At 41.3% G+C, this 72089-nt stretch overlaps 4 non-coding genes across 4 annotated transcripts; 2 read left to right on the forward strand and 2 right to left on the reverse strand.

Annotated features, from left to right (window-relative positions):
- Positions 1 to 19449: 19449 nt before the first annotated feature.
- Positions 19450 to 19540, forward strand: trnar-ucu (transfer RNA arginine (anticodon UCU)). Its single transcript is given in 2 exon segments — positions 19450 to 19486; positions 19505 to 19540. It is a non-coding gene; the product is annotated as a tRNA-Arg (tRNA).
- A 14341-nt stretch (positions 19541 to 33881) lies between these two features.
- On the reverse strand, positions 33882 to 33955 carry trnai-aau (transfer RNA isoleucine (anticodon AAU)). Its single transcript has one exon. It is a non-coding gene; the product is annotated as a tRNA-Ile (tRNA).
- Positions 33956 to 57079: 23124 nt separating this feature from the next.
- Positions 57080 to 57170, forward strand: trnar-ucu (transfer RNA arginine (anticodon UCU)). Its single transcript is given in 2 exon segments — positions 57080 to 57116; positions 57135 to 57170. It is a non-coding gene; the product is annotated as a tRNA-Arg (tRNA).
- Positions 57171 to 71647: 14477 nt separating this feature from the next.
- Positions 71648 to 71721, reverse strand: trnai-aau (transfer RNA isoleucine (anticodon AAU)). The gene has a single exon. It is a non-coding gene; the product is annotated as a tRNA-Ile (tRNA).
- Between the last annotated feature and the right edge of the window lie 368 nt (positions 71722 to 72089).

The raw sequence follows: 72089 nt of genomic DNA on the forward strand, positions 1-72089 counted from the left end.
ACAGCACTGGACCACTGCGTGCGTGTCAAACCCTATCGCACCCCCTATTACAAAAAGTAGGCTGTCAATGAAGAGGTGCAGAAGATGTTGGAGCTGGGAGTCATTGAAAAGTCACAATCGGAATGGTGTAGCCCTATAGTCTTGGTGCCAAAGCCTGACGGCAGCACTAGATTCTGCGTTGATTATAGGGAGCTCAATGCAGTGTCTAGGTTTGATGCCTATCCGATGCCCCGTGTGGATGAGTTGCTGGATCGGCTGGGCGCTGCTCACGGAAAACCCGGGCAAGTGAACAGTTGGGAGGAGGGAGACCAAGTATCTGGGGTACCTCTTAGGAGGGGGGCAGGTACGGCCAGTCGTTGACAAGGTGACCGCTATTGCCTCCTGTCCGCCTCCTAAGTCCAAAAAGGAAGTTCGGCAGTTTTTGGGGTTTTCCGGGTATTATCGCCAGTTTCTGCCGGACTTTGCCACCCTGGCTTACCCCCTGACCGAAGTGACGCGAAAAGGTGCTCCAGATACGGTCCAGTGGACGGAGCAGTGCCAGGTGGCTTTCCAGGCAATTAAGGACCGCCTCTGCCAACACCCTTTTTTTAAATGCCTTGACTTCTCTCTCCCTTTCATTCTACAGACCGACGCCTGAGAAGTTGGAGTGGGCACGGTCCTGTCCCAGAGTGTTGGGGGTCAGGAACACCCCGTCCTCTATCTAAGCAAACAATTATCGCCCAGGAGCGTAAATATAGCACCATTGAAAAGGAGTGTCTCGCTATAAAGTGGGCTGTGCCCTGTTTATTTAATCCCTCTCCCTCCCCGACGGAAGCAGCTAACCGACAAGAAGGTGGACTGAGTCTATTACCCCTGTCTGCCCGGAGCACCCCGATTGTGGACACTTTTTGCTTTTGCTTTTGATTTTGTTTTTGTTTTGTATCTCCGCCCTTTTTTGACATACCTGAACAAAATAAAGCCCGGACACAACCGAAACCGGAGACTCTCCCTCTCTCTCTCCCCGTTATTTGTGTCCGGCTTTCACAGTAGGCTATTCAAGAAGGGGGGCTCAAAGATGGCCAGATATAAATTTATCTATTTTATTTTATTTTATTTATTGTGCTTTGTTGGCACAGTGTTTAATGTTCAGTCTTAAATACATATTTTTTAATTGTAGTTTTGTAATTGATTTTGTCTTTGAAAAGCAAGACAAAATAATAAAAAGCACATTTTAGATTATTTAATTTATGCAATGGTGAAAAAATTGTCAAATTAACTGAAATGTAAAAAACAACAAACAAAAAAAACTATCAAAACAATCTGATGCATTTAAAAGAACAATAACGGTCAATGCATTTGAAAAATAAAAAAAACATCAAAACATTCAAAAACAGTGAAACCAGTGCTATTTAGAAATAATTAATACAATCATTTCCATAATTTCTTTACGTACTGTTGGAAATATACCACCTGGCCCAGGTGATTTGTTTGTTTTTAATTCTGCTAGTCCCTTTACTACCTCCTCCTCATTTATCCTGATCTCTCTTAGGGTTTGACTGGACTGGTTGTTAACCTGTGGCATGTTATCTGTTTTTTCTTTAGTAAAAACCTCAATATCGTCAGCTCAGCATACCTTAGTATAACTTAATATAAGCAACAGAGACGCTGCTCTGAAGGAGCGCAATAGTCTCTATAGCCACTCTGTCACAGCCACCTCAATAAATACATCAATTCATTAATCACTGTATTGACTTCAACCATTTAAACACATGTAATGTTTTGCTTTATGCTAGGGGTGGCTAACCCTGGTCCTGGATTTGAGCCCCCACCTCCCCAGGGATCTGTATTGGCAAACTGCTGAGCTGATGATATTGACTGCAAAGGGGAATCTCTCTGGAATGGTCCATTATACAGGGGAGCTAAAGACCTCCAGGAAAGCACTAACCTGTGGCCCTGGGGCCCTGGGGTTTGTCTGCCTAACGCTCGTCCTCTGTTCTTTGGGTCTGCACTGGTTCTGGTCCTATCTGATCAACCTGTTCTGAATAGGGCAGTGGTTCTCGACCTGCGGCCCGTCACACATGGAAGTGCGGCCCACGATATGACACCCACATTTAACACTACAAGCGCAGAGCCGGTCAATTTGACCGTTTTGGTTATTCAAATTTGAATTATACTGTGTTCCAAAATACACGGCGCATATACCCATTCGTGACTATTCCTAACTATATGTATTAAACATGCCTACAGCGTTTTAGCTGCATAAACATGAAAATAAATAAGTTATAAACACATTTACCTAGAATAGCCAAAATCGGGTTATTTTGACTGGTCATTTAAATACATAATAACTCAAATATAACACATAATCCTGCCTTCCCTTTACAATAGAGTCAGTCTGGCACTCAAGTGGTGATCTCTACCTGTCTACAATCTTTCATGTGCTTGAAAAACACATGCATTTGTACAGCATTACAGGTGTTTTCTTACAACTGTAGTAAGATTGAGTGGATACAGTGATTACCCGCAAATCAACATGGATTTGAAACGGAGATTGAAGAGAGCTCGTTTTGGAAATTGGACAAGTAAAATCATGTTCTGTGAAATTGCAGTGTCTCACCACACAATAAGATGAGTTACAACAACCTCAACTTGAACAGAATTGTAAAACTTTAAATAACGTGCTCAGGTAACCACAAAACATATGTTCTATGAACGTTTTGTGTAATGCGCATGTGCCAAAACCATCACGTCATGATGACATACTACTTTACCGGAGTTGAAAATTTTTTTGTATTAATTAGCATGGGATAAAGTTGCTGATCATGCAAGAAAAGATGAAGTAGCCCGCGTTTGAATGATTATAGATGGACTTTGTGGATTGCAAATAATGAAATTAATAGTCATTCTTCCTCAACTTTCATTACTTACAGTGGGGGAAAAAAGTATTTGATCCCCTGCTGATTTTGTACGTTTGCCCACTGACAAATAAATGATCAGTCTATAGTTTTAATGGTAGGTGTATTTTAGCAGTGAGAGACAGAATAACAACAAAAAAATCCAGAAAAATGCATTTCAAAAGTTATAAATTGATTTGCATGTTAATGAGGGAAATAAGTATTTGACCCCTTCGACTTAGTACTTGGTGGCAAAACCCTTGTTGGCAATCACAGAGGTCAGACGTTTCTTGTAGTTGGCCACCAGGTTTGCACACATCTCAGGAGGGATTTTGTCCACTCCTCTTTGCAGATCCTCTCCAAGTCATTAAGGTTTCGAGGCTGACGTTTGGCAACTCGAACCTTCAGCTCCCTCCACAGATTTTCTATGGGATTAAGGTCTGGAGACTGGCTAGGCCACTCCTTGACCTTAATGTGCTTCTTTTTGAGCCACTCCTGTGTGTTTTGGGTCATTGTCATGCTGGAATACCCATCCACGACCCATTTTCAATGCCCTGGCTGAGGGAAGGAGGTTCTCACCCAAGATTTGACGGTACATGGCCCCGTCCATTATCCCTTTGATGCGGTGCAGTTGTCCTGTCCCCTTAGCAGAAAAACACCCCCAAAGCATAATGTTTCCACCTCCATGTTTGATGGTGGGGATGGTGTTCTTGAGGTCATAGGCAGCATTGCTCCTCCTCCAAACACGGCGAGTTGAGTTGATGCCAAAGAGCTCGATTTTGGTCTCATCTGACCACAACACTTTCACCCAGTTCTCCTCTGAATCATTCAGATGTTCATTGGCAAACTTTAGATGGGCCTGTACATGTGCTTTCTTGAGAAGGGGGATCTTGCGGGCGCTGCAGGATTTCAGTCCTTCATGGCGTAGTGTGTTACCAATTGTTTTCTTGGTGACTATGGTCCCAGCTGCCTTGAGATCATTAACAAGATCCTCCCGTGTAGTTCTGGGCTGATTCCTCACCGTTCTCATGATCATTGAAACTCCACGAGGTGAGATCTTGCATGGAGCCCCAGACCGAGGAAGACTGACAGTTATTTTGTGTTTCTTCCATTTGCGAATAATCGCACCAACTGTTGTCACCTTCTCACCAAGCTGCTTGGCGATGGTCTTGTAGCCCATTCCAGCCTTGTGTAGGTCTACAATCTTGTCCCTGACATCCTTGGACAGCTCTTTGGTCTTTGCCATGGTGGAGAGTTTGGAATCTGATTGATTGATTGCTTCTGTGGACAGGTGTCTTTTATACAGGTAACGAGCTGAGATTTAGGAGCGCTCCTAATGTCAGCTCATTACCTGTATAAAAGACACCTGGGAGCCAGAAATCTTGCTGATTGATAGGAGATCAAATACTTCTTTCCCTAATTAACATGCAAATCAATTTATAACTTTTTTGAAATGAGTTTTTCTGGATTTTTTTGTTGTTATTCTGTCTCTCACTGTTAAAATACACCTACCATTAAAATTATAGACTGATCATTTCTTTGTCAGTGGGCAAACGTACAAAATCAGCAGGGGATCAAATACTTTTTTCCCTCACTGTAAGTAATGAAAGTTGAGGAAGAATGAATATTTTGTCAATTAGACTTGGTTTATAGTTGTGAAAACTTGAAAAATTAAGTTCAATTAATATGTTTTTCAGTTGACTTAACTAAAAATTCTAAATGCTTATTAATTGATAGAGTACGTTGGCTCAATTTACTGCATGTTATTTCAACAGTGAGTGAACTTAACACTTCATGTTTGCTAAACTGAGTCAAAGCAACAAGATGACTTGACTAAGTCACGTTGCGTCAACAAATAATTTTTACAGTGTAGCGGTTACATTTATGATTTGAAGAAATGTGGCTTCATTTTTAGTAAGAGGCTCAACTGAGTGTAGGTCCTTGTTTTGTGAAAGTATGCCTCAAAGCTAACCATATTGTGACTGCAGTTCACCATTGGTCGTTTGAAAATATCAAATAGCATGTGCTCTCTCTGGTTGGTTCCCTGACTAATTGAGGTAGAAAGCAGTCGTTTGCCCTCTAAAACATTTCTACTACTGCTTCTGTAGTCTCAACTGGGCTTTCCCAGTCAATGTTAGGAAATCTAAAACCCCATTATAACAGCCACTATAGCCCAATTGAAAAATCGTTTAAAGTGGTAATGTTATCTCTGAATAACTAGTTGTGTGCAAGTTTCTATCAGCTACTTTCAGAGAACAAAAGTAGTGAGGGAGTTCAAGGGTGACGATCTCGAGTCATTGTACATTTTCCCTGCATGCTTTGAAGACACGCGATACTTATACTACACAATACTTCAGGTCCAAGTTCAGAACCGGACAGCCGTCTTTAGACTCTTTAATAAAGGCAACCTAAATTAATCAGTGGGCCGTAAGTCTGGGTGTCAAATAAGCACCTGGGCCACAACAGGAGCGTAGCCATGGGTGGGCCTGGGTGGGCCTGGTTGGGCCATGGCCCACCTACTTACCTCTCAGGTCCACCCAATCAGAGAGTGTAAAATTTCTCCCGCGTGTTAAAAAAACATTATAAATACAAGATTCTGAAGCAATAACGTGTTTCGGAAAATCACAGGCTTTATTCCAAAGCATGGGGGCTGGTTCTTTTCAAGTCTAATGGTTACATTTTGGCTAAGTTATGCACAAGCAGGTTATAACTGGCTGTGGTAAATGTTTTTTTACGTAGTGCATCACACCATGACAACTGAACAAATGTAGTTGTGAACGGAGTTCCTACAAATGGTGAAACAAAATTATTTGTTGAATTATTTCAAAAGACGAGAAGAGAACTATCAGAACAGCACATTACACAACCTGATAAATCACCAACTGCATCGGAAGAAACCAATATAAGCACTGCTTTGCATCCACAGGCCAGTGTTGAATTCGGTAAGGAAACATTTTACTGTCCCTCGGATTTATAAGGAATAGATGAGTCACCTACACGGCCAAAATTGCAGGCATTTGCTTTAATTTGTGTTAAATCCCAAAGTTTTTCATCACAGCGGTGGTATGAGAAGTATCGCTGGATGGAATACAGCATAGCCAGAAATGCAATTATCTGTAGATATGCAGGCATTTGTTCTGATTCCCACACCGAAGAAACATTCACTAAAAATGGTTTTAAAGATTTTAAGCATTTGAATCAGAGCCGTTCAAAACATGAAGCAAGCAATTGGTACTGTCCATCCGAAGGTTACAGACAAAGCCACACAGAAACATTTTTAATCGGTTAAATCGGGATTCCAGGAAGGCTTATTTGAGAGGAATTGTGATTAAAGCTGTGACTGACATTCTGATGTACTGCACAAAGCAGTGAATTCCAATCAGGGGTCTCAGAGAAGCTCTAAATAAAGGACATTTCTCTGAGCTATTTAAAGTAAACATGATAGTGAAATACAAACCTGTGTTGAAGAACTCCGCAAAAATGCAACACTATGAGCCCTGATACTCCAAAAGAGCTACTGCTTTACCATCACGCACACCTCATCACAGGGTACATTTCATGACCAGCATCAGTTCAGTATAGACCAGTGTCTCTATGGTTACCTTGTCCCAGTACAGACAAGTGTGTCTCTATGGCTATTATTATTATTATTATTATTATTATTATTATTATTATTATTATTATTATTATTATTTCTTGGCAGATGCCCTTATCCAGTGCTATACAAATTGCAAGAATACAGTTAAGGCATCAAATATTACAAATACAAATTTACATTGTACAAAGCAATTCAAAATATAATACATTTTACAACTTCCAATTTACACAGGTAAGTACAGTAAGTTAGGTCATACATCCTGGAACGTAAAAGCTAAGTGCTGTCAAGATGTAAGGTCACAGTCAAGGGTTACGGGAAAGGGAGCAAGGGGGAAATCAATCAATAATACAAGTATTAGTAACACAAGAAGCATGATCAAATGCTGTGAAGTGCTATCTTCCAGGGAATAAAAGGACTAATACGTAAAATTACTAATGGTTACCTATGTAGAAGCCCCAGTATAGAACAGTGTCTCTATGGTTACCTATGTAGAAGCCCCAGTATAGAACAGTGTGTCTCTATGGTTACGTAATCCCAGTATAGACCAGTGTGTCTCTATGGTTAGCTATATAGAAGCCCCAGTACAGAACAGTGCGTCTCTGTGTGTAGAGTCACAAACACACAGAGGGAATTCTAGATGGGCAGGAACCAGAACCCTTGGATGATCTAGAGCTAGAGAGGGAGGATTCCCCTGTTGTGAGACGCTCCTAGAGATATAACAAGGGTACACTTCCAGTAAGCTTAATAGAAGGGTATTTACAAAAAATATGCAGTGTATTGTCATTATAGATCACAGACCCCTTAAAAGGTATCCTGAAATTGCCTTGAATGTTTTGATATATAACCTGTATTAATTCAGCAGGTTTTCAACAGGGGGGATACTGTAAGGGATACTACTTTGTTCAGAATACGGTATTGTTACATTAAGAACACCAGAGAGGTCTAATGTAATGGATGGCTTCGCAAACCAACTGAATTACTGAATCGCCTAACCTGCTGTCCAATCGGAATGTAGCTTTCTCGAGAAAAAGGGTGGGCTGTAGTTCGGGAAGAGTAGTCGCCATGATTAGTTGAGTGTGCAAATTGGAGCTGTGTAGTGTGCAGAGGAAATAAACATGTTTTTTATATGAAAACAATGAACTTTGTTTTTGAACACTGGCCTGGAATTGTGTATCTTTTCAAGTTTTTTTTTAGAAGAGACTGTTCTAGGTGCAAAGTGAACGGGACCCGTGTGACACGCAGTTAAGGAGAGCCCGCGTTGAACTAAGATGACTACAGTGAGATTTCCTGGACAAAGCTCGGGCAAAGGATAGCGCAGGGTGCACCTGCACCTGAGTTTTTGTCAAAAAGCATTGTGATCAGAGAAGGTAAAAAGGGAAAAACGCAAGTAAGCAGCAATAGCATTTTCTTTCTTTGAAGCATAGCATGACCATAGTTTTTCTATTGTATAAGTATCTTGGTGTAGGGGTGTCTCGCCTGTCCTGTAAGATTCGGGAGGGTAGGAATAGTTTAGTTATCCTCTCTGTTTACTTTTTGTGTGCCCCATTACTGTTAGTTCAGGTAGCCATTGTGAATTTAAATCTTGAACCCTACTTTGCCAAATTAGGTCACAGCTATACTTCGGTATGTAAAAAAATATATAACGCAGGATGGGCACATACCTCAAATTTGGGGGGTATAGGGACAAACTGTGTTGGGGGCGCGGACTTAGATCCTTTAGTTTCTCATCCATCCAAGATATCTAGCTTAGAACCCCTACAACAGCAGGACATTTATTAACTCCTCGTTACATATGGTTACCTATGTAGAAGCCCCAGTATAGACCTGATGCTGATGAAGTGAGGTCCGGGGGAGCTGGGGGGCTGCGAAAGTGAGGTCCGGTGGGGTCCAGGTTTCCTTCTTTGTTACCATCACTTAAGTTTACAAAGTGATCAAACACAAAGGCTTCTCTGACATTGTGAAAGTGTTTGTCCAAATCAGTAGGCAGTGGGTCCTCAGCCAGTCCAGGTTCAATCACAAAATTAGGGTTCTCAGTAAGAGTCCAAATCAAAAACGCAAGCAATCCTTAAAATATATATATATATATATTAACACAGTCAAAACCACCACAATCTTTCTACCCAACAAACAAGGAGAGCGAGGTAGGTCCTTATATAGTAAGTTTTAGAACAGTGGGTAATTTAAGATGGTTCTTGTGATATATCCTTCCCAACAAGAGCGCAGGACTAGGACACTGTCTTGTATGAGTGTCTGTTAGGTGGATGAGGAACTCATTGGCTGAGATTCAGATAATTATTACAAAATAATTTTTTCAGCACTTCCAAATCTCACAGCCACTGCAAATCTCGCAGCTGCTGTTTTATTTTTTCAGCAGTTGCACTTCAGGGCCACCGTAAGAAAGAAACTAGGTGTAACTCAAGTAACAGAAAGGTTGAGTACTTGTATGGTTTAAACGGGTCCACTGTGCCATCCTTAATGGACAAGTTTTCGGTCCAGAAATGTACCAGCTGAATGTCTCCATCCTGCCATCGGCTCCAATGCGTCTCTTCAGTTTTCTGTGTCATTGTGCCCGCACCGTGTGAGTTCACCCGTGCACATGTTGCAGCAAACTCTCCAGTGTAAATTCAATGTAAAGTGCTCCTTTACTTTCCACGGGTGAAGCTGTTGCCTCTCTCAAGGTTTTTTCTAGTAGCTGCGCCCCAGGTAGACCCAAGTAATCGACGATTAATTACATTTTAAGATTTTATTCGATTTTAATCAACTTTATCGCTAAGTCGTTGGCAGCCCCGCTGTCGCTGAGTACTACTGTATCTGTAAGTGTGTTTTAATGACGAGGCGGCTAACGCCAGATGGTAGGTGATTGGATGTCGTACCAAATGTACCGCTGCAGCACTGGGTCATGAACGTCATTCACGGTTCTTGTAGTTTTCATTGCCTTCTCGGTTAATTGCGACAATCCACAACCGAACTACATTTCCCACATTTTCTAACGTAATAATGATTAGTGTAAGATATAATTATTATCAAAATCCTGTCAATGTAGTATTTACTTATAGAGTTCAAATATTGTATATGCACTGTGCGCCCAAATTGTATTTCACACTCGCACAACATTATTTTCACTCACAAATTCGAGCATAACGCTCACACTGTAGAGCCCTGGGTTACCTATGTAGTAGCCCCATATAGACCAGTGTGTCTCTATGGTTACCTATGTAGTGGCCCCAGTATAGACCAGTGTGTCTCCATGGTTACCTATGTAGTAGCCCCAGTATAGACTAGTGTGTCTCTATAGTTACCTATGTAGTAGCCCCAGTATAGACCAGTGTGTCTCTATGTTTACCTATGTAGTAGCCCCAGTATAGACCAGTGTGTCTCCATGGTTACCTATGTAGTAGACCCAGTATAGACCAGTGTGTCAGGAAAAGAAAATTGTTGAAAATATTGTCAATTTGTATTATTTAAAACTGTAACAAACTTTGTTATTTCTTATTTAATTTGCACTCACTGTCACTCAATGTTTTGTCAATTTGCTGCATCATTCAGGCTTCTAAATGTGCTGTATTTGAACAATACCACTTAAAACACATGAAATACAGAGTATTCAAATTCCAGCTGCCATTTGGCCTGAACTGTAATACTCATTATTAAGAAGTCACACACATTGAGTGACATTGCCTTCAAGAATCAAAACATTTCATAAACATGGAACCATCGATCTTCATCGATTTTTACCAATCATTGTTTCATTATCAATTCACATCTGATTCATATACTCCTGAGCATTCTGAGGCACAACGTGAAAAGTACATTTTAAAATCAAAAGTCTGAGAGTAGAACATCAACTGGACTAGAATCTCAGCCCTCATTAAAACAACAATCCATTCAACAATAGACTAGTCATAGGCAGGACCATACTGGACTAGACCCAAAGAGAAACAGTTCCCACTGACTAGTGACTGACTAATGCAAGCCAGCTTGACTACTGTATAATTAACAGACTTCTCACTACGTTTGACACAACATTTGGCACAATGTGACAATTATAAGTCTAACTCTATAATACAGTCCATCTAATAGACCAGAGACACACTGGTCTATACTGGGGCTTCTACATAGGTAACCATAGAGACACACTGTTCTACTACAGGAGTCGATCTTAACGCGAGCCCGCTTGCCAATGGCTAGTGCAGCTCGCTGCGGGCCAGTACAGATTCTCTAGAACTAGTCCGTGTGGCTAGTGCATATTATCTTACGTTTTACAGCTGTTACGATTTAAATCCTCAGATTTTTCCTCGGTGCGCTATTCGGTGCGCTAGTTTCACGAATGCGTGCAACTGACAATGTGCCAGCGGTTGCGTTCGGTTTGTGTCCTCCAGCCTAACTCCGGTAGTATTTTATATAGAAATGTACTGGAAACGATCGCTACTAGCGCACGTCAAGATGTAATCGAATGTACCACTTGCAGCAGACAACAGAGGCAGTCTGTGGAGTGACCAGAGCATCATTAAACGTGAGTATAATCCTAAAACAAAGCCAAAAGACAAGAAAATGTGTGTATCAATCCTTAAATACAGTTGTATAAACCATAAATAAGCTACGTTAAAATACAAGTAAACGTATAGAGTGATATTGTGCAGTTAGGGATGGGCCATTTGGTATAGGGGGGGGGTACTGGATTAAACTGAAGAAACCTTGTACATAAATCCTTTAACACAGTTGCATACACCATAAATAAGCAACACCGTATTTAAGTCAATATATAAGCAAACATATATGATATAGATAGTGATATTATGGAGCTAGGGATGGGCCATTTGGTTTGTTGGGCGCTCACTATGGGTCGACCCTGGAGAGCTGTGGTGCAGGTGAGCGTTTCTCTCTCCTTATTTCCCTTTCTTCCTTTTCACTCTCGTCCTTTATTGTGTTTGGTTTCAGCGCAGGGCACACACCCTGATTTCCAGTAACCATTCTGAACCGTTTTATTTTATTTCTCCAGGTATGGTGAGGACAATGACACTTTTAAAGTGGAGAGTTTCCCCAGCAGCGGCGATGATGACAATAACTAAGGAAGTGACGAGTGCCACAGAGAAGGTGACGTCAGACTACCACTCGGGCTCCACCTCGGTCTAAGACAGCAGCACCTGGGATGCCCAGCACGCCCCCCCCGCCACCCCACACACACACATACACACACACACACACACACACACAGTGTACCGGTACTGAGCCAGCACTGTCCCCAGTCCCCTGGATCCAGCGATAATATAGAGAGCACAGAATTCAAGTGAGAAAAGTAAATTCGGATAATTGTGAAAGTCTACAGAAGCCCCCGCACTGCGACTGTCTGTTTACTCTGATGGTGCTCAATTCATGTTGCCGTTCTAGACAAGTGGCCTGTGTCATTAATGCTGGCTGAACACGGCTGAGCGCCAGCAATTGTGAAAAGGCACATTAAATGGTTATGGTTCCTTTCATCGCTTAGCTGGCTTGCCCTGTGTGATAAATGTCTGAGCTTTTATCGAGATCATGTATTCTACAATTTATGACAGTTGAGCAATAACATATAAACTGTTTTGCAGGCGCCTGATTTTGTGTGCCAGCCTGTTCCAGCATGGCAGCAGCTACCCAGGAATAAGTGTGTTCTGTACATAGCGTAGTGCTTTGCCAAACATAGTGCATTGTTTCTCTGACAGCAGATGGTGAAAGTTATCTAATATGTAAACATTGGTACAGGATTAAGTTAGTAACTCAAAGGTGTTGCCCTTTGGGTCAGATTGCAACACAAGTGCAGGATACGCACTAAATTGCAGCCTAGTATATCATTTCCTGGGGGATTGTACACACCTGGGGCTTATACCAATCAATTAGCAACAAACAAATGATCCGGAGGTCCGATATAGAGCAGAGGAACAGCTTTCCAAAGCCCAGTGGGTCATAGGGAACATGTTGCCTTTGTGATTGAAAGATGCTTCTTAAATAATGCTCAATTTGCTCTGCTTGTGCAACCAATGCATATATTGTTAGAAAGTGAAATTGATACGCGGGATACTCATTTTGCTGCCCTTATCCTTGTAGAATTTGTAATTCGTGTTCAGATCCTTTATGGAGAAAAAAATATGACATTCAATGTGCATCAATTTACTCCTCTGGCCTCAAATGTCAATAATTGGGGAGCCCTGTGAGCACATTCTGCTTCTTATTTTGAAAATGGAAATGGAAAGCTTGTTAAGCTGTTGAGGTGCACCACTACACAGTTAATATGTTTATGCTGTCAAAGACTCTCCATTTAGCAATCTACACAACATTACTGAGAGGGTATCGAATTTCTGTAGCAAATTAACTGAACCACCAGTTTTTTTTTAAAAAGGAAAATTAATAAAATCGTCTTGAATGATTCAAAAACTGTACTCCTTGGTTTAAGTACATTTGAAGAAAGAAAAGAATGAAATTATTAGAAGGGAAACCACAAAACTTGAGACAGGGGTGACAGGTAGCGGTGATCTGGGGAATCCATGCAGCAGGTCCGACAACGAGACACTTGGCACCGGCAGCACATGCTTCAGTGCTCTGGGAGTGTTTACAGCCTGTGAGTTTAACACTTCATGACCGACAGCTGCCCTTCATGCCAACACAATACACATCAACAATGACTTTCATCACCATGTTCATCTGGACACTCTGCACTCAGGGTGGGAATTATTTTGATTTTATTATTTCCATTTTGTATGTATTTCTTTGTAATATCTAAACAGGCACACATCAAACTCACAGACCAAATCAGATTGTTTTCATGTATATTACATATATATGTAAGCATTATTTTTATTCTTCGTTTCCAGAATCCACCGGACAGTATACTGTGACTCAGACTCCATCAGTGAAATCTGTTCAGCCAGGAGAGACACTCACTGTGACCTGTAAACCCAGCAGTGCAGTGTATTTTAACAACATCCTACACTGAGACCAACAGAAAACTGATTTATTTTGCCACTACCCATCAGTCTGGGATCCCCATTATAGTGTTGGGCTGTGGTGAATGAGGGCCCAGAGTGTGAGCCATCTCTGAGTGATTGTGCTACACTGCTCCACAATATCACAATATGTACTGCTGGTCATAGCAATACAACAATAACAATACCCTGCACACAACACATGCCCTTAATAAGCTCCTTCTCTGTCAGAGGGCAGCCTGAGACATGTCTTGGAATCCAGCATGACTTCACTATTGACAAATAGTACATAGATTAAAAAAAAAAAGTTTCTACCTACTTTAGTCAGCTAATGTGTCACCTCACCCCTTTCTAGAAAATAAAATGATATTTGTTACATCAGTAATACTTGCATATCATATGAAAGAGGGAGACTGGGACACAGATTAATCTGATTAGACATTAGTATTAAACTGGGATCTCTGACAGGGGTAAAAATAGAAGAAAACCAGGAAAGTGTCCCACCCCTATCAAGTCCCACCTGTGTTCACAGCTCCCAACTCATCTAACTTTCTGTGACAGGATTTGGATGAAGGAAGCTGCTCTGCATACCTGTCCTCCCCGAGGTAACTGGATTTAAACTGCATTTTAGGTAACTTTTGTTTAATCATGCTGACAATGGATTTTATGTATTTTTTTCTTTGTTTTTATCCATCTTTAAACTATTGTTATATTATGATTTGTAACGTACAATAGTTTTAAAAGTCATCTGTCTAATTGCCACTTGGTGAACGGGTAGTTGGGGTTTCTTATTTGAATGGTTTCTTTTTTGGAGTTGAGTTGTTACAATGATCACGATTTGTTTTCACATTTAGAGTTTGGTTTGTAGTGTGGTTTATTTGTTTATTTTACTTCACTAACCCCAGTTCGCCTGTGGCATTTAAGATGAATAATTATTGAATCGTTTATTGCATATCCTGCTTTTATTCTTGGATTTTTGCTTGTAATAAACTGTTAAACATTTTGTACAATTTATTCCGGTCTCTGCTTACTTTTATTTGATTAAAAAGATCTTGTAGGGGGAAACCTGAGTTGTGCGCATTATATCTAAAACTATTTGGGCGAAACGAGTGGCATGGTCAGTAATTTAGCCAAGGGTAGAGTGTACACATCAGCCACCTGGTTACAATTATTATGATGCACAAGACAATATGAATTATTGTGAAAAAAATATATATAGAGAGAGTCTGCCCATGATGACATCTGTCTAGGTCACTCACAGCAATAATTGCCCTCATAGAAATCTTGCACAGCGTCAGGGGTGGCGGCGGGGTATGGCTTGGTTAGGCTACAGCCCCACTTTAGCACCACCATGGAACAACCAAGAATATCACCGAGCAGAATAAGTGCCAGCCAGTTCCATTTGTGTCACTGCGTCATTGCTGCGTGAAACTGCGGGCGTTAGCATGCAGTGTAGTGATGCAGCGCATCACACATTACACTGATCTGAGTAAAATTAGTTAACGCTAGCTAGCTATGTAAGTTGGTAAATTGGAACATTGTTAGCATTATTATGGATCGATCCAACCACGACAACCGGCAGATTGTGCTCCTTTGAAAACGTAAATGCCGAGTTTGAATATATTTTAAATAATAGGGTCGATTTGGAAACTGTGCTGACTTTGTCGTGTTTTGTGTGGCCTCGGCGGCCACCTCTTGTGCTCCGTTAATTACTGTAGCGCTCTCTCTCTCCCTATCTGTCTCTCTCTGTGTCTCTCTATATCTTTCTTTGTGTGCGTCTGTGTGAGGGGAGTGTGATGCGTGATGTACAATCCGCTGGGTTTGCCAGACAATGTGAACGACTTTAAATAGCATGCATAGTAATTATTGCCTGAACTCAGTAGTAGTGACCGTCCATGTCTGTTGCTCTCGATGTAATTTTGCGTGTGAAAAAAGGAGTCAGTGCAATCGTCTAACCCAGTGGTTTTCAAACCGGTCCTGGAGTACCCCCTGCCCTGCTGGTTTTTGTTCCAACTGCAGCGTACATTTTGTTGTCTCAAATTTGCATAGTAGTTATGCTAATCAAATATAATTTTGCTTAGCAACACGAGTTGCTTGATTAGCAACTTAAATTGGTCTACCAATTATCAAAAGTGGTGATTATTTGTTCTCACACAAACCCACAGCGCAGCCAAGTACTCGGATATGGGCGTGTCTGGTGTAATTGGAAAGCTACAGCCCTGCCCTGTATGAGTGACAGACCCGCTGGCCAATGAGGGACGGGATTCGGGTAACAGGGCACGGAGTACGGGCCGCCTCTCGGGCGTCACAATAAAATAAAAAAAATACGCGTATCTTAAAGGGGAGGTACCTCAGCATTGCTTATACGCATTTTCGATGCTTGATTTGGGACGGAAAAACGTATTTTAATGCATCGCAGAATCAGCGAATCGATGAAGAAAATACATCGCAAATGGAGGTGAATTTGTCTCACATTTTGCGATGTGAACCCTGACAAAATGTTCACTGCAACTGAGGTCTTAAATTGCTTAATTGAATCCTTAATTGACCTAACAAAGCAATATACCATTCAATTAAGTAATTAAAACCTAAATTGGAACAAAAACCAGCAGGGCAGGGGGTACTCCAGGACCGGTTTGAAAACCCATGATCTAACCCATAGCAGCCTATTGCGTGGTATTTCTAGCTACTGGGAAAGGTGCTATTTTATTGTGTATGTATTCACACTGAAATTCAGACGTTGCATTACGGGTTCGCCATCCCTGCCATAGTGTGTGTGTGTGTGTGTGTGTGTGTGTGTGTGTGTGTGTGTGTGTGTGTGTCAGTCCGACAGAGCAGAGCAGCGGCTGCAGCTGCGTGATTTCCAATGACACCGACACGTTCAAAAGAACCGTAACGTCGGAGCTCATCAATACTACAGTCTTTAATCATTTAGCACCGGGGCCCGTTTAATACCGGGTTGGTACACAGCCCTTCTCATGGCCAGTGAAGCAGTGTTTTTTTTTCTTATCTAGTGAAGTGAATGTGCTAACGTTACTTAAAGGTTAAGCTTTCTAGCTGACGTTTTATTTGCGAGTCTACCAGCTCCTCACTTTTGCCATGTTCAGCTTCGCCTATCATACCTGGTGTTCATGCTTTGCAAGAAATATGGCCATTGCCTCTCTGCTTCTTTCGATTCCTTTTCCTCTCTGTCCCCTGATTTTTGCCTTTGGTGAGGCATTTTGACTCGCTAGTCAGTTTCCGCTTTGCTGAGCTGCAAAATGCACATCAGTGTGTTCCGCACATCTGACTGGCCAAGTGTTTCGACCGCACCATTTTCACAATAACAGCGGGGGAGTGGGGTATCAGATGTCCCACTGCGTGAGGCTTCCTCTAGTTCAACTGCGTGTTGAGCTTTCTTTTCATACTTTCCCTACCATGGAAGATACTCTCAAAAAGTGGATACAAAATATTTGGTGTGAGCAGTTCAGCATAACCCCTCATACTATCGTCTGCAGTCGCCACTTTCAAGAGGAAGATTTGAGTGAGCCTAAGCTCCAGGCTAAACGGTCCCGAATTAATAAATTGGACAGTTTACTGTACAACCATGATAATAAGAAATCAATTCTGTACAACATGAAAAACAGGACAAAAATCATTTCACTGATTCTAGGATTTTGAAAATGGGGCGGGGGCCATAAGGAGGCCATGATTATTACAGAGAGGTCTGCTAGGGGGGTCTGGGGGCATGCTTTTAAAATTGGTTTTAAAAACTCAGTTTGTAAGTCAAGATTGAAGCAAATTACAAGGATAAGCTGGACTATTCATAACAATCCAGCATTAATGTACCACCATATTTGCTACCATTTGCTAGTGACAAATGTATTTTAAAATGAACACAATAGACAACGGTGATGCCTTCTTGCCATGAACACAAGACAATACAGACAACTTTTCCACCCGCCTCACCCCCAAAAGTGCTTCAATATGGACACATTCCTTGAGCATGTGTTCAGTGCAAGAGGGAATGGTATTAGTGAACAAAATAGGGTCCCCTTAATATGCAAAAATAAAGAAAATGCCTGACTGGAGAGAATGGGTACACAACTCCCCCCAACATCACTAGAATGCATCTTTAACACTGTATGTTAAGAAGTACCTTTTACAACAAAGTGTTATGACGTCAAACAAGTATTTACATGCAAAACAAAATCTATGTATTAATGTCTGAACAATAAGTTATGAGTGTAACATTCAATCCCTGGACCCTTATGTAACATTATATACTGTGCAAATATATACAAATAGGTCAAATAAAAAAAGCACTTATTTGTTCAATACATGGCAAAAAGGTGCTAAAATGATTTACCAAGAAAAGAACACAAAAACTTGTGAGCTAAAACATATTTTTTTAACAATCAATAACAAACAATAAATAACATTAACGATTAGTATTATTTTTACTAAAAAGAAAATCATATTTGTTTTAGTTAATATGATTAATGTATATAAAAAGTATTTACTTTGAAAAACCACACTATTAAATGAAAATACATTTTAACACTATAACAAGGTAATATAGTACAAATATAACTGAAGAAACAGTAACAGCTAAACACTCAAAGATAGAGGAGGAGCAACCTCCTCTGCCTCTGTGGACCAGCCTCCTCTGATGTATGGTAACCCTAAACTAGCTATCACCATTCATCAAATTGTCAGTGTCATAGCAGAAATAAAATCCAGCACAGCAAGAGTATTTCAATGGTCAACTTACTGCGCACTGTCTGGTCCTGAGACTGACCTGCAGTGCGCATTGGAGAGCAGAGCGCAGCAGCAGGTGTGTTTGATCCAGAACTGCTCTCTCGCACCTCTATGCACCAGCCTCCTCTGGTATGTAGGTAGGTAGCAGTGGCCACACTGAACACAGGGCCCGATCTGTAATCAATGTATACCAGTGATGGCACCAGTGACTTTTCTAGTCTTAAACCCCCCCCACCAAGAATTGGGTCTGAGTTCATGGTCATTGTGCTTGTACATTAGTGTATGCGTACAGTTACAATTTACAGTATCCTTGTATGTGCTCGCTTTGCTTTGTGGAATGATGTTCGTTGCTTTATTGTTGTGTGTTTCAGATGATCATTTTATCATTTTCAGAGTTAACATAACTATAGATTCAGCAATAATTTGGTGTTCATATGTGTGTAGTGTTATCGCTATTCAATATAGTGTGCCCAGTGTGCATAATGAGAAACATGTTCAGCTCATCTGCTCTGATGTTATGGATATCAAAAATGTCAACCCTCCACAGACACACACACACAGAGACACAGACACAGACGCACTAATAGGGACAAATTTTACTCCCTCAATAAACAGGCGGACAAGGAATAATCAGGACCTGATTTAACTGAAATAATACCAAAAAAGTTTATTGAGCTACAACGAAGCGCTCCGGAGATGGTCACTGGGCAAGACACATCTAAAGTTTTTCTAAAGAACTTGCTATCATATACAAGAGGACTCCCTTTGGTTTCTGGGCAACTAGATGATGGTAATGAGGTACCTCAAATTTTAACACACACGTCTCCTGTGTCTTACATTATGTTCTTTCTATGTCCTTGGATGAAAATGTTTTTCTAAAAATCACCTGCACAGAACTACTGTACCTGTCCTCTCCGGAGCCATACACAAAGCTTAAATTCATATATGGGTTACACAATCTTGCTGCAACAATGGTGGGAATAAAATATATTTGGCACTCAGACAGGGCACTGTCCCACATCACACACAGAGACACACACACACAAGCACAGACACACACAGACAGCCAGACAGACACAGACAGTGTGCTTGACAAATACTTCCCCTCACAGTCAAGTCAACATGAGCCGCATTATCTAAAAGAAGAACCCATCATTTCCTTTTGTGTCAATATCAGCGAGACAGGGATTAAAAAACACATCTGAAAATGCTACTTATACAAGCACGCTGAGATGCCCCGTCATCAGTAGGCGTGCAGAACAGTATGGTGACAAATGTCTTGCGTGGCTCTGTGGCGCAATGGATAGCGTGTTGGACTTCTAGTGAAAAGGGCAGTGGTCATTCAAAGGTTGTGGGTTCGAGTCCCACCAGAGTCAGTGCTCACTTCATGAAACTTAGAGCTTGCTGGGCTTCCTCGTGACAGCCAGAGGTATCTTGCAGTCAAGTGCCTTGCTGATGCCTTCACTTCTTACTTTTCTGGAATGCCAACTTTGTCCCAAATCCTTGCTTGACTATCAAGACCTCATACGCTGCTTCTTTTCCTAGCCACTGTCACTGTACCAGTCCCCCTCCGTGTCAGTTGCATCTCCGGGAACAGCTGGATCAGGTGGCCTTGTACTTAAGGCCATGGACTACTAAGCCGTTGTGTTTTGCACCCGTGGCTTTCTATCCCACCATCGTTGTGGGCATTCCTTGTTTGACATTTCTTGACGACTGACGCCGTGTACGTCCAATGGACAGTTCCAAGATTCGCAAGACAGAGCTACTTGTGCATTATTGCCCGCTTAACCTGGCTGCCTCTCGAGTGAGCAAAGCCATTTTACCAAATAGAAGAACCCATCATTTCCATCCGTCTCAAAATCAGCGAGACAGGGATTTAAAAAACACAACTGTAAATGCTACTTCTCAAATCACGCTGAGACGCCCGGTCATCTGCAGGCATGCAGAAGAGTATCTTCGTCGTACAGTTTTGTGGTTCTGTGCCACAATGGATAGTGTGCTGGACTTCTAGTGACACACACACACACACACACACACACACACAGACACTACAATTCAATATTCAATGTGCAAACAAGTTTAGCCAGAAGAAACAGAACTCTTTCAATCAATAAATCATGAATATACATTACAAATCGATTCAGAATATGCATAATACAATGTAAAAGCCAGACACAGGGATGGAGAGAATCTCTGGTTCCGTTGGTGTCCGGGCTTTATTGTGGTTCACAGGGTAAACGGGACAAAATACAAGGGGTAAAAACAACCAAAACGAAACATCCACACAAAACAGGGTGCTCCGGGCAGTCAGGGTTGGCAGTGTCAGTCCTCCTTCTCAGCGGGTTAGCTGCCTCCATCTGGGAAGGAGAGGGATTAAATAGTGAAGGCACAGCTGCCACTGACGTCACAATCGCCTCGGTGCTCATTGCCCGCAACCGTGAGTCCACAGCCTGTTAGCGAGGGAGTGACAACACAGCTGTGGCACATGAGCACCTCATCAGCAGACGTCAGCAGCAGCCGTGCCGTGACAGACAGCGGCCTGTCACATACAATTGTATATTTCCTGCGTTCCGTTCCTGCACTCTCTCATTCACCCATTCTAGCTGAGGCAGCCAGTGAGCCCACACACGTGCTATCCCTTCCTCTTCCTCTCACTTCACTGCTATATCAGCGATGACATCATAGAAATCTCTCACCTGACAGCAATGACATTACAGAGCACATACATTATGTCTCTCGCCACACTGTCAGTGTTGACTTTCTCGCTCAGTATGCCAGCTCTCCCGGAAACACTGCAATACGTGGATGTGTTTGTACCATTTTTGGATGCTCTACCCTGCTGGGGCGGAGCTGTGATCCAGCTGAAAAGCAGGTCAGGCATGTGGGCACCTGGGCAGCGAAAGATGTATTCGTAATGAAGAGAAACCCAGGTCCAACCCTCCGGTCCAGCCACAGACAGCCACAGAAGTAGTATAGATGGCGGCATCACTTATTTTGACAGCTGGAAGTCCCGCCCTCCCTATGAACCTTTGAACGGGAACTCCTCTCTCCTTCCCAGCACCCCCCTTGGGTTACCATTTGACCCTCCCTTGTCAGCCATCTTGGATGATATCGGCTATTTTGGATGTCAGCCATCTTGGCTGATATCGGCCATTTGTAAGGTCATAGGTCATCTGGTAAGATGGTAGCCATTTTGTTAGGGTGACATCCATCATGGTGAGTGTCCAAGTGCACCTCACCCTGCTGGTGTGGAGATGTAACGTTTAATAGCGTAAACTGTGTTTTTAAGGTTATATTGTTTTCATGATACTGTGTTGGAAAATTAAGAAATAAGAAAATAAAAGTTTTATATATTTTAGGTTATAATGTTTTATGATACTGTTTAAGTAAATAAAAAGAATAAGAAAAGTTATATATATATATATATAGGTTATATTGTTTTATGAAACTGTTTTGGTAAATTAAAAAATAAGAAACATTTTAAATATATATATATATATATATATATATATATATATATAAATATATATATTTAAGGTTATATAGAGAATAAGAAAATAGAAGTTTTAAATACATATATATATATATATATATATATATATATATATATATAAGATTATATTGTTTTATGATACTGTTTTAGTAAATAAAAAGAATAAGAAAAGTTATATATATATATATTAGGTTATATTGTTTTATGAAACTGTTTTAAAATTAAAAAATAAGAAAAGTTTTAAATATATATATATATATATAAGGTTATATAGAGAATAAGATAATAAAAGTTTTATATTTTATTTTAGGTTAAAATGTTTTATGATTTGTTTTAGTAAATTAAAAAATTTAAAAAATAAAAGTTTTATATATATACAAGATTATATTGTATACATTTAAGAAAAAAAAAAGTTGTAAATACACATATATATATTATTTTAGATTATGTTTGATTATACTGTTTTAGTAAATTAAAAAATAAGAAAAATAAACGTTTTATATATATTTAAGGTTACAATGTTTTATGATACTGTTTTAGTAAATTAAAAAGAAATATGAATATTTACTCAGAGTGGGATTTGAACCCACATGTGTTTTTAGTTTATATGTTTTATGATTAGGCTTAGGATGATACTGTGTTTGCAAAATAAAAAGGTAAGAAAAAATCAATTAAGAAATGTATAGACTTACATATATTGCATGTCATTACATATATATTTTAGCAAACACAGATAAACACACATACCTATATCTCTTTAGTTTATATTTATCAATAGACAATAGAGAACAACAGTGAAATGTATAGAATTATATCTGTACATTTTGACCAGCACTGTACTTATTATATTTGTTACATTAGTGAATGCTCAAACGTAGCCTTAACATGTATCATATTTAAGAATATACTGCATTTCATTCCATTACACACACACACACACACACACAAACATATATATATATCTTGTTAGGTTTTATTTATCAATAGACACTAAAGACATGCACACCACTTTTCTTAGAGAGACACAGTGAAGCACTATTTGTGAATACTCATATGTAATAAATAATATATGTATATATGATTTGTTTGTGCTTTAATGTATAGAATTAATAAAATACACACACACACACACACACACACACAATGGTGACTTTTATTGTGACAAACAAGCATTTTACAACATGGAACATAGTCAGAAGTAGAAAAAGATACTCCATGAAATGTTTTATAGATACTTGTAATCATTAATTTCTTGTTCACAACACCAACATTGGACAGAAAGAAACACTGACCTGTACAGGGAAATGTCATTTCCAGCATATTCCATATATATTCTATTCAGTCTTTCACTCTTGGCTTCTTTTTCAAAGTTATACCAGGTTCTGGTGACAAAGTACATCAGGTATCTATTGTAAATAAAGTGAGAAACACTTAAGTTTCTATTCCTTTGGAAATACCTTATTTTTCAAACCTACAAATACATGGTGACAACTGCAAGCATGACACACATACAAAACACAGAAATAGGGACCACATTGCAAGGATATAATAAGCACAAATGGTATTTTACTGCAAATTTTAAGTTTTGTAAAATTATTTATATAACTTCTAGGAGTAATCTGCAAACTACATAGTGAAAATGCAATCAGTCTTCAGGAAACACACACAGCAGACTGAAATAAGCACAACGACATATTTATATGAACCAAAACTGCATTCTACTAAACCCTGAAACTCTGAAAAATCACTACAAACTCTGTGTTTTGTAAAATGGCTTATTTCACAGACACAGAAACAAATAGGCTCACCCTCAACATATTCCAACACTTGTTATGATGTAAACTTAAAGGTTTACCAGTAGTACAGGGGTATTATTAATCTATTCATGCAACTTTTAGACACTTGTCTAATACAGAGCTAACAACTGCATTGATAGCGGGTAGCAGGGCTTTGACAATGCTGTGCGGTGGGGTTTAAAATGACTTTGTAGGCCAGGGCTTCAAAACCTTACCCCATTTTAACATTTTCAAATTAGCCTCCAACCCCTAAAATACTAAGACATGTTTTTTTGTATCATATGTATCATGTTGTATTACTATGTACATTAATGTGGTTTATAATTTTGATTTAATTTGACATAATTTTATCATATTTTTAATTACAAATTCATATATATAAATAATAAATACTATATAATAATAGTCATAATAATGCAAAAACATATTAAGCAATCATATTTTTACTTACAAAATAATATATATAAAATAACAATATCGAGCGTGGTATTGACGGTATGGAGAGACCCCGTTCCTCCTCCTCCCGTCCCCGCTGCTGTGCCACGTGTGGCCACCGCATGCTACCGGCTTGGAGTGGTGACGTGATCTGCCCCCTCTGTCAGGGACCGGACCCGCGGGGTCCTAGTCACGTCCTGAAAGACAGGGGGCGAGATGCTGCACCAAGATGGACCAGATCTGTGCCCTACTGGCTGCTCAAGGTTTATTTAGCCGCCCTCTCCTCATGTCATGTCAGGATTGATGGCGAGCCTCCGGACCCTCATTTTTTAGCAGCGCAGTTTCTGAAAGGTGCACGTAGGCAGAGGCCTACCCACGCTCCTTCTTTGCCCGCATGGCGCCTTAATGTAGTGCTGGACACGCTTTCTAAGGCCCCATTTGAGCCCTTGCAGTCATATGACTTAAGGTTTGCGTCACTGAAGACGGCGTTTTTGCTGGCAATCACGTCAGCGAGTCACATGCCCTGTCTGTTCACCCTGTGTGTGTCCGTTTTGCAGGAGATGGTTCCAGGGTTACACTTTGACCTAATCCTGCATTCCTCCCGAAGGTGCTGTCTCCTTTCCATATCAACAGGCCTATTGAGTTGATGGCTTTCCATCCTCCACCCTTCTCTTCGGAGGAGGAGAGTAGGCTACACCTGTTGACCTGCTGCGGGCTCTCAGGTGCTATTTGAAGCGCACCAAGGACATTCGATGTTCGGACCAATTGTTTGTGGCCGGGCGCTATCAAAGCAGCGCCTCTCGCACTGGATTGTGGACACCATTACCACGGCTTATGAGTCAACTGGAGCCCCAGTGCCTGAACACCTGGTGGCCTACTCGACTCAAGGTGTAGCCACGTCGTGGGCCCTTTTTCCAAGGCGCCCCACTGGCAGACATCTGTGCGGCTGCGAGTTGGGTCTTGCCGCACACCTTTGTTCGGTTGTACAGGCTGGACGTGACGGGCCCAGTTCCTTCTATTGGGAATCCGGTGTTGGCTTCAGCTGAGTCGCAGTAGCCTGTTAGGCACTGGCTCCTGGCTTTTCTATCCCTGTCTGCCCCTGTTGAGCATGCTTGGGAAAAGCAATGCAGAACCGTTATCCCTTCCTACCGGACTGTGACTTGTATACAGTTCATTCTATAGGTGGGAGTGCATGTGTTTTTTACACGTGTACCCCGCCATTGTACATAGTTCCTTTGTCAGCAGGCCTTGGCCCCTCCCTAGCTATACTAGCTGTGCTGAGGGCCGCTGCTGCTGTATTCAGCAGTAGGCTTTGAGTTTGCTCTTGTGCCCCGCTGTGTATATAGTTCATTTATTGACATCATTAGAGCATCTGTTGCCGCTAGCTTCCGCAGTGGGTATCCTGCTCCTGTGTCATGTGTGTGGTGCATGAACTGGCTCCTGCGCCCCGCAGTGTATATAGTTCTTTAGAATATACAGTTGAGCTTGTCCGCTCCTTATTAAGTTTAGAATGGACAACTGCTCCTGTTGTTAGCGAGGGCACTCGTGCTTCGCTATGTATATAGTTCCTTTGCCAGCAGTCTGTGGCCCCGCCCTAGCTATGCTAGTGCTGAGGCCACTGCTGCGGTGTCCAGCGGAAGGCACTTGAGTTGGTTCTTGTTGGTCCACTGTGTATATAGTTCCATTATTCGTAATTGAACAATCCAGCAGTGGCTATCTAGTCTGGGTAGCCCGCTGTATGTTGAGCACGGGCTCAACGGACTGCGACCTGTGCTTATATGGTGTGGTCTGGGTATTGGCCCTGCTCCTAGCCCTGCTAGTAGAGCAGGAGACTGCTATTACTAGGCTTCATGGTAGGCACAAGGTCTTGTTGCCTGTGGATACACCATTGCTTATTTCTTCCCAGTTCAGCGTGACTGTGGTCTTCGCGTCTGAGCAGCCCAGATGTGGCCCAAGGGGCCCCTGTGGTTCTATCATAGAGTTGGTACGGCTCCTAGTAGGTTCGCCTCGGGGCAGGCTCTCTTACCAGCTCGCTGCCTCCTCCCTTGCGACGGTTTGGTTATACTGTAACACCTCCCCCTTGGGCAGTGCTTCTGACTCGAAAGATAACGATAGGTTGCGTATGAAACCCCGGTTATCTGAGAAAACAAGCACTGCCCAAGGGTTGCAAGCTCGCGCGGGAGTTCAAGTTCCCGGCAAAAAGAGGAAGTCCTTGTGCAGACGTCACCTTTTATACAAACAGGAAGTGGAAGGGTCCTGTTTGAGTGACGGGCACAAGGGCCAATGGCAGCTTTGATAGACAAAAGTCTTCGATGCGTTCCAGCGATGCACGCTGAAAACCCCTCCCCCTTGGGCAGTCCTTCTTTTCTCAGATAACCGGGGTTGCATATGCAACCTATCGTTCTTTGTCTATGGTTAAATCCCTCTCACTTTGTAACTTTTACTAGTAAGTCAAATTGAGATTTTAAAAGTTGGTACATGTGAGTCAGAGCCAAGAAGGTTGAATTCAGACTGTAGGTTGTTTATGTACATGGGTAAATTACTTTTGCTAGCCTAGTATAGTACTATATACCAATGCTTTATTGTCCTTCAGGCTAAATCATTTTGTATACCAAACAATGGTGAGTGACATATTCTGAGTAATGTACTTAAACTAGTGCTAATCATGCTCTGAAACCAACCCATAGAGAACAAGGTGAAAACTGGAATTAATGGCAAAGCACAGCCATAAACAGTCAACATAATCAAGCCCAGTTAGAAATATAGATGTCTAATTATTTTGAGCACTAATCTTACATTTCATAAAGAAAAGCATTTAATTCTTAGCAATTGTTAGGTGTATGCTGTACGTATTCCAGTTAGTTCACTGTAATGACAGAAATGAGAAGTTCATTTCTTTAGCACACTCACGGAAAACCATTTATTTTTAAACAGTTACTAGATAGCCAGTTTAGGCCTTCATCTTAGTTATTTCTAATAGCAAGAGTGCTTAAAATTATTAATTGAATTATATATCTTTGTTCCCCCTTTTTCTTACTGCTGTCATAAAATAACATTTTATTCAAGCAATAACAGGGTAGCCTAAATATACAACATATCTTAAAGTACAAGGCATCTGAAAGCTGTGTATGGTCTCAATGCATTTGATGCGGAGGATTAATTCAACTGAAAATGGTCAAAACTGTGGACTTTTATTGAATGTTAAATTTGACAGTGTTCTCTCTTAAGGACCTGTTGCCTGTGGGACGTTGCTGCTTTGGTTGTGTCCAGTGCCATTTCAGATAAGAGAGGCTCTGCAGGACAAGCAGGACAGAAACCCGTCTCACAGACACTCTGCCTGCTCTGCATCTCCATTTCCCCTCTCCACCGCACACAGCTGAACGTTATTCTGAATCTTACACAGAGCGCTCAGCTTCTGACACTGATGGCAACATGGGGCCTGGCTCCGAGCCTGAGGAAAACCATGAGGTAATTCAAACTTATTTAATTTCTATACTGTGAAATGTCAGATTGAAAGTGGTTTCTGTTCTTAATGTTTGTATTGTTTATGTATTTCATGTATTTTTGTACAGTTTTGTGTTGACGAGTCCTACATCAACATGAATGTGAATTTTAATGTGAAGAGCACGTGTCATGCTCTGTAATGCAAGGGAGCAATGAGGGGCTGTAGAGACACTCATAAGAGTAGCAAGAGCACTTTTTTATGAATTACTAATTTGTTATATTTTAATAGAATATGAAATGTAGTAGAAAGTTGTATCAGATCAGACCACTGGACAGAAACACCCCACCAAGACTGAGTTTTCATGTTTCTGCACATGTCACCTACAAACTGTTGACAGAGTGGATGAGGGTCTACAGCAGAGGTTCCCCATCCTGAGGTTGTGACAAAGTCAGGGTGAGTTTTGTTTAATATGTTTTTAAATTATTATTATTATTATTATTATTATTATTATTATTATTATTATTATTATTAAATTATTATATTGTTATTTTAAATATATTATTCTGTAAGTAAAAATATGATTGCTTAATATGTTTTTGCATTATTATTACTATTATTATATAGTATTTGTTATTTATATATATGAATTTGTAATTAAAAATATGATAAAATTATGTCAAATTAAATCAAAATTATAAACCACATTAATGTACATAGTATAACAACATGATACATATGATACAAAAAACATGTCTTAGTATTTTAGGGGTTGGAGGCTAATTTGAAAATGTTACAATGGGGTAAGGTTTTAAAGCCCTGGCCTACAGAGTCATTTTAAACCCCACCGCACAGCATTGTCAAAGCCCTGCTACCCGCTATCAATGCAGTTGTTAGCTCTGTATTAGACAAGTGTCTAAAAGTTGCATGAATAGATTAATAATACCCCTGTACTACTGGTAAACCTTTAAGTTTACATCATAATTTTTGTAAGTGTTGGAATATGTTGAGGGTGAGCCTATTTGTTTCTGTGTCTGTGAAATAAGCCATTTTACAAAACATAGAGTTTGTAGTGATTTTTCAGAGTTTCAGGGTTTAGTAGAATGCAGTTTTGGTTCATATAAATATGACGTTGTGCTTATTTCAGTCTGCTGTGTGTGTTTCCTGAAGACTGACTGCATTTTCACTATGTAGTTTGCAGATTACTCCTAGAAGTTACATAAATAATTTTACAAAACTTAAAATTTGCAGTAAAATACCATTTGTGCTTATTATATCCTTGCAGTGTGGTCCCTATTTCTGTGTTTTGTATGTGTGTCATGCTTGCAGTTGTCACCATGTATTTGTAGGTTTGAAAAATAAGGTATTTCCAAAGGAATAGAAACTTAAGAGTTTCTCACTTTATTTACAATAGATACCTGATGTACTTTGTCGCCAGAACCTGGTATAACTTTGAAAAAGAAGCCAAGAGTGAAAGACTGAATAGAATATATATGGAATATGCTGGAAATGACATTACTCCGTACAGGTCAGTGTTTCTTTCTGTCCAATGTTGGTGTTGTGAACCAGAAATTAATGATTACAAGTATCTATACAACATTTCATGGAGTATCTTTTTCTACTTCTGACTATGTTCCATGTTGTAAAATGCTTGATTGCCACAATAAAAGTCACCATTGTGTGTGTGTGTGTGTATTTTATTAATTCTATACATTTGAGCACAAACAAATCATATATACATATATTATTTATTACATATGAGTATTCACAAATAGTGCTTCACTGTGTCTCTCTAAGAAAAGTGGTGTGCATGTCTTTAGTGTCTATTGATAAATAAAACCTAACAAGATATATATATGTTTGTGTGTGTGTGTGTAATGGAATGAAATGCAGTATATTCTTAAATATGATACATGTTAAGGCTACGTTTGAGCATTCACTAATGTAACAAATATAATAAGTACAGTGCTGGTCAAAATGAACAGATATAATTCTATATATTTCACTGTTGTTCTCTATTGTCTATTGATAAATATAAACTAAAGAGATATAGGTATGTGTGTTTATCTGTGTTTGCTTAAATATATATGTAATGACATGCAATATATGTAAGTCTATACATTTCTTAATCGATTTTTTCTTACCTTTTTATTTTGCAAACACAGTATCATCCTAACCCTAATCATAAAACATATAAACTAAAAACACATGTGGGTTCAAATCCCACTCTGGGTAAATATTAATTTTTCTTTTTAATTTACTAAAACAGTATCATAAAACAGTGTAACCTAAAATAAAATATAAAACTTTTATTTTCTTATACTCTTTTTATTTACTAAAACAGTATCATAAAACAATATAACCTATTGATTATATATATATATATCTGTATTTAAAACTTTTATTCTCTTTTTATTTACTAAAATAGTATCATAAAACAATATAACTTTAAATATATATATGTATTTAAAACTTTTCTTATTCTCTTTTTATTTACTTAAACAGTATCATAAAACAATATAACCTTAAAAACACAGTTTATGCTATTAAACATTACACCTCCACACCAGCAGTGTGAGGTGCCCTTGGACATTCACCATGATGGATGTCACCCTAACAAAATGGCTACCATCTTACCAGATGACCTATGACCTTACAAATGGCCGATATCAGTCAAAATGGCCGATATCATCCAAGATGGCTGACAAGGGAGGGTCAAATGGTAACCCAGGGGGGTGCTGGGAAGGAGAGAGGAGTTCCGGTTCAATGGTACATAAGGAGGCAGGGTCAAAGAGTAACCCAGGGGGGTGCTGGGAAGGAGAGAGGAGTTCCAGTTCAAAGGTACATAGGGAGGGCGGGACTTCCGGCTGTCAAAATAAGTGATGCTGCCATCTATACTACTCACAGACACAGTTAGCCACAGCCACGGCTTCTTCCAATTCTTGTCAGTGTTCCAGATTCGATGTTTTTTTTCTTCAGTGACGTTGTAAACACGCACGTGGGGAGCACATCAAAACCCAGTTTTGTGATTCAGTTACAGAAACAACTGACACAGCGGAGCAGTAGGGGTTGTAACATTTTTTGGTCCAAGGTCTGGACCACAGCGACTGAGTGGTCCGGACCTCGGCACTGTGGTCCACGGAGTGGTCCCGATCACGTAACGCAAATTGGGATGGGTTTTTGTTTAGTTTTTTTGGACACACCGTATAAAACCCATTTACTGTCAAATATATTATCGACATATCCAAACTACAAACATAATGATCATAAATGTACAATATTAATAGTATAATTCTCATTTGTAACATAGCCGATAGCTGATTTCTTTTTTAATCTTATCTATCAGACAATTTGTAGGAAGCTGTGCTAACGTTACTCTGAAAAATGCGCTTACATTGAGCAACTTTGTCATTCTGAATGAAATTATTCAAGTTATCAATTTTTCCTCATCATGACTGAAGAGAAAAGATAGCTTATTTAGAATCTTATCTTTAATTTAATGTCAGCCTATTTACATGTCCTCTGTTTGCGCTCTGCCAAGAAATGTTTTATCAACTTTTTTGGTTAAACCATATCTTCCTTATTTTATCACTGTGAGATCTAGCAACATTAAAAACAAAAGCATAGGTTGTTTTGTTTATGTATGGTTAACATTGTAATAGTTGGTATTTTAAAGAGAGATTATAAGAGATGTATTAACGTATTGATCATCTGATGCCCTTTGTCTTTTCTTGAAGGATAATGTCATTATGAAGAAGATAAAACTTTTTTTTTTTAAACACCTCCCCCCAGCAGGATTTGGGTCGCCTCCGCACTGTTTCTGCTGAAACAAAAAAACAAGTGTCAATCTCTGCAGGAATCTACTCCGGCTCCCCCTTCTGGTGATGAAGAGGAACCCGAGTCCAAGATGCTTCCAACCAGCCCTCAGGCGCTCCCTTCGGCTGTAGGTCACGCTCCAGGGGGCCGGGGGAGTTAAGAGGGTGTCACTGGACGGGGACGACAAACGCCTCCAGTGACAGACGGACGCACACAGAGAGAGAAAGAGACAGAGAGAGAGAGTTGCACTTCCTCCTGCAATGCAATAAATATGCCCAAAATAAGGGACACATTCCTTAACAAAATAATGAATGCCACCCTACCTTTGACAAAACTGAGAAAAAATAAAAATGGTCAGTCCTCCTGGAGGAGGGACACACAGCCTCCCTGGCTGCCCAATATGTCACCGCCTGCCACAGCCTGAGGGGCACAGTGACACATGAGCACCAGCTGTAAATAAAATGTAAATACTCATTTGTAATGCATGTCATTGTATTTCCAAAAAGGAATCTGTAAACACTAAACCTATTTTCTTTAGTTCTATGTATTAAAGATCATTTATAGTTTATTACATTTTGTTTTTCTGTACTTTTATACATCTTATTGTGATTTTGGCAGGACACTGTCTGTCACGGCATGGCTGCTGCTGACGCACACTAATTAGGTGCTCATGTGTTGCAGCCGTGTTGTCCGCTGCTTCGCAGACAGCTTGTGAGCTCACGGCTGCAGGCAATGATCACTGAGGCGACTGTGACGTCATTGGCAGGTGTGCTTCATCTATTTAATCCCTCTCCATCCCCGAGGGAGACTTTATTGTGACTGCCCGGAGCACCCTGTTTGTGTGGATGTTTTGTGTGCTGGTTTTGCCTTGTTTTCCCCTTTTTGTGTTTTTTTCTGTTGGACTATTGTGAACCCCAATAAAGCTCGGACACCGCCGGAACCCGAGACTCTCTCCGTTTATTGTGTCCGGCATTTACATTTGGTGGCCAATGTGGGGAAGCTTTGTGACATACTTACCCTGAACTCTGTACCCGGAAGGACAGCTATGGAGGCGTCTCCAGTGGAACAGTTGTTGGCCCCAGTGGTGAAGCTGCAGGCTCAAAAACAACAAACTCTCGAGACGCTTGTCCAGCAACTTCAAGTACCAGCTCCTGCACCTAACCCTGCTGTGGCCGCAGCAAACCCGGCTTGGGAAGGTCTGCAGATTCCAAAGATGGGACCGGAGGACAACCCAGAGGCTCTGAATTTCTGTCCAATATTAAAGATCCTAGGCTCTCATTGTCTGATTTGGCTGGGGCACAATTGGGACATGTCTCTGGGGACCGATCACCATTAGTGACTGCAGGTGATGAGAGGGGCAGGGACAGCCTTCCCTCTGACTCCAGTCGTGTAGCAGCCAACAGTACCCTGTTGGACCCATGGGAAGGAACGAGTTCTGGGACTCACCTCCTCTCTCCTTCTTCCAGTGGAAGGCCCGACACTGGATCCCGCCTTCAACCGGGTATCCGATTTCGCTATGGACCAGACACAGGATGATGCCCTGGGACATATATATGACCAGGTCAGAGTTGTTGATGGTTGCATAGTGAATACACAGAGGACACTTTGTGTTTCTCTCCAAACCAGCAGTCAAACCGATCATGCTGGATGATGTTGCAGACAGAATAACGTTCACCACGGTGCCTCCAGACTTTTTCACGAATACCAATCGAGCTGCACGGTGCTGGGCTGTGAGCACAGGTCCCACTAGAGGATGACGGGCCCTCGTGCCACCCTCATAGAGTCTGTTTCTGACAGTTTAGTCAGAAACATGCACACCAGTAGACCGCTGGAGGTCATTTTGGAGGGCTCAGGCAATGCTCCTCCTGTTCCTCCTCGCACAAAAAAGCAGATACTGGTCCTTCTGGTTCTTCTGATAGCACGGATGAATGTGACATCCTGAAGGAGCTGGACTACCTGTGCAACCTGAATGGGCTGCAGGGAGCACCTCATAATTCCAGTAGTGACAAGGACACTAGCAAAAGGCAAAACTAGAGAAGAATCAGTCAGGAAGGATAAGGAGAGAGCAATCGTCTGTGGCCACCACCTGCAAAACCATTCCCTTTTTGGGGTTGTCTTGCTGTTGCCTATCTCCGGTGCACCTGCTGTCACTTTCATTTGCACCAAAACAAGAGACAGTGATTCACAACCGCTTAGGCTTCCTAACTGTACAGATTAATATGCCTGAACTGTAACTGACCTGGTATTATGCTGTGATGATTACTTGTTCCCTTATTTTTTTGAGAGGTGTATTATAGAAGATAGCCTTGAGAATGCGGCCACAGAATTGCGGGAATCCGTGACTTTCAACACTTATGCAACCGAGTCGAGGTGACCAACAGCTCAATGTCTGGTTGGCACCATGGCTTAGATGTGCCATTCATGAAACTTGCGTTGATTCTTGAAGCCACTGGCATTGCTTCCCTCTCCAAGTCTGTGTAATAAGGAATTGGCAGGAGCCCACGAGTTGAAACTATCAGAGGACAGAATGCAAATGAAGTGTTCTGAGAAAAGCAAAGCGGCGAAAGGACATTTTCCTGTGTGCATGTAGATGGCCGACTTTGACACGGCTTGATGAAGTCTTGTGGATCCTACCACTGCTTAAGTGCACTACTACGCTTGCCTTCAGGGAGTTTCATGTCAAACATTCAAAAAACAGGACTCGAACTAGACGGATGAGCACCTACGATCGGTCTTGGCCGATGTGGGGATCGAACCCAAGACCTTGGCGTTATTAGCACCACGCTCTAACCAACTGAGCTAACCGGCCATCAAAAGGATTCTCTCTGCCAGGCATTTCCTCATGTTTATGTAATTTGGCTGCAAAATGCATTACACACAAGTGTGAAAAGAACACTTTTGCAATTCCTAGCATTGGTGATGCTATAAATCAATCTGTCAGGAGTGGGATTTGAACCCACGCCTCCATCAGGAGACCAGAAAACCCTTCTACACTCTTCAAGGGAACAACACCTTAAGTCTGGCAAATTAGACCACTCGGCCATTCTGAGAGGATGTATACATCCACCGCGAGATTATATACTGATCAAGAAAACTGCGGGAACACTTAAATCACACATCGGATCTCCGTGATCAAAATCTAGGAAACCTCAAGATCTTCACCATACATTGCATAATTCGTAACTCTCCCACCTCCATGCTTTTGAGACTGTACTGGGAGACACAGCAAACTTTCTTCAGACGGCACGTATGGATGTGCCATACTGGAGGAGCTGGACTACCTGTGCAACCTGAATGGGCTGCAGGGAGCACCTCATAATTCCAGTAGTAAAAAGGACACTAGCAAAAGGCAAAACTAGAGAAGAATCAGTCAGGAAGGATAAGGAGAGAGCAATCGTCTGTGGCCACCACCTGCAAAACCATTCCCTTTTTGGGGTTGTCTTGCTGTTGCCTATCTCCGGTGCACCTGCTGTCACTTTCATTTGCACCAAAACAAGAGACAGTGATTCACAACCGCTTAGGCTTCCTAACTGTACAGATTAATATGCCTGAACTGTAACTTACTTGGTATTATGCTGTGATGATTACTTGTTCCCTTATTTTTTTGAGAGGTGTATTATAGAAGATAGCCTTGAGAATGAGGCCACAGAATTGCGGGAATCCGTGACTTTCAACACTTATGCAACCGAGTCGAGGTGACCAACAGCTTAGTGTCAGAAAATAAAAGAACACTTTTGCAATTCCTAGCATTGGTCATGCTATAAATCAGTCTGTCAGAAGTGGTATTTGAACCCACGCCTCCATCAGGAGACCAGAAAACTCTTCTACACTCTTCGAGAAAACAACTGCATTTCCGTCCTTGCACTCTCTCATTAATCCAATCTTGCCCAGTCAGCGAGAGAAGCCATGTACATGCTTTGCCTTCCTCTCCCTCTCCCTTCACTGCCAGTTCAGCGATGACATCTCAGAACTCTCTCACAGCTGACTTCTATGACATCACAGAGTGCATCAATTCCGTGGCTTCTCATCTGTCGCCACACTGTCAGGGTTGACTTTCTCACTCACTATGCCAAGCTTTCTCGGAAACACTGGAATACGTGGATGAGTTTGTACCACTTTTGGAGGTTTTGCCCACCTGGGGCGAGGCTGTGATCCAGCTGAAAAGCAATTCGGGCATGTGGGCAGCGAAAGATGTATCTGTGATGAAGAGAAACCCAGGTCGATGATGTTTCCAATCAGCCCCATCGGTCCAGCCACAGACACACACACAGACAGCCACAAGCACAGACTGCCACAGACACACAGACAGCCACAGATAGACAGACAAACACACAGACAGTGTGCCTGACAAAAACTTTCCCTCACAGTCAAGTCAACATGAGTCGTATTATCTAAAAGAAGAACCCATCATTTCCTTTCATCTCTATATCAGAGAGAGCGATTAAAAAAACACATCTGTAAATGCTACTTGTACAAGCACGCTGAGATGCCCCATCATCAGTAGGCATGCTCTGTGGCGCAATGGATAGCGCGTTGGACTTTTAGTGAAAAGGGCAGTGGTCATTCAATGGTTGTGGGATCGAGTACCACCGGAGTCAGTGCTCACTTCATGACCCGGAGGCTTTTCTTGCCATCTTCAAGCGCACTGCCCGGTGTTGCGACTGGCCGGAGTCGGAGTGGGCGGTACGCCTGGCTCCCCTGCCACCCGAGTGCTTCGTCCCGAGGATGCCCTAGACTACAAAAGTCTGAGGGACAGTGTCCTGGACCGGGTCGGTCTGACGTCGGACGGCCAGCGCCGAAAGCTCAGAAGCCTCCGGTTCGAACCTGGCTCCCGGTGCCTGCCACCGCTGGCTCAAGCCACGGAAGTTGCCGACCTGGTGGCCTTGGAGCAGTTCATCTGCCATCTCCCACGTCCAACCTGAAGGCTGGCACCAGGCTGGCAGAGAACCATCATTGCCCGGGACGATGCCACCTTCTGATGCCCGACGGCAGGCACCCTCCCTTCCATTCCCAAGACCCCCTCTGACCCGACTGTCCTGGATACCAGCATGTTGCCAAACACCACACCTAAACATGTTTCTCCCCGACCCACTTCCCCTTCTCGCCTTGCCTGTCCCAAAAACAAATCTGCCTCCTTAGCTCCTTCTTTTTCTCTCTCCCCCGGCAGTGTGTGGTCCCCTGGAAAAACCACGGTGACGTTGCGGGCAGCCTGGACATCGCCCGGCCGGGTGCTCGCTAGTGAAAACTATCTATCTAATATTAAGGATCATAGGCTCTCATCTGATTTGGCTGGGGCAGGTCACCTGTGTCGTGACAAGACCTTAAGCCGGATAATGGACCGATTCTTCTGGCCAGGCATCAAAAAGGAGGTAGAAAGATGGTGTGCTGCCTGTCCGGAGTGCCAGAAGACCAATGCCAGTGCAGTACCGTGGGCTCCGCTGGTACCGCTGCCTCTCATGGAGATACCATTTGAGCGCATTGTGATGGATTTGATCGGTCCGTTGGAGAAAAGCTCCGCGGGGTATCAATTTGTGCTGGTCATAGTAGACTATGCCACTCGGTACCTGGAGGCAATTCGTCTACGGACAATGTCAGCGACTAGGATCGCCGAGGAGCTGTTTAAGGTCTTCACTCGGGTGGGGATTCCAAAGGAAATCCTGACAGATCAGGGCTCTCCATTCATGTCACGCGTGATGCGAGACCTCTGTAGGCTGCTGGGGATAAAGTCCATCAGGACCTCAATCTATCATCCCCAGACAGACGCCCTAGTGGAGCTCTTTAATAAAACCCTAAAGAACATGATCTGTAAGTTTGTGAGCACAGACGCTTGGGACTGGGACAAGTTATTGCCACCCCTGCTGTTCGCTGTACGCGAGGTGCCCCAGACGTCCACTGGCTTCTCTCCCTTCGAGCTGCTGTACGGGAGGCGGCTGAGGGGCATCCTCGACTTAATAAAGGAGGACTGGGAGGCGACCGCCCCCTCCCAGACCTCTATGGTACAGCACATCCTGGACCTGAGAGATCGGCTATCGGCACTGGGGAAACTTGCACAGTTGCATCTCTTACAGGCCCAGGAGCGACAACAGCGCATGTACAACAGGAGAGCCCGGTTACGATCGTTCACCCAAGGACAAGGTACTGGTGTTATTCCCAAATTCAACATCTAAACTGCTGGCTAAGTGGCAGGGACCCTTTTTGGTCACACGCCGCTTAGGGGATGTTGATTATGAGGTGTGTCGCCCAGATCGTCGGAGGTAAAAGCAGATCTATCATCTGAACATGCTGAAGAAGTGGCGAGAGCAGGAAGCATTGGGTGCTTTTAGTTCCCCCCACAATAAAGAGTCTGAAGCCGCTGTTTCTGAGGTTCGCACTGAACTCAATTTAACAAACGCCCATTTAACAAACGCCCAGAAACAGCACGTTTGCTCTTTATTGTGCCGCTTCCAGCATGTCTTTTCTCACCGACCCGTGCTCACACCTCTCATTGAACACCACATCCACACAGCACTGGACCACTGCGTGCGTGTCAAACCCTATCGCACCCCCTATTACATAAAGTAGGCTGTCAATGAAGAGGTGCAGAAGATGTTGGAGCTGGGAGTCATTGAAAAGTCACAATCGGAATGGTGTAGCCCTATAGTCTTGGTGCCAAAGCCTGACGGCAGCACTAGATTCTGCGTTGATTATAGGGAGCTCAATGCAGTGTCTAGGTTTGATGCCTATCCGATGCCCCGTGTGGATGAGTTGCTGGATCGGCTGGGCGCTGCTCACGGAAAACCCGGGCAAGTGAACAGTTGGGAGGAGGGAGACCAAGTATCTGGGGTACCTCTTAGGAGGGGGGCAGGTACAGCCAGTCGTTGACAAGGTGACCGCTATTGCCTCCTGTCCGCCTCCTAAGTCCAAAAAGGAAGTTCGGCAGTTTTTGGGGTTTTCCGGGTATTATCGCCAGTTTCTGCCGGACTTTGCCACCCTGGCTTACCCCCTGACCGAACTGATGCGAAAAGGTGCTCCAGATACGGTCCAGTGGACGGAGCAGTGCCAGGTGGCTTTCCAGGCGATTAAGGACCGCCTCTGCCAACACCCTTTTTTTAAATGCCTTGACTTCTCTCTCCCTTTCATTCTACAGACCGACGCCTGAGAAGTTGGAGTGGGCACGGTCCTGTCCCAGAGTGTTGGGGGTCAGGAACACCCCGTCCTCTATCTAAGCAAACAATTATCGCCCAGGAGCGTAAATATAGCACCATTGAAAAGGAGTGTCTCGCTATAAAGTGGGCTGTGCCCTGTTTATTTAATCCCTCTCCCTCCCCGACGGAAGCAGCTAACCGACAAGAAGGTGGACTGAGTCTATTACCCCTGTCTGCCCGGAGCACCCCGATTGTGGACACTTTTTGTTTTTGCTTTTGATTTTGTTTTTGTTTTGTATCTCCGCCCTTTTTTGACATACCTGAACAAAATAAAGCCCGGACACAACCGAAACCGGAGACTCTCCCTCTCTCTCTCCCCGTTATTTGTGTCCGGCTTTCACAGTAGGCTATTCAAGAAGGGGGGCTCAAAGATGGCCAGATATAAATTTATCTATTTTATTTTATTTTATTTATTGTGCTTTGTTGGCACAGTGTTTAATGTTCAGTCTTAAATACATATTTTTTAATTGTAGTTTTGTAATTGATTTTGTCTTTGAAAAGCAAGACAAAATAATAAAAAGCACATTTTAGATTATTTAATTTATGCAATGGTGAAAAAATTGTCAAATTAACTGAAATGTAAAAAACAACAAACAAAAAAAACTATCAAAACAATCTGATGCATTTAAAAGAACAATAACGGTCAATGCATTTGACAAATAAAAAAAACATCAAAACATTCAAAAACAGTGAAACCAGTGCTATTTAGAAATAATTAATACAATCATTTCCATAATTTCTTTACGTACTGTTGGAAATATACCATCTGGCCCAGGTGATTTGTTTGTTATTAATTCTGCTAGTCCCTTTACTACCTCCTCCTCATTTATCCTGATCTCTCTTAGGGTTTGACTGGACTGGTTGTTAACCTGTGGCATGTTATCTGTTTTTTCTTTAGTAAAAACCTCAATATCGTCAGCTCAGCATACCTTAGTATAACTTAATATAAGCAACAGAGACGCTGCTGTGAAGGAGCGCAATAGTCTCTATAGCCACTCTGTCACAGCCACCTCAATAAATACATCAATTCATTAATCACTGTATTGACTTCAACCATTTAAACACATGTAATGTTTTGCTTTATGCTAGGGGTGGCTAACCCTGGTCCTGGATTTGAGCCCCCACCTCCCCAGGGATCTGTATTGGCAAACTGCTGAGCTGATGATATTGACTGCAAAGGGGAATCTCTCTGGAATGGTCCATTATACAGGGGAGCTAAAGACCTCCAGGAAAGCACTAACCTGTGGCCCTGGGGCCCTGGGGTTTGTCTGCCTAACGCTCGTCCTCTGTTCTTTGGGTCTGCACTGGTTCTGGTCCTATCTGACCAACCTGTTCTGAATAGGGCAGTGGTTCTCGACCTGCGGCCCGTCACACATGGAAGTGCGGCCCACGATATGACACCCACATTTAACACTACAAGCGCAGAGCCGGTCAATTTGACCGTTTTGGTTATTCAAATTTGAATTATACTGTGTTCCAAAATACACTGCGCATATACCCATTCGTGACTATTCCTAACTATATGTATTAAACATGCCTACAGCGTTTTAGCTGCATAAACATGAAAATAAATAAGTTATAAACACATTTACCTAGAATAGCCAAAATCGGGTTATTTTGACTGGTCATTTAAATACATAATAACTCAAATATAACACATAATCCTGCCTTCCCTTTACAATAGAGTCAGTCTGGCACTCAAGTGGCGATCTCTACCTGTCTACAATCTTTCATGTGCTTGAAAAACACATGCATTTGTACAGCATTACAGGTGTTTTCTTACAACTGTAGTAAGATTGAGTGGATACAGTGATTACCCGCAAATCAACATGGATTTGAAACGGAGATTGAAGAGAGCTCGTTTTGGAAATTGGACAAGTAAAATCATGTTCTGTGAAATTGCAGTGTCTCACCACACAATAAGATGAGTTACAACAACCTCAACTTGAACAGAATTGTAAAACTTTAAATAACGTGCTCAGGTAACCACAAAACATATGTTCTATGAACGTTTTGTGTAATGCGCATGTGCCAAAACCATCACGTCATGATGACATACTACTTTACCGGAGTTGAGAAATTTTTTGTATTAATTAGCATGGGATAAAGTTGCTGATCATGCAAGAAAAGATGAAGTAGCCCGCGTTTGAATGATTATAGATGGGCTTTGTGGATTGCAAATAATGAAATTAATAGTCATTCTTCCTCAACTTTCATTACTTACAGTGGGGGAAAAAAGTATTTGATCCCCTGCTGATTTTGTACGTTTGCCCACTGACAAATAAATGATCAGTCTATAGTTTTAATGGTAGGTGTATTTTAGCAGTGAGAGACAGAATAACAACAAAAAAATCCAGAAAAATGCATTTCAAAAGTTATAAATTGATTTGCATGTTAATGAGGGAAATAAGTATTTGACCCCTTCGACTTAGTACTTGGTGGCAAAACCCTTGTTGGCAATCACAGAGGTCAGACGTTTCTTGTAGTTGGCCACCAGGTTTGCACACATCTCAGGAGGGATTTTGTCCACTCGTCTTTGCAGATCCTCTCCAAGTCATTAAGGTTTCGAGGCTGACGTTTGGCAACTCGAACCTTCAGCTCCCTCCACAGATTTTCTATGGGATTAAGGTCTGGAGACTGGCTAGGCCACTCCTTGACCTTAATGTGCTTCTTTTTGAGCCACTCCTGTGTGTTTTGGGTCATTGTCATGCTGGAATACCCATCCACGACCCATTTTCAATGCCCTGGCTGAGGGAAGGAGGTTCTCACCCAAGATTTGACGGTACATGGCCCCGTCCATTATCCCTTTGATGCGGTGCAGTTGTCCTGTCCCCTTAGCAGAAAAACACCCCCAAAGCATAATGTTTCCACCTCCATGTTTGATGGTGGGGATGGTGTTCTTGAGGTCATAGGCAGCATTGCTCCTCCTCCAAACACGGCGAGTTGAGTTGATGCCAAAGAGCTCGATTTTGGTCTCATCTGACCACAACACTTTCACCCAGTTCTCCTCTGAATCATTCAGATGTTCATTGGCAAACTTTAGATGGGCCTGTACATGTGCTTTCTTGAGAAGGGGGATCTTGCGGGCGCTGCAGGATTTCAGTCCTTCATGGCGTAGTGTGTTACCAATTGTTTTCTTGGTGACTATGGTCCCAGCTGCCTTGAGATCATTAACAAGATCCTCCCGTGTAGTTCTGGGCTGATTCCTCACCGTTCTCATGATCATTGAAACTCCACGAGGTGAGATCTTGCATGGAGCCCCAGACCGAGGAAGACTGACAGTTATTTTGTGTTTCTTCCATTTGCGAATAATCGCACCAACTGTTGTCACCTTCTCACCAAGCTGCTTGGCGATGGTCTTGTAGCCCATTCCAGCCTTGTGTAGGTCTACAATCTTGTCCCTGACATCCTTGGACAGCTCTTTGGTCTTTGCCATGGTGGAGAGTTTGGAATCTGATTGATTGATTGCTTCTGTGGACAGGTGTCTTTTATACAGGTAACGAGCTGAGATTTAGGAGCGCTCCTAATGTCAGCTCATTACCTGTATAAAAGACACCTGGGAGCCAGAAATCTTGCTGATTGATAGGAGATCAAATACTTCTTTCCCTAATTAACATGCAAATCAATTTATAACTTTTTTGAAATGAGTTTTTCTGGATTTTTTTGTTGTTATTCTGTCTCTCACTGTTAAAATACACCTACCATTAAAATTATAGACTGATCATTTCTTTGTCAGTGGGCAAACGTACAAAATCAGCAGGGGATCAAATACTTTTTTCCCTCACTGTAAGTAATGAAAGTTGAGGAAGAATGACTATTTTGTCAATTAGACTTGGTTTATAGTTGTGAAAACTTGAAAAATTAAGTTCAATTAATATGTTTTTCAGTTGACTTAACTAAAAATTCTAAATGCTTATTAATTGATAGAGTACGTTGGCTCAATTTACTGCATGTTATTTCAACAGTGAGTGAACTTAACACTTCATGTTTGCTAAACTGAGTCAAAGCAACAAGATGACTTGACTAAGTCACGTTGCGTCAACAAATAATTTTTACAGTGTAGCGGTTACATTTATGATTTGAAGAAATGTGGCTTCATTTTTAGTAAGAGGCTCAACTGAGTGTAGGTCCTTGTTTTGTGAAAGTATGCCTCAAAGCTAACCATATTGTGACTGCAGTTCACCATTGGTCGTTTGAAAATATCAAATAGCATGTGCTCTCTCTGGTTGGTTCCCTGACTAATTGAGGTAGAAAGCAGTCGTTTGCCCTCTAAAACATTTCTACTACTGCTTCTGTAGTCTCAACTGGGCTTTCCCAGTCAATGTTAGGAAATCTAAAACCCCATTATAACAGCCACTATAGCCCAATTCAAAAATCGTTTAAAGTGGTAATGTTATCTCTGAATAACTAGTTGTGTGCAAGTTTCTATCAGCTACTTTCTGAGAACAAAAGTAGTGAGGGAGTTCAAGGGTGACGATCTCGAGTCATTGTACATTTTCCCTGCATGCTTTGAAGACACGCGATACTTATACTACACAATACTTCAGGTCCAAGTTCAGAACCGGACAGCCGTCTTTAGACTCTTTAATAAAGGCAACCTAAATTAATCAGTGGGCCGTAAGTCTGGGTGTCAAATAAGCACCTGGGCCACAACAGGAGCGTAGCCATGGGTGGGCCTGGGTGGGCCTGGTTGGGCCATGGCCCACCTACTTACCTCTCAGGTCCACCCAATCAGAGAGTGTAAAATTTCTCCCGCGTGTTAAAAAAACATTATAAATACAAGATTCTGAAGCAATAACGTGTTTCGGAAAATCACAGGCTTTATTCCAAAGCATGGGGGCTGGTTCTTTTCAAGTCTAATGGTTACATTTTGGCTAAGTTATGCACAAGCAGGTTATAACTGGCTGTGGTAAATGTTTTTTTACATAGTGCATCACACCATGACAACTGAACAAATGTAGTTGTGAACGGAGTTCCTACAAATGGTGAAACAAAATTATTTGTTGAATTATTTCAAAAGACGAGAAGAGAACTATCAGAACAGCACATTACACAACCTGATAAATCACCAACTGCATCGGAAGAAACCAATATAAGCACTGCTTTGCATCCACAGGCCAGTGTTGAATTCGGTAAGGAAACATTTTACTGTCCCTCGGATTTATAAGGAATAGATGAGTCACCTACACGGCCAAAATTGCAGGCATTTGCTTTAATTTGTGTTAAATCCCAAAGTTTTTCATCACAGCGGTGGTATGAGAAGTATCGCTGGATGGAATACAGCATAGCCAGAAATGCAATTATCTGTAGATATGCAGGCATTTGTTCTGATTCCCACACCGAAGAAACATTCACTAAAAATGGTTTTAAAGATTTTAAGCATTTGAATCAGAGCCGTTCAAAACATGAAGCAAGCAATTGGTACTGTCCATCCGAAGGTTACAGACAAAGCCACACAGAAACATTTTTAATCGGTTAAATCGGGATTCCAGGAAGGCTTATTTGAGAGGAATTGTGATTAAAGCTGTGACTGACATTCTGATGTACTGCACAAAGCAGTGAATTCCAATCAGGGGTCTCAGAGAAGCTCTAAATAAAGGACATTTCTCTGAGCTATTTAAAGTAAACATGATAGTGAAATACAAACCTGTGTTGAAGAACTCCGCAAAAATGCAACACTATGAGCCCTGATACTCCAAAAGAGCTACTGCTTTACCATCACGCACACCTCATCACAGGGTACATTTCATGACCAGCATCAGTTCAGTATAGACCAGTGTCTCTATGGTTACCTTGTCCCAGTACAGACCAGTGTGTCTCTATGGCTATTATTATTATTGTTATTATTATTATTATTATTATTATTATTATTATTATTATTATTATTATTATTATTTCTTGGCAGATGCCCTTATCCAGTGCTATACAAATTGCAAGAATACAGTTAAGGCATCAAATATTACAAATACAAATTTACATTGTACAAAGCAATTCAAAATATAATACATTTTACAACTTCCAATTTACACAGGTAAGTACAGTAAGTTAGGTCATACATCCTGGAACGTAAAAGCTAAGTGCTGTCAAGATGTAAGGTCACAGTCAAGGGTTACGGGAAAGGGAGCAAGGGGGAAATCAATCAATAATACAAGTATTAGTAACACAAGAAGCATGATCAAATGCTGTGAAGTGCTATCTTCCAGGGAATAAAAGGACTAATACGTAAAATTACTAATGGTTACCTATGTAGAAGCCCCAGTATAGAACAGTGTCTCTATGGTTACCTATGTAGAAGCCCCAGTATAGAACAGTGTGTCTCTATGGTTACGTAATCCCAGTATAGACCAGTGTGTCTCTATGGTTAGCTATATAGAAGCCCCAGTACAGAACAGTGCGTCTCTGTGTGTAGAGTCACAAACACACAGAGGGAATTCTAGATGGGCAGGAACCAGAACCCTTGGATGATCTAGAGCTAGAGAGGGAGGATTCCCCTGTTGTGAGACGCTCCTAGAGATATAACAAGGGTACACTTCCAGTAAGCTTAATAGAAGGGTATTTACAAAAAATATGCAGTGTATTGTCATTATAGATCACAGACCCCTTAAAAGGTATCCTGAAATTGCCTTGAATGTTTTGATATATAACCTGTATTAATTCAGCAGGTTTTCAACAGGGGGGATACTGTAAGGGATACTACTTTGTTCAGAATACGGTATTGTTACATTAAGAACACCAGAGAGGTCTAATGTAATGGATGGCTTCGCAAACCAACTGAATTACTGAATCGCCTAACCTGCTGTCCAATCGGAATGTAGCTTTCTCGAGAAAAAGGGTGGGCTGTAGTTCGGGAAGAGTAGTCGCCATGATTAGTTGAGTGTGCAAATTGGAGCTGTGTAGTGTGCAGAGGAAATAAACATGTTTTTTATATGAAAACAATGAACTTTGTTTTTGAACACTGGCCTGGAATTGTGTATCTTTTCAAGTTTTTTTTTAGAAGAGACTGTTCTAGGTGCAAAGTGAACGGGACCCGTGTGACACGCAGTTAAGGAGAGCCCGCGTTGAACTAAGATGACTACAGTGAGATTTCCTGGACAAAGCTCGGGCAAAGGATAGCGCAGGGTGCACCTGCACCTGTGTTTTTGTCAAAAAGCATTGTGATCAGAGAAGGTAAAAAGGGAAAAACGCAAGTAAGCAGCAATAGCATTTTCTTTCTTTGAAGCATAGCATGACCATAGTTTTTCTATTGTATAAGTATCTTGGTGTAGGGGTGTCTCGCCTGTCCTGTAAGATTCGGGAGGGTAGGAATAGTTTAGTTATCCTCTCTGTTTACTTTTTGTGTGCCCCATTACTGTTAGTTCAGGTAGCCATTGTGAATTTAAATCTTGAACCCTACTTTGCCAAATTAGGTCACAGCTATACTTCGGTATGTAAAAAAATATATAACGCAGGATGGGCACATACCTCAAATTTGGGGGGTATAGGGACAAACTGTGTTGGGGGCGCGGACTTAGATCCTTTAGTTTCTCATCCATCCAAGATATCTAGCTTAGAACCCCTACAACAGCAGGACATTTATTAACTCCTCGTTACATATGGTTACCTATGTAGAAGCCCCAGTATAGACCTGATGCTGATGAAGTGAGGTCCGGGGGAGCTGGGGGGCTGCGAAAGTGAGGTCCGGTGGGGTCCAGGTTTACCATCACTTAAGTTTACAAAGTGATCAAACACAAAGGCTTCTCTGACATTGTGAAAGTGTTTGTCCAAATCAGTAGGCAGTGGGTCATCAGCCAGTCCAGGTTCAATCACAAAATTAGGGTTCTCAGTAAGAGTCCAAATCAAAAACGCAAGCAATCCTTAAAATATATATATATATATATTAACACAGTCAAAACCACCACAATCTTTCTACCCAACAAACAAGGAGAGCGAGGTAGGTCCTTATATAGTAAGTTTTAGAACAGTGGGTAATTTAAGATGGTTCTTGTGATATATCCTTCCCAACAAGAGCGCAGGACTAGGACACTGTCTTGTATGAGTGTCTGTTAGGTGGATGAGGAACTCATTGGCTGAGATTCAGATAATTATTACAAAATAAATTTTTCAGCACTTCCAAATCTCACAGCCACTGCAAATCTCGCAGCTGCTGTTTTATTTTTTCAGCAGTTGCACTTCAGGGCCACCGTAAGAAAGAAACTAGGTGTAACTCAAGTAACAGAAAGGTTGAGTACTTGTATGGTTTAAACGGGTCCACTGTGCCATCCTTAATGGACAAGTTTTCGGTCCAGAAATGTACCAGCTGAATGTCTCCATCCTGCCATCGGCTCCAGTGCGTCTCTTCAGTTTTCTGTGTCATTGTGCCCGCACCGTGTGAGTTCACCCGTGCACATGTTGCAGCAAACTCTCCAGTGTAAATTCAATGTAAAGTGCTCCTTTACTTTCCACGGGTGAAGCTGTTGCCTCTCTCAAGGTTTTTTCTAGTAGCTGCGCCCCAGGTAGACCCAAGTAATCGACGATTAATTACATTTTAAGATTTTATTCGATTTTAATCAACTTTATCGCTAAGTCGTTGGCAGCCCCGCTGTCGCTGAGTACTACTGTATCTGTAAGTGTGTTTTAATGACGAGGCGGCTAACGCCAGATGGTAGGTGATTGGATGTCGTACCAAATGTACCGCTGCAGCACTGGGTCATGAACGTCATTCACGGTTCTTGTAGTTTTCATTGCCTGCTCCGTTAATTGCGACAATCCACAACCGAACTACATTTCCCACATTTTCTAACGTAATAATGATTAGTGTAAAATATAATTATTATCAAAATCCTGTCAATGTAGTATTTACTTATAGAGTTCAAATATTGTATATGCACTGTGCGCCCAAATTGTATTTCACACTCGCACAACATTATTTTCACTCACAAATTCGAGCATAACGCTCACACTGTAGAGCCCTGGGTTACCTATGTAGTAGCCCCATATAGACCAGTGTGTCTCTATGGTTACCTATGTAGTGGCCCCAGTATAGACCAGTGTGTCTCCATGGTTACCTATGTAGTAGCCCCAGTATAGACTAGTGTGTCTCTATAGTTACCTATGTAGTAGCCCCAGTATAGACCAGTGTGTCTCTATGTTTACCTATGTAGTAGCCCCAGTATAGACCAGTGTGTCTCCATGGTTACCTATGTAGTAGACCCAGTATAGACCAGTGTGTCAGGAAAAGAAAATTGTTGAAAATATTGTCAATTTGTATTATTTAAAACTGTAACAAACTTTGTTATTTCTTATTTAATTTGCACTCACTGTCACTCAATGTTTTGTCAATTTGCTGCATCATTCAGGCTTCTAAATGTGCTGTATTTGAACAATACCACTTAAAACACATGAAATACAGAGTATTCAAATTCCAGCTGCCATTTGGCCTGAACTGTAATACTCATTATTAAGAAGTCACACACATTGAGTGACATTGCCTTCAAGAATCAAAACATTTCATAAACATGGAACCATCGATCTTCATCGATTTTTACCAATCATTGTTTCATTATCAATTCACATCTGATTCATATACTCCTGAGCATTCTGAGGCACAACGTGAAAAGTACATTTTAAAATCAAAAGTCTGAGAGTAGAACATCAACTGGACTAGAATCTGAGCCCTCATTAAAACAACAATCCATTCAACAATAGACTAGTCATAGGCAGGACCATACTGGACTAGACCCAAAGAGAAACAGTTCCCACTGACTAGTGACTGACTAATGCAAGCCAGCTTGACTACTGTATAATTAACAGACTTCTCACTACGTTTGACACAACATTTGGCACAATGTGACAATTATAAGTCTAACTCTATAATACAGTCCATCTAATAGACCAGAGACACACTGGTCTATACTGGGGCTTCTACATAGGTAACCATAGAGACACACTGTTCTACTACAGGGGTCGATCTTAACGCGAGCCCGCTTGCCAATGGCTAGTGCAGCTCGCTGCGGACCAGTACAGATTCTCTAGAACTAGTCCGTGTGGCTAGTGCATATTATCTTACGTTTTACAGCTGTTACGATTTAAATCCTCAGATTTTTCCTTGGTGCGCTATTCGGTGCGCTAGTTTCACGAATGCGTGCAACTGACAATGTGCCAGCGGTTGCGTTCGGTTTGTGTCCTCCAGCCTAACTCCGGTAGTATTTTATATAGAAATGTACTGGAAACGATCGCTACTAGCGCACGTCAAGATGTAATCGAATGTACCACTTGCAGCAGACAACAGAGGCAGTCTGTGGAGTGACCAGAGCATCATTAAACGTGAGTATAATCCTAAAACAAAGCCAAAAGACAAGAAAACGTGTGTATCAATCCTTAAATACAGTTGCATAGACCATAAATAAGCTACGTTAAAATACAAGTAAACGTATAGAGTGATATTGTGCAGTTAGGGATGGGCCATTTGGTATTGGGGGGGGGGTACTGGATTAAACTGAAGAAACCTTGTACATAAATCCTTTAACACAGTTGCATACACCATAAATAAGCAACACCGTATTTAAGTCAATATATAAGCAAACATATATGATATAGATAGTGATATTATGGAGCTAGGGATGGGCCATTTGGTTTGTTGGGCGCTCACTATGGGTCGACCCTGGAGAGCTGTGGTGCAGGTGAGCGTTTCTCTCTCCTTATTTCCCTTTCTTCCTTTTCACTCTCGTCCTTTCTTGTGTTTGGTTTCAGCGCAGGGCACACACCCTGATTTCCAGTAACCATTCTGAACCGTTTTATTTTATTTCTCCAGGTATGGTGAGGACAATGACACTTTTAAAGTGGAGAGTTTCCCCAGCAGCGGCGATGATGACAATAACTAAGGAAGTGACGAGTGCCACAGAGAAGGTGACGTCAGACTACCACTCGGGCTCCACCTCGGTCTAAGACAGCAGCACCTGGGATGCCCAGCACGCCCCCCCCGCCACCCCACACACACACATACACACACACACACACACACACACACAGTGTACCGGTACTGAGCCAGCACTGTCCCCAGTCCCCTGGATCCAGCGATAATATAGAGAGCACAGAATTCAAGTGAGAAAAGTAAATTCGGATAATTGTGAAAGTCTACAGAAGCCCCCGCACTGCGACTGTCTGTTTACTCTGATGGTGCTCAATTCATGTTGCCGTTCTAGACAAGCGGCCTGTGTCATTAATGCTGGCTGAACACGGCTGATCGTGGCACAGAGCGCCAGCAATTGTGAAAAGGCACATTAAATGGTTATGGTTCCTTTCATCGCTTAGCTGGCTTGCCCTGTGTGATAAATGTCTGAGCTTTTATCGAGATCATGTATTCTACAATTTATGACAGTTGAGCAATAACATATAAACTGTTTTGCAGGCGCCTGATTTTGTGTGCCAGCCTGTTCCAGCATGGCAGCAGCTACCCAGGAATAAGTGTGTTCTGTACATAGCGTAGTGCTTTGCCAAACATAGTGCATTGTTTCTCTGACAGCAGATGGTGAAAGTTATCTAATATGTAAACATTGGTACAGGATTAAGTTAGTAACTCAAAGGTGTTGCCCTTTGGGTCAGATTGCAACACAAGTGCAGGATACGCACTAAATTGCAGCCTAGTATATAATTTCCTGGGGGATTGTACACACCTGGGGCTTATACCAATCAATTAGCAACAAACAAATGATCCGGAGGTCCGATATAGAGCAGAGGAACAGCTTTCCAAAGCCCAGTGGGTCATAGGGAACATGTTGCCTTTGTGATTGAAAGATGCTTCTTAAATAATGCTCAATTTGCTCTGCTTGTGCAACCAATGCATATATTGTTAGAAAGTGAAATTGATACGCGGGATACTCATTTTGCTGCCCTTATCCTTGTAGAATTTGTAATTCGTGTTCAGATCCTTTATGGAGAAAAAAATATGACATTCAATGTGCATCAATTTACTCCTCTGGCCTCAAATGTCAATAATTGGGGAGCCCTGTGAGCACATTCTGCTTCTTATATTGAAAATGGAAATGGAAAGCTTGTTAAGCTGTTGAGGTGCACCACTACACAGTTAATATGTTTATGCTGTCAAAGACTCTCCATTTAGCAATCTACACAACATTACTGAGAGGGTATCGAATTTCTGTAGCAAATTAACTGAACCACCAGTTTTTTTTTAAAAAGGAAAATTAATAAAATCGTCTTGAATGGTTCAAAAACTGTACTCCTTGGTTTAAGTACATTTGAAGAAAGAAAAGAATGAAATTATTAGAAGGGAAACCACAAAACTTGAGACAGGGGTGACAGGTAGCGGTGATCTGGGGAATCCATGCAGCAGGTCCGACAACGAGACACTTGGCACCGGCAGCACATGCTTCAGTGCTCTGGGAGTGTTTACAGCCTGTGAGTTTAACACTTCATGACCGACAGCTGCCCTTCATGCCAACACAATACACATCAACAATGACTTTCATCACCATGTTCATCTGGACACTATGCACTCAGGGTGGGAATTATTTTGATTTTATTATTTCCATTTTGTATGTATTTCTTTGTAATATCTAAACAGGCACACATCAAACTCATAGACCAAATCAGATTGTTTTCATGTATATTACATATATATGTAAGCATTATTTTTATTCTTCGTTTCCAGAATCCAGCGGACAGTATACTGTGACTCAGACTCCATCAGTGAAATCTGTTCAGCCAGGAGAGACACTCACTGTGACCTGTAAACCCAGCAGTGCAGTGTATATTAACAACATCCTACACTGAGACCAACAGAAAACTGATTTATTTTGCCACTACCCATCAGTCTGGGATCCCCATTATAGTGTTGGGCTGTGGTGAATGAGGGCCCAGAGTGTGAGCCATCTCTGAGTGACTGTGCTACACTGCTCCACAATATCACAATATGTACTGCTGGTCATAGCAATACAACAATAACAATACCCTGCACACAACACATGCCCTTAATAAGCTCCTTCTCTGTCAGAGGGCAGCCTGAGACACGTCTTGGAATCCAGCATGACTTCACTATTGACAAATAGTACATAGATTAAAAAAAAAAAGTTTCTACCTACTTTAGTCAGCTAATGTGTCACCTCACCCCTTTCTAGAAAATAAAATGATATTTGTTACATCAGTAATACTTGCATATCATATGAAAGAGGGAGACTGGGACACAGATTAATCTGATTAGACATTAGTATTAAACTGGGATCTCTGACAGGGGTAAAAATAGAAGAAAACCAGGAAAGTGTCCCACCCCTATCAAGTCCCACCTGTGTTCACAGCTCCCAACTCATCTAACTCTGTGACAGGATTTGGATGAAGGAAGCTGCTCTGCATACCTGTCCTCCCCGAGGTAACTGGATTTAAACTGCATTTTAGGTAACTTTTGTTTAATCATGCTGACAATGGATTTTATGTATTTTTTTCTTTGTTTTTATCCATCTTTAAACTATTGTTATATTATGATTTGTAACGTACAATAGTTTTAAAAGTCATCTGTCTAATTGCCACTTGGTGAACGGGTAGTTGGGGTTTCTTATTTGAATGGTTTCTTTTTTGGAGTTGAGTTGTTACAATGATCACGATTTGTTTTCACATTTAGAGTTTGGTTTGTAGTGTGGTTTATTTGTTTATTTTACTTCACTAACCCCAGTTCGCCTGTGGCATTTAAGATGAATAATTATTGAATCGTTTATTGCATATCCTGCTTTTATTCTTGGATTTTTGCTTGTAATAAACTGTTAAACATTTTGTACAATTTATTCCGGTCTCTGCTTACTTTTATTTGATTAAAAAGATCTTGTAGGGGGAAACCTGAGTTGTGCGCATTATATCTAAAACTATTTGGGCGAAACGAGTGGCATGGTCAGTAATTTAGCCAAGGGTAGAGTGTACACATCAGCCACCTGGTTACAATTATTATGATGCACAAGACAATATGAATTATTGTGAAAAAAAATATATATAGAGAGAGTCTGCCCATGATGACATCTGTCTAGGTCACTCACAGCAATAATTGCCCTCATAGAAATCTTGCACAGCGTCAGGGGTGGCGGCGGGGTATGGCTTGGTTAGGCTACAGCCCCACTTTAGCACCACCATGGAACAACCAAGAATATCACCGAGCAGAATAAGTGCCAGCCAGTTCCATTTGTGTCACTGCGTCATTGCTGCGTGAAACTGCGGGCGTTAGCATGCAGTGTAGTGATGCAGCGCATCACACATTACACTGATCTGAGTAAAATTAGTTAACGCTAGCTAGCTATGTAAGTTGGTAAATTGGAACATTGTTAGCATTATTATGGATCGATCCAACCACGACAACCGGCAGATTGTGCTCCTTTGAAAACGTAAATGCCGAGTTTGAATATATTTTAAATAATAGGGTCGATTTGGAAACTGTGCTGACTTTGTCGTGTTTTGTGTGGCCTCGGCGGCCACCTCTTGTGCTCCGTTAATTACTGTAGCGCTCTCTCTCTCTCTATCTGTCTCTCTCTGTGTCTCTCTATATCTTTCTTTGTGTGCGTCTGTGTGAGGGGAGTGTGATGCGTGATGTACAATCCGCTGGGTTTGCCAGACAATGTGAACGACTTTAAATAGCATGCATAATAATTATTGCCTGAACTCAGTAGTAGTGACCGTCCATGTCTGTTGCTCTCGATGTAATTTTGCGTGTGAAAAAAGGAGTCAGTGCAATCGTCTAACCCAGTGGTTTTCAAACCGGTCCTGGAGTACCCCCTGCCCTGCTGGTTTTTGTTCCAACTGCAGCGTACATTTTGTTGTCTCAAATTTGCATAGTAGTTATGCTAATCAAATATAATTTTGCTTAGCAACACGAGTTGCTTGATTAGCAACTTAAATTGGTCTACCAATTATCAAAAGTGGTGATTATTTGTTCTCACACAAACCCGCAGCGCAGCCAAGTACTCGGATATGGGCGTGTCTGGTGTAATTGGAAAGCTACAGCCCTGCCCTGTATGAGTGACAGACCCGCTGGCCAATGAGGGACGGGATTCGGGTAACAGGGCACGGAGTGCGGGCCGCCTCTCGGGCGTCACAATAAAATAAAAAAAATACGCGTATCTTAAAGGGGAGGTACCTCAGCATTGCTTATACGCATTTTCGATGCTTGATTTGGGACGGAAAAACGTATTTTAATGCATCGCAGAATCAGCGAATCGATGAAGAAAATACATCGCAAATGGAGGTGAATTTGTCTCACATTTTGCGATGTGAACCCTGACAAAATGTTCACTGCAACTGAGGTCTTAAATTGCTTAATTGAATCCTTAATTGACCTAACAAAGCAATATACCATTCAATTAAGTAATTACAACCTAAATTGGAACAAAAACCAGCAGGGCAGGGGGTACTCCAGGACCGGTTTGAAAACCCATGATCTAACCCATAGCAGCCTAATGCGTGGTATTTCTAGCTACTGGGAAGGGTGCTATTTTATTGTGTATGTATTCACACTGAAATTCAGACGTTGCATTACGGGTTCGCCATCCCTGCCATAGTGTGTGTGTGTGTGTGTGTGTGTGTGTCAGTCCGACAGAGCAGAGCAGCGGCTGCAGCTGCGTGATTTCCAATGACACCGACACGTTCAAAAGAACCGTAACGTCGGAGCTCATCAATACTACAGTCTTTAATCATTTAGCACCGGGGCCCGTTTAATACCGGGTTGGTACACAGCCCTTCTCATGGCCAGTGAAGCAGTGTTTTTTTTTCTTATCTAGTGAAGTGAATGTGCTAACGTTACTTAAAGGTTAAGCTTTCTAGCTGACGTTTTATTTGCGAGTCTACCAGCTCCTCACTTTTGCCATGTTCAGCTTCGCCTATCATACCTGGTGTTCATGCCTTGCAAGAAATGTGGCCATTGCCTCTCTGCTTCTTTCGATTCCTTTTCCTCTCTGTCCCCTGATTTTTGCCTTTGGTGAGGCATTTTGACTCGCTAGTCAGTTTCCGCTTTGCTGAGCTGCAAAATGCACATCAGTGTGTTCCGCACATCTGACTGGCCAAGTGTTTCGACCGCACCATTTTCACAATAACAGCGGGGGAGTGGGGTATCAGATGTCCCGCTGCGTGAGGCTTCCTCTAGTTCAACTGCGTGTTGAGCTTTCTTTTCATACTTTCCCTACCATGGAAGATACTCTCAAAAAGTGGATACAAAATATTTGGTGTGAGCAGTTCAGCATAACCCCTCATACTATCGTCTGCAGTCGCCACTTTCAAGAGGAAGATATGAGTGAGCCTAAGCTCCAGGCTAAACGGTCCCGAATTAATAAATTGGACAGTTTACTGTACAACCATGATAATAAGAAATCAATTCTGTACAACATGAAAAACAGGACAAAAATCATTTCACTGATTCTAGGATTTTGAAAATGGGGCGGGGGCCATAAGGAGGCCATGATTATTACAGAGAGGTCTGCTAGGGGGGTCTGGGGGCATGCTTTTAAAATTGGTTTTAAAAACTCAGTTTGTAAGTCAAGATTGAAGCAAATTACAAGGATAAGCTGGGCTATTCATAACAATCCAGCATTAATGTACCACCATATTTGCTACCATTTGCTAGTGACAAATGTATTTTAAAATGAACACAATAGACAACGGTGATGCCTTCTTGCCATGAACACAAGACAATACAGACAACTTTTCCACCCGCCTCACCCCCAAAAGTGCTTCAATATGGACACATTCCTTGAGCATGTGTTCAGTGCAAGAGGGAATGGTATTAGTGAACAAAATAGGTTCCCCTTAATATGCAAAAATAAAGAAAATGCCTGACTGGAGAGAATGGGTACACAACTCCCCCCAACATCACTAGAATGCATCTTTAACACTGTATGTTAAGAAGTACCTTTTACAACAAAGTGTTATGACGTCAAACAAGTATTTACATGCAAAACAAAATCTATGTATTAATGTCTGAACAATAAGTTATGAGTGTAACATTCAATCCCTGGACCCTTATGTAACATTATATACTGTGCAAATATATACAAATAGGTCTAATAAAAAACAGCACTTATTTGTTCAATACATGGCAAAAAGGTGCTAAAATGATTTACCAAGAAAAGAACACAAAAACTTGTGAGCTAAAACATATTTTTTTAACAATCAATAACAAACAATAAATAACATTAACGATTAGTATTATTTTTACTAAAAAGAAAATCATATTTGTTTTAGTTAATATGATTAATGTATATAAAAAGTATTTACTTTGAAAAACCACACTATTAAATGAAAATACATTTTAACACTATAACAAGGTAATATAGTACAAATATAACTGAAGAAACAGTAACAGCTAAACACTCAAAGATAGAGGAGGAGCAACCTCCTCTGCCTCTGTGGACCAGCCTCCTCTGATGTATGGTAACCCTAAACTAGCTATCACCATTCATCAAATTGTCAGTGTCATAGCAGAAATAAAATCCAGCACAGCAAGAGTATTTCAATGGTCAACTTACTGCGCACTGTCTGGTCCTGAGACTGACCTGCAGTGCGCATTGGAGAGCAGAGCGCAGCAGCAGGTGTGTTTGATCCAGAACTGCTCTCTCGCACCTCTATGCACCAGCCTCCTCTGGTATGTAGGTAGGTAGCAGTGGCCACACTGAACACAGGGCCCGATCTGTAATCAATGTATACCAGTGATGGCACCAGTGACTTTTCTAGTCTTAAACCCCCCCCACCAAGAATTGGGTCTGAGTTCATGGTCATTGTGCTTGTACATTAGTGTATGCGTACAGTTACAATTTACAGTATCCTTGTATGTGCTCGCTTTGCTTTGTGGAATGATGTTCGTTGCTTTATTGTTGTGTGTTTCAGATGATCATTTTATCATTTTCAGAGTTAACATAACTATAGATTCAGCAATAATTTGGTGTTCATATGTGTGTAGTGTTATCGCTATTCAATATAGTGTGCCCAGTGTGCATAATGAGAAACATGTTCAGCTCATCTGCTCTGATGTTATGGATATCAAAAATGTCAACCCTCCACAGACACACACACACAGAGACACAGACACAGACGCACTAATAGGGACAAATTTTACTCCCTCAATAAACAGGCGGACAAGGAATAATCAGGACCTGATTTAACTGAAATAATACCAAAAAAGTTTATTGAGCTACAACGAAGCGCTCCGGAGATGGTCACTGGGCAAGACACATCTAAAGTTTTTCTAAAGAACTTGCTATCATATACAAGAGGACTCCCTTTGGTTTCTGGGCAACTAGATGATGGTAATGAGGTACCTCAAACTTTAACACACACGTCTCCTGTGTCTTACATTATGTTCTTTCTATGTCCTTGGATGAAAATGTTTTTCTAAAAATCACCTGCACAGAACTACTGTACCTGTCCTCTCCGGAGCCATACACAAAGCTTAAATTCATATATGGGTTACACAATCTTGCTGCAACAATGGTGGGAATATAATATATTTGGCACTCAGACAGGGCACTGTCCCACATCACACACAGAGACACACACACACAAGCACAGACACACACAGACAGCCAGACAGACACAGACAGTGTGCTTGACAAATACTTCCCCTCACAGTCAAGTCAACATGAGCCGCATTATCTAAAAGAAGAACCCATCATTTCCTTTTGTGTCAATATCAGCGAGACAGGGATTAAAAAACACATCTGAAAATGCTACTTCTACAAGCACGCTGAGATGCCCCGTCATCAGTAGGCGTGCAGAACAGTATGGTGACAAGTGGCTCTGTGGCGCAATGGATAGCGCGTTGGACTTCTAGTGAAAAGGGCAGTGGTCATTCAAAGGTTGTGGGTTCGAGTCCCACCAGAGTCAGTGCTCACTTCATGAAACTTAGAGCTTGCTGGGCTTCCTCGTGACAGCCAGAGGTATCTTGCAGTCAAGTGCCTCGCTGATGCCTTCACTTCTTACTTTTCTGGAATGCCAACTTTGTCCCAAATCCTTGCTTGACTATCAAGACCTCATACGCTGCTTCTTTTCCTAGCCACTGTCACTGTACCAGTCCCCCTCCGTGTCAGTTGCATCTCCGGGAACAGCTGGATCAGGTGGCCTTGTACTTAAGGCCATGGACTACTAAGCCGTTGTATTTTGCACCCGTGGCTTTCTATCCCACCATCGTTGTGGGCATTCCTTGTTTGACATTTCTTGACGACTGACGCCGTGTACGTCCAATGGACAGTTCCAAGATTCGCAAGACAGAGCTACTTGTGCATTATTGCCCGCTTAACCTGGCTGCCTCTCGAGTGAGCAAAGCCATTTTACCAAATAGAAGAACCCATCATTTCCATCCGTCTCAAAATCAGCGAGACAGGGATTTAAAAAACACAACTGTAAATGCTACTTGTCAAATCACGCTGAGACGCCCGGTCATCTGCAGGCATGCAGAAGAGTATCTTCGTCGTACAGTTTTGTGGTTCTGTGCCACAATGGATAGTGTGCTGGACTTCTAGTGACACACACACACACACACACACACACACACACACAGACACTACAATTCAATATTCAATGTGCAAACAAGTTTAGCCAGAAGAAACAGAACTCTTTCAATCAATAAATCATGAATATACATTACAAATCGATTCAGAATATGCATAATACAATGTAAAAGCCAGACACAGGGATGGAGAGAATCTCTGGTTCCGTTGGTGTCCGGGCTTTATTGTGGTTCACAGGGTAAACGGGACAAAATACAAGGGGTAAAAACAACCAAAACGAAACATCCACACAAAACAGGGTGCTCCGGGCAGTCAGGGTTGGGAGTGTCAGTCCTCCTTCTCAGCGGGTTAGCTGCCTCCATCTGGGAAGGAGAGGGATTAAATAGAGAAGGCACAGCTGCCACTGACATCACAATCGCCTCGGTGCTCATTGCCCGCAACCGTGAGTCCACAGCCTGTTAGCGAGGGAGCGACAACACAGCTGTGGCACATGAGCACCTCATCAGCAGACGTCAGCAGCAGCCGTGCCGTGACAGACAGCGGCCTGTCACATACAATTGTATATTTCCTGCGTTCCGTTCCTGCACTCTCTCATTCACCCATTCTAGCTGAGGCAGCCAGTGAGCCCACACACGTGCTATCCCTTCCTCTTCCTCTCACTTCACTGCTATATCAGCGATGACATCATAGAAATCTCTCACCTGACAGCAATGACATTACAGAGCACATACATTATGTCTCTCGCCACACTGTCAGTGTTGACTTTCTCGCTCAGTATGCCAGCTCTCCCGGAAACACTGCAATACGTGGATGAGTTTGTACCATTTTTGGATGCTCTACCCTGCTGGGGCGGAGCTGTGATCCAGCTGAAAAGCAGGTCAGGCATGTGGGCACCTGGGCAGCGAAAGATGTATTCGTAATGAAGAGAAACCCAGGTCCAACCCTCCGGTCCAGCCACAGACAGCCACAGAAGTAGTATAGATGGCGGCATCACTTATTTTGACAGCTGGAAGTCCCGCCCTCCCTATGAACCTTTGAACGGGAACTCCTCTCTCCTTCCCAGCACCCCCCTTGGGTTACCATTTGACCCTCCCTTGTCAGCCATCTTGGATGATATCGGCTATTTTGGATGTCAGCCATCTTGGCTGACATCGGCCATTTGTAAGGTCATAGGTCATCTGGTAAGATGGTAGCCATTTTGTTAGGGTGACATCCATCATGGTGAGTGTCCAAGTGCACCTCACCCTGCTGGTGTGGAGATGTAACGTTTAATAGCGTAAACTGTGTTTTTAAGGTTATATTGTTTTCATGATACTGTGTTGGAAAATTAAGAAATAAGAAAATAAAAGTTTTATATATTTTAGGTTATAATGTTTTATGATACTGTTTAAGTAAATAAAAAGAATAAGAAAAGTTATATATATATATATAGGTTATATTGTTTTATGAAACTGTTTTGGTAAATTAAAAAATAAGAAACATTTTAAATATATATATATATATATATATATATATATATATATATATATATATAAGTTTATATAGAGAATAAGAAAATAGAAGTTTTAAATACATACATATATATATATATATATATATATATATATATATATAAGATTATATTGTTTTATGATAATGTTTTAGTAAATAAAAAGAATAAGAAAAGTTATATATATATATTAGGTTATATTGTTTTATGAAACTGTTTTAGTAAATTAAAAAATAAGAAAAGTTTTAAATATATATATATATTTAAGGTTATATAGAGAGTAAGATAATAAAAGTTTTATATTTTATTTTAGGTTAAAATGTTTTATGATTTGTTTTAGTAAATTAAAAAATAAGAAAAATAAAAGTTTTATATATATACAAGATTATATTGTATACATTTAAGAAAAATAAAAGTTGTAAATACACATATATATTTTATTTTAGATTATGTTTGATTATACTGTTTTAGTAAATTAAAAAATAAGAAAAATAAACGTTTTATGTATATTTAAGGTTACAATGTTTTATGATACTGTTTTAGTAAATTAAAAAGAAATATGAATATTTACTCAGAGTGGGATTTGAACCCACATGTGTTTTTAGTTTATATGTTTTATGATTAGGCTTAGGATGATACTGTGTTTGCAAAATAAAAATGTAAGAAAAAATCAATTAAGAAATGTATAGACTTACATATATTGCATGTCATTACATATATATTTAAGCAAACACAGATAAACACACATACCTATATCTCTTTAGTTTATATTTATCAATAGACAATAGAGAACAACAGTGAAATGTATAGAATTATATCTGTACATTTTGACCAGCACTGTACTTATTATATTTGTTACATTAGTGAATGCTCAAACGTAGCCTTAACATGTATCATATTTAAGAATATACTGCATTTCATTCCATTACACACACACACACACACACACAAACATATATATCTATCTTGTTAGGTTTTATTTATCAATAGACACTAAAGACATGCACACCACTTTTCTTAGAGAGACACAGTGAAGCACTATTTGTGAATACTCATATGTAATAAATAATATATGTATATATGATTTGTTTGTGCTTTAATGTATAGAATTAATAAAATACACACACACACACACACACACAATGGTGACTTTTATTGTGACAAACAAGCATTTTACAACATGGAACATAGTCAGAAGTAGAAAAAGATACTCCATGAAATGTTTTATAGATACTTGTAATCATTAATTTCTTGTTCACAACACCAACATTGGACAGAAAGAAACACTGACCTGTACAGAGTAATGTCATTTCCAGCATATTCCATATATATTCTATTCAGTCTTTCACTCTTGGCTTCTTTTTCAAAGTTATACCAGGTTCTGGTGACAAAGTACATCAGGTATCTATTGTAAATAAAGTGAGAAACACTTAAGTTTCTATTCCTTTGGAAATACCTTATTTTTCAAACCTACAAATACATGGTGACAACTGCAAGCATGACACACATACAAAACACAGAAGTAGGGACCACATTGCAAGGATATAATAAGCACAAATAGTATTTTACTGCAAATTTTAAGTTTTGTAAAATTATTTATATAACTTCTAGGAGTAATCTGCAAACTACATAGTGAAAATGCAATCAGTCTTCAGGAAACACACACAGCAGACTGAAATAAGCACAACGTCATATTTATATGAACCAAAACTGCATTCTACTAAACCCTGAAACTCTGAAAAATCACTACAAACTCTGTGTTTTGTAAAATGGCTTATTTCACAGACACAGAAACAAATAGGCTCACCCTCAACATATTCCAACACTTGTTATGATGTAAACTTAAAGGTTTACCAGTAGTACAGGGGTATTATTAATCTATTCATGCAACTTTTAGACACTTGTCTAATACAGAGCTAACAACTGCATTGATAGCGGGTAGCAGGGCTTTGACAATGCTGTGCGGTGGGGTTTAAAATGACTTTGTAGGCCAGGGCTTCAAAACCTTACCCCATTTTAACATTTTCAAATTAGCCTCCAACCCCTAAAATACTAAGACATGTTTTTTTGTATCATATGTATCATGTTGTATTACTATGTACATTAATGTGGTTTATAATTTTGATTTAATTTGACATAATTTTATCATATTTTTAATTATAAATTCATATATATAAATAACAAATACTATATAATAATAGTCATAATAATGCAAAAACATATTAAGCAATCATATTTTTACTTACAAAATAATATATATAAAATAACAATATCGAGCGTGGTATTGATGGTATGGAGAGACCCCGTTCCTCCTCCTCCCATCCCCGCTGCTGTGCCACGTGTGGCCACCGCATGCTACCGGCTTGGAGTGGTGACGTGATCTGCCCCCTCTGTCAGGGACCGGACCCGTGGGGTCCTAGTCACGTCCTGAAAGACAGGGGGCGAGATGCTGCACCAAGATGGACCAGATCTGTGCCCTACTGGCTGCTCAAGGTTTATTTAGCCGCCCTCTCCTCATGTCATGTCAGGATTGATGGCGAGCCTCCGGACCCTCATTTTTTAGCAGCGCAGTTTCTGAAAGGTGCACGTAGGCAGAGGCCTACCCACGCTCCTTCTTTGCCCGCATGGCGCCTTAATGTAGTGCTGGACACGCTTTCTAAGGCCCCATTTGAGCCCTTGCAGTCATATGACTTAAGGTTTGCGTCACTGAAGACGGCATTTTTGCTGGCAATCACGTCAGCGAGTCACATGCCCTGTCTGTTCACCCTGTGTGTGTCCGTTTTGCAGGAGATGGTTCCAGGGTTACACTTTGACCTAATCCTGCATTCCTCCCGAAGGTGCTGTCTCCTTTCCATATCAACAGGCCTATTGAGTTGATGGCTTTCCATCCTCCACCCTTCTCTTCGGAGGAGGAGAGTAGGCTACACCTGTTGACCTGCTGCGGGCTCTCAGGTGCTATTTGAAGCGCACCAAGGACATTCGATGTTCGGACCAATTGTTTGTGGCCGGGCGCTTTCAAAGCAGCGCCTCTCGCACTGGATTGTGGACACCATTACCACGGCTTATGAGTCAACTGGAGCCCCAGTGCCTGAACACCTGGTGGCCTACTCGACTCAAGGTGTAGCCACGTCGTGGGCCCTTTTTCCAAGGCGCCCCACTGGCAGACATCTGTGCGGCTGCGAGTTGGGTCTTGCCACACACCTTTGTTCGGTTGTACAGGCTGGCGTGACGGGCCCAGTTCCTTCTATTGGGAATCCGGTGTTGGCTTCAGCTGAGTCGCAGTAGCCTGTTAGGCACTGGCTCCTGGCTTTTCTATCCCTGTCTGCCCCTGTTGAGCATGCTTGGGAAAAGCAATGCAGAACCGTTATCCCTTCCTACCGGACTGTGACTTGTATACAGTTCATTCTATAGGTGGGAGTGCATGTGTTTTTTACACGTGTACCCCGCCATTGTACATAGTTCCTTTGTCAGCAGGCCTTGGCCCCTCCCTAGCTATACTAGCTGTGCTGAGGGCCGCTGCTGCTGTATTCAGCAGTAGGCTTTGAGTTTGCTCTTGTGCCCCGCTGTGTATATAGTTCATTTATTGACATCATTAGAGCATCTGTTGCCGCTAGCTTCCGCAGTGGGTATCCTGCTCCTGTGTCATGTGTGTGGTGCATGAACTGGCTCCTGCGCCCCGCAGTGTATATAGTTCTTTAGAATATACAGTTGAGCTTGTCCGCTCCTTATTAAGTTTAGAATGGACAACTGCTCCTGTTGTTAGCGAGGGCACTCGTGCTTCGCTATGTATATAGTTCCTTTGCCAGCAGTCTGTGGCCCCGCCCTAGCTATGCTAGTGCTGAGGCCACTGCTGCGGTGTCCAGCGGAAGGCACTTGAGTTGGTTCTTGTTGGTCCACTGTGTATATAGTTCCATTATTCGTAATTGAACTATCCAGCAGTGGCTATCTAGTCTGGGTAGCCCGCTGTATGTTGAGCACGGGCTCAACGGACTGCGACCTGTGCTTATATGGTGTGGTCTGGGTATTGGCCCTGCTCCTAGCCCTGCTAGTAGAGCAGGAGACTGCTATTACTAGGCTTCATGGTAGGCACAAGGTCTTGTTGCCTGTGGATACACCATTGCTTATTTCTTCCCAGTTCAGCGTGACTGTGGTCTTCGCGTCTGAGCAGCCCAGATGTGGCCCAAGGGGCCCCTGTGGTTCTATCATAGAGTTGGTACGGCTCCTAGTAGGTTCGCCTCGGGGCAGGCTCTCTTACCAGCTCGCTGCCTCCTCCCTTGCGACGGTTTGGTTATACTGTAACACCTCCCCCTTGGGCAGTGCTTCTGACTCGAAAGATAACGATAGGTTGCGTATGAAACCCCGGTTATCTGAGAAAACAAGCACTGCCCAAGGGTTGCAAGCTCGCGCGGGAGTTCAAGCTCCCGGCAAAAAGAGGAAGTCCTTGTGCAGACGTCACCTTTTATACAAACAGGAAGTGGAAGGGTCCTGTTTGAGTGACGGGCACAAGGGCCAATGGCAGCTTTGATAGACAAAAGTCTTCGATGCGTTCCAGCGATGCACGCTGAAAACCCCTCCCCCTTGGGCAGTCCTTCTTTTCTCAGATAACCGGGGTTGCATATGCAACCTATCGTTCTTTGTCTATGGTTAAACCCCTCTCACTTTGTAACTTTTACTAATAAGTCAAATTGAGATTTTAAAAGTTGGTACATGTGAGTCAGAGCCAAGAAGGTTGAATTCAGACTGTAGGTTGTTTATGTACATGGGTAAATTACTTTTGCTAGCCTAGTATAGTACTATATACCAATGCTTTATTGTCCTTCAGGCTAAATCATTTTGTATACCAAACAATGGTGAGTGACATATTCTGAGTAATGTACTTAAACTAGTGCTAATCATGCTCTGAAACCAACCCATAGAGAACAAGGTGAAAACTGGAATTAATGGCAAAGCACAGCCATAAACAGTCAACATAATCAAGCCCAGTTAGAAATATAGATGTCTAATTATTTTGAGCACTAATCTTACATTTCATAAAGAAAAGCATTTAATTCTTAGCAATTGTTAGGTGTATGCTGTACGTATTCCAGTTAGTTCACTGTAATGACAGAAATGAGAAGTTCATTTCTTTAGCACACTCACGGAAAACCATTTATTTTTAAACAGTTACTAGATAGCCAGTTTAGGCCTTCATCTTAGTTATTTCTAATAGCAAGAGTGCTTAAAATTATTAATTGAATTATATATCTTTGTTCCCCCTTTTTCTTACTGCTCTCATAAAATAACATTTTATTCAAGCAATAACAGGGTAGCCTAAATATACAACATATCTTAAAGTACAAGGCATCTGAAAGCTGTGTATGGTCTCAATGCATTTGATGCGGAGGATTAATTCAACTGAAAATGGTCAAAACTGTGGACTTTTATTGAATGTTAAATTTGACAGTGTTCTCTCTTAAGGACCTGTTGCCTGTGGGACGTTGCTGCTTTGGTTGTGTCCAGTGCCATTTCAGATAAGAGAGGCTCTGCAGGACAAGCAGGACAGAAACCCGTCTCACAGACACTCTGCCTGCTCTGCATCTCCATTTCCCCTCTCCACCGCACACAGCTGAACGTTATTCTGAATCTTACACAGAGCGCTCAGCTTCTGACACTGATGGCAACATGGGGCCTGGCTCCGAGCCTGAGGAAAACCATGAGGTAATTCAAACTTATTTAATTTCTATACTGTGAAATGTCAGATTGAAAGTGGTTTCTGTTCTTAATGTTTGTATTGTTTATGTATTTCATGTATTTTTGTACAGTTTTGTGTTGACGAGTCCTACATCAACATGAATGTGAATTTCAATGTGAAGAGCACGTGTCATGCTCTGTAATGCAAGGGAGCAATGAGGGGCTGTAGAGACACTCATAAGAGTAGCAGGAGCACTTTTTTATGAACTACTAATTTGTTATATTTTAATAGAATATGAAATGTAGTAGAAAGTTGTATCAGATCAGACCACTGGACAGAAACACCCCACCAAGACTGAGTTTTCATGTTTCTGCACATGTCACCTACAAACTGTTGACAGAGTGGATGAGGGTCTACAGCAGAGGTTCCCCATCCTGAGGTTGTGACAAAGTCAGGGTGAGTTTTGTTTAATATGTTTTTAAATTATTATTATTATTATTATTATTATTATTATTATTATTATTAAATTATTATATTGTTATTTTAAATATATTATTCTGTAAGTAAAAATATGATTGCTTAATATGTTTTTGCATTATTATTACTATTATTATATAGTATTTGTTATTTATATATATGAATTTGTAATTAAAAATATGATAAAATTATGTCAAATTAAATCAAAATTATAAACCACATTAATGTACATAGTATAACAACATGATACATATGATACAAAAAACATGTCTTAGTATTTTAGGGGTTGGAGGCTAATTTGAAAATGTTACAATGGGGTAAGGTTTTAAAGCCCTGGCCTACAAAGTCATTTTAAACCCCACCGCACAGCATTGTCAAAGCCCTGCTACCCGCTATCAATGCAGTTGTTAGCTCTGTATTAGACAAGTGTCTAAAAGTTGCATGAATAGATTAATAATACCCCTGTACTACTGGTAAACCTTTAAGTTTACATCATAATTTTTGTAAGTGTTGGAATATGTTGAGGGTGAGCATATTTGTTTCTGTGTCTGTGAAATAAGCCATTTTACAAAACATAGAGTTTGTAGTGATTTTTCAGAGTTTCAGGGTTTAGTAGAATGCAGTTTTGGTTCATATAAATATGACGTTGTGCTTATTTCAGTCTGCTGTGTGTGTTTCCTGAAGACTGACTGCATTTTCACTATGTAGTTTGCAGATTACTCCTAGAAGTTACATAAATAATTTTACAAAACTTAAAATTTGCAGTAAAATACCATTTGTGCTTATTATATCCTTGCAGTGTGGTCCCTATTTCTGTGTTTTGTATGTGTGTCATGCTTGCAGTTGTCACCATGTATTTGTAGGTTTGAAAAATAAGGTATTTCCAAAGGAATAGAAACTTAAGAGTTTCTCACTTTATTTACAATAGATACCTGATGTACTTTGTCGCCAGAACCTGGTATAACTTTGAAAAAGAAGCCAAGAGTGAAAGACTGAATAGAATATATATGGAATATGCTGGAAATGACATTACTCCGTACAGGTCAGTGTTTCTTTCTGTCCAATGTTGGTGTTGTGAACCAGAAATTAATGATTACAAGTATCTATACAACATTTCATGGAGTATCTTTTTCTACTTCTGACTATGTTCCATGTTGTAAAATGCTTGTTTGCCACAATAAAAGTCACCATTGTGTGTGTGTGTGTGTATTTTATTAATTCTATACATTTGAGCACAAACAAATCATATATACATATATTATTTATTACATATGAGTATTCACAAATAGTGCTTCACTGTGTCTCTCTAAGAAAAGTGGTGTGCATGTCTTTAGTGTCTATTGATAAATAAAACCTAACAAGATATATATATGTTTGTGTGTGTGTGTGTGTAATGGAATGAAATGCAGTATATTCTTAAATATGATACATGTTAAGGCTACGTTTGAGCATTCACTAATGTAACAAATATAATAAGTACAGTGCTGGTCAAAATGAACAGATATAATTCTATATATTTCACTGTTGTTCTCTATTGTCTATTGATAAATATAAACTAAAGAGATATAGGTATGTGTGTTTATCTGTGTTTGCTTAAATATATATGTAATGACATGCAATATATGTAAGTCTATACATTTCTTAATCGATTTTTTCTTACCTTTTTATTTTGCAAACATAGTATCATCCTAACCCTAATCATAAAACATATAAACTAAAAACACATGTGGGTTCAAATCCCACTCTGGGTAAATATTAATTTTTCTTTTTAATTTACTAAAACAGTATCATAAAACAGTGTAACCTTAAATATATATAAAACGTTTATTTTTCTTATTTTTTAATTTACTAAAACAGTATAATCAAACATAATCTAAAATAAAATATATATGTGTATATACAACTTTTATTTTTCTTATTTTTTAATTTACTAAAACAAATCATAAAACATTATAACCTAAAATAAAATATAAAACTTTTATTTTCTTATACTCTTTTTATTTACTAAAACAGTATCATAAAACAATATAACCTATTGATTATATATATATCTGTATTTAAAACTTTTATTCTCTTTTTATTTACTAAAATAGTAGCATAAAACAATATAACTTTAAATATATATATGTATTTAAAACTTTTCTTATTCTCTTTTTATTTACTTAAACAGTATCATAAAACAATATAACCTTAAAAACACAGTTTATGCTATTAAACATTACACCTCCACACCAGCAGTGTGAGGTGCCCTTGGACATTCACCATGATGGATGTCACCCTAACAAAATGGCTACCATCTTACCAGATGACCTATGACCTTACAAATGGCCGATATCAGTCAAAATGGCCGATATCATCCAAGATGGCTGACAAGGGAGGGTCAAATGGTAACCCAGGGGGGTGCTGGGAAGGAGAGAGGAGTTCCGGTTCAATGGTACATAAGGAGGGAGGGTCAAAGAGTAACCCAGGGGGGTGCTGGGAAGGAGAGAGGAGTTCCAGTTCAAAAGTACATAGGGAGGGCGGGACTTCCGGCTGTCAAAATAAGTGATGCTGCCATCTATACTACTCACAGACACAGTTAGCCACAGCCACGGCTTCTTCCAATTCTCGTCAGTGTTCCAGATTCGATGTTTTTTTTCTTCAGTGACGTTGTAAACACGCACGTGGGGAGCACATCAAAACCCAGTTTTGTGATTCAGTTACAGAAACAACTGACACAGCGGAGCAGTAGGGGTTGTAACATTTTTTGGTCCAAGGTCTGGACCACAGCGACTGAGTGGTCCGGACCTCGGCACTGTGGTCCACGGAGTGGTCCCGATCACGTAACGCAAATTGGGATGGGTTTTTGTTTAGTTTTTTTGGACACACCGTATAAAACCCATTTACTGTCAAATATATTATCGACATATCCAAACTACAAACATAATGATCATAAATGTACAATATTAATAGTATAATTCTCATTTGTAACATAGCCGATAGCTGATTTCTTTTTTAATCTTATCTATCAGACAATTTGTAGGAAGCTGTGCTAACGTTACTCTGAAAAATGCGCTTACATTGAGCAACTTTGTCATTCTGAATGAAATTATTCAAGTTATCAATTTTTCCTCATCATGACTGAAGAGAAAAGATAGCTTATTTAGAATCTTATCTTTAATTTAATGTCAGCCTATTTACATGTCCTCTGTTTGCGCTCTGCCAAGAAATGTTTTATCAACTTTTTTGGTTAAACCATATCTTCCTTATTTTATCACTGTGAGATCTAGCAACATTAAAAACAAAAGCATAGGTTGTTTTGTTTATGTATGGTTAACATTGTAATAGTTGGTATTTTAAAGAGAGATTATAAGAGATGTATTAACGTATTGATCATCTGATGCCCTTTGTCTTTTCTTGAAGGATAATGTCATTATGAAGAAGATAAAACTTTTTTTTTTTAAACACCTCCCCCCAGCAGGATTTGGGTCGCCTCCGCACTGTTTCTGCTGAAACAAAAAAACAAGTGTCAATCTCTGCAGGAATCTACTCCGGCTCCCCCTTCTGGTGATGAAGAGGAACCCGAGTCCAAGATGCTTCCAACCAGCCCTCAGGCGCTCCCTTCGGCTGTAGGTCACGCTCCAGGGGGCCGGGGGAGTTAAGAGGGTGTCACTGGACGGGGACGACAAACGCCTCCAGTGACAGACGGACGCACACAGAGAGAGAAAGAGACAGAGAGAGAGAGTTGCACTTCCTCCTGCAATGCAATAAATATGCCCAAAATAAGGGACACATTCCTTAACAAAATAATGAATGCCACCCTACCTTTGACAAAACTGAGAAAAAATAAAAATGGTCAGTCCTCCTGGAGGAGGGACAAACAGCCTCCCTGGCTGCCCAATATGTCACCGCCTGCCACAGCCTGAGGGGCACAGTGACACATGAGCACCAGCTGTAAATAAAATGTAAATACTCATTTGTAATGCATGTCATTGTATTTCCAAAAAGGAATCTGTAAACACTAAACCTATTTTCTTTAGTTCTATGTATTAAAGATCATTTTTAGTTTATTACATTTTGTTTTTCTGTACTTTTATACATCTTATTGTGATTTTGGCAGGACGCTGTCTGTCACGGCATGGCTGCTGCTGACGCACACTAATTAGGTGCTCATGTGTTGCAGCCGTGTTGTCCGCTGCTTCGCAGACAGCTTGTGAGCTCACGGCTGCAGGCAATGATCACTGAGGCGACTGTGACGTCATTGGCAGGTGTGCTTCATCTATTTAATCCCTCTCCATCCCCGAGGGAGACTTTATTGTGACTGCCCGGAGCACCCTGTTTGTGTGGATGTTTTGTGTGCTGGTTTTGCCTTGTTTTCCCCTTTTCGTGTTTTTTTCTGTTGGACTATTGTGAACCCCAATAAAGCTCGGACACCGCCGGAACCCGAGACTCTCTCCGTTTATTGTGTCCGGCATTTACATTTGGTGGCCAATGTGGGGAAGCTTTGTGACATACTTACCCTGAACTCTGTACCCGGAAGGACAGCTATGGAGGCGTCTCCAGTGGAACAGTTGTTGGCCCCAGTGGTGAAGCTGCAGGCTCAAAAACAACAAACTCTCGAGACGCTTGTCCAGCAACTTCAAGTACCAGCTCCTGCACCTAACCCTGCTGTTTACCGCAGCAAACCCGGCTTGGGCAGGTCTGCAGATTCCAAAGATGGGACCGGAGGACAACCCAGAGGCTCTGAATTTCTGTCCAATATTAAAGATCCTAGGCTCTCATTGTCTGATTTGGCTGGGGCACAATTGGGACATGTCTCTGGGGACCGATCACCATTAGTGACTGCAGGTGATGAGAGGGGCAGGGACAGCCTTCCCTCTGACTCCAGTCGTGTAGCAGCCAACAGTACCCTGTTGGACCCAGGGGAAGGAACGAGTTCTGGGACTCACCTCCTCTCTCCTTCTTCCAGTGGAAGGCCCGACACTGGATCCCGCCTTCAACCGGGTTTCCGATTTCGCTATGGACCAGACACAGGATGATGCCCTGGGACATATATATGACCAGGTCAGAGTTGTTGATGGTTGCATAGTGAATACACAGAGGGCACTTTGTGTTTCTCTCCAAACCAGCAGCCAAACCGATCATGCTGGATGATGTTGCAGACAGAATAACGTTCACCACGGTGCCTCCACACTCTTTCACGAATACCAATCGAGCTGCACGGTGCTGGGCTGTGAGCACAGGTCCCACTAGAGGATGACGGGCCCTCGTGCCACCCTCATAGAGTCTGTTTCTGACAGTTTAGTCAGAAACATGCACACCAGTAGACTGCTGGAGGTCATTTTGGAGGGCTCAGGCAATGCTCCTCCTGTTCCTCCTCGCACAAAAAAGCAGATACTGGTCCTTCTGGTTCTTCTGATAGCACGGATGAATGTGCCATACTGGAGGAGCTGGACTACCTGTGCAACCTGAATGGGCTGCAAGGAGCACCTCATAATTCCAGTAGTGACAAGGACACTAGCAAAAGGCAAAACTAGAGAAGAATCAGTCAGGAAGCATAAGGAGAGAGCAATCGTCTGTGGCCACTACCTGCAAAACCATTCCCTTTTTGGGGTTGTCTTGCTGTTGCCTATCTCCGGTGCACCTGCTGTCACTTTCATTTGCACCAAAACAAGAGACAGTGATTCACAACCGCTTAGGCTTCCTAACTATACAGATTAATATGCCTCACCTGTAACTGACTTGGTATTATGCTGTGATGATTACTTGTTCCCTTATTTTTTTGAGAGGTGTATTATAGAAGATAGCCTTGAGAATGCGGCCACAGAATTGCGGGAATCCGTGACTTTCAACACTTATGCAACCGAGTCGAGGTGACCAACAGCTCAATGTCTGGTTGGCACCATGGCTTAGATGTGCCATTCATGAAACTTGCGTTGATTCTTGAAGCCACTGGCATTGCTTCCCTCTCCAAGTCTGTGTAATAAGGAATTGGCAGGAGCCCACGAGTTGAAACTATCAGAGGACAGAATGCAAATGAAGTGTTCTGAGAAAAGCAAAGCGGCGAAAGGACATTTTCCCGTGTGCATGTAGATGGCCGACTTTGACAGTGCTTGATGAAGTCTTGTGGATCCTACCACTGCTTAAGTGCACTACTACGCTTGCCTTCAGGGAGTTTCATGTCAAACATTCAAAAAACAGGACTCGAACTAGACGGATGAGCACCTACGATCAGTCTTGGCCGATGTGGGGATCGAACCCAAGACCTTGGCGTTATTAGCACCACGCTCTAACCAACTGAGCTAACCGGCCATCAAAAGGAGTCTCTCTGCCAGGCATTTCCTCATGTTTATGTAATTTGGCTGCAAAATGCATTACACACAAGTGTGAAAAGAACACTTTTGCAATTCCTAGCATTGGTGATGCTATAAATCAATCTGTCAGGAGTGGGATTTGAACCCACGCCTCCATCAGGAGACCAGAAAACCCTTCTACACTCTTCAAGGGAACAACACCTTAAGTCTGGCAAATTAGACCACTCGGCCATTCTGAGAGGATGTATACGTCCACCGCGAGATTATATACTGATCAAGAAAACTGCGGGAACACTTAAATCACACATCGGATCTCCGTGATCAAAATCTAGGAAACCTCAAGATCTTCACCGTACATTGCATAAT

Source organism: Amia ocellicauda, chromosome 12, assembly GCF_036373705.1.
Source record: "Amia ocellicauda isolate fAmiCal2 chromosome 12, fAmiCal2.hap1, whole genome shotgun sequence".
Classification (NCBI taxonomy): Eukaryota; Metazoa; Chordata; class Actinopteri; order Amiiformes; family Amiidae; genus Amia; species Amia ocellicauda.